General features: G+C 46.5%; 3 protein-coding genes across 4 annotated transcripts; all 3 read right to left on the reverse strand.

The window, feature by feature from the left end:
• Positions 1 to 2,645: 2,645 nt before the first annotated feature.
• On the reverse strand, positions 2,646 to 3,587 carry LOC144798224 (olfactory receptor 1G1-like). Its single transcript, XM_078668973.1, has one exon. The coding sequence runs from the start codon at positions 3,585 to 3,587 to the stop codon at positions 2,646 to 2,648; it is 942 nt and encodes a 313-aa protein (XP_078525099.1).
• A 13-nt stretch (positions 3,588 to 3,600) lies between these two features.
• On the reverse strand, positions 3,601 to 46,591 carry LOC144798225 (olfactory receptor 2D2-like). Its single transcript, XM_078668974.1, has 4 exons — positions 45,693 to 46,591; positions 45,543 to 45,588; positions 17,294 to 17,351; positions 3,601 to 3,605 (listed from the first exon to the last, which is right to left on the reverse strand). The coding sequence occupies exons 1-4, from the start codon at positions 46,589 to 46,591 to the stop codon at positions 3,601 to 3,603; spliced, it is 1,008 nt and encodes a 335-aa protein (XP_078525100.1).
• A 7,258-nt stretch (positions 46,592 to 53,849) lies between these two features.
• Positions 53,850 to 55,373, reverse strand: LOC144799766 (cyclin-L1-like). 2 transcript variants are annotated; one of them, XM_078671298.1, is made up of 2 exons: positions 54,657 to 55,373; positions 53,850 to 54,553 (listed from the first exon to the last, which is right to left on the reverse strand). In XM_078671298.1, exons 1-2 carry the CDS (start codon positions 55,283 to 55,285, stop codon positions 53,890 to 53,892), a joined length of 1,293 nt encoding a protein of 430 aa, XP_078527424.1. In that variant the 5' UTR covers positions 55,286 to 55,373; the 3' UTR covers positions 53,850 to 53,889. The 2 variants fall into 2 exon arrangements, with proteins under 2 accessions (XP_078527424.1, XP_078527422.1); XM_078671296.1 differs by having other exon boundaries at positions 53,850 to 54,550; positions 54,654 to 55,373.
• Positions 55,374 to 72,089: the final 16,716 nt, after the last annotated feature.

The following is a 72,089-nucleotide window of genomic DNA, read 5'->3' on the forward strand; positions in this document are numbered from 1 at the left end:
GCCATCAACAGCCAACTCGCCACATTCATTGAAGAACACAACATCCTCGACTCCTCCCAATCCGGCTTCAGAAAAAAACACAGTACGGAAACCGCCCTCCTCGCCGCAACAGACGACATCCGCACCCTACTGGACAAAACAGTAGCCCTCATCCTCCTCAACCTTTCAGCGGCGTTCGACACAGTCTCCCACCGCACCCTAATACGCAGACTCTATGACGCAGGAATCCAGGACAAGGCCCTCGACTGGATCTGCTCCTTCCTCTCTGGCAGGACGCTGCGGGTCAGACTCCCCCCTTTCCTCTCGGACCCCACACCTACCACCTGCGGCGTCCCCCAGGGCTCCTCCCTCAGCCCGACGCTCTTCAACGTCTACATGGCTCCACTTGCCCCCATCGTCAGAACCTACGGACTCAACATCGTGTCATACGCAGACGACACCCAGCTCATCCTCTCCCTATCCAACGAGCCCAACACCGCCAGACGCAACTTTCGAGAAGGCATGGAAGCCGTCGCCAAATGGAGGAAAAACAGCTGCCTACAACTAAACACCAACAAAACAGAAGTACTCATCATGGGCCCAAACCCCGACGCCTGGAGCGACACCTGGTGGCCCACCGCCCTCGGAAACCCGCCAACCCCCACAGACCACGCACGCAACCTGGGAATCATCCTGGACTCCGAGCTCAAAATGGACCGCCAGATCAACTCTGTCTCATCTTCCTGCTTCCACACCCTCCGCCTCTTTTGTAAGACCTTCAAATGGATCCCCCTCGAACACCGAAAGACAGTCACTCACGCCCTGGTCACCAGCAGACTCGACTACGGCAACGCACTCTACGCCGGAATAAACAAAAACCTCATACGCAAGCTACAGAACATCCAGAACGCCGCCGCAAGACTGGTCCTCAACCTGCCAAAACACTGCCACATCTCCCAGCACCTGCGCACACTCCACTGGCTCCCCGTCGAGGCGAGAATCACCTTTAAGATGCTCACCCACGCACACAAGGCCCTCCACGGCACCGGACCAGCATACCTGAACAGCCAACTCAAAATCCTCGCACCCCAAAGGACCCTACGATCAGCCCAGCTCTCCTACGCCGTGGTCCCCCGCACCAGAAAGACCTGTTAGGGAGGCCGCTCCTTCTCCTTCCTCGCTGCCAAAGCATGGAACGCCCTTCCGCTCCACCTCAGACAGACAACATCGCTCCCCATCTTCGCAAGAAACCTCAAAACCTGGCTCTTCGACAGACCCCCTCCTCCTCCTGGAACCTGCACCCCCCCACCCCTAGCGCCTTGAGACCCTTACGGGTGAGTAGTCGTGCTTTAACAAACCCCCCTGATTGAATGGTAAATCTAAAAGTAGTTACAATGAAGAAGGGGCCTCACAACAAAAATTGCTGTGGTCACAACTCCTGTGAGGAGTTTGCAAGGCCAGCTCTTTGAGATCTAGGACAGCACAACAAACAAGTGATGTATTTCATGAGATTTGGTCAGCTACAAGTTGAAGGCTACAGGGGTCACTCTAAGCGAAAAGACTATCCTTATGACCCAGAAACTTGAGGCCATCAGGACACACATTGAGCTTCACATGATAGATTGCTGCAACTAAAAGTGATGCCCTTATACACACATCGATCTTTAATATGTCTTACAATAAGTGTGTATTGTGCATTCGGTGATGCCAAACATAACAAAGAACATTTGTCTCTTTAAGCCTCAGATGGCGATATGCCTGTCCTCAAATATTTTTTTGGGGGGGAATAATATCATTGATAAAGGTGTCAGAGTACATGGTCCTGTGCTTGGCAAGGTACTCATATAGAGTGTGTGGTTCAGACATTGAGCTGCTGCAATCAAAAACTGCTCAAGCACAGGTTCACTTGGACCAAGCAGCCAACTGGTTGCAATGATCAGATTGGATAAGATGATAAACCACTCACTGTAATAATACAATGTGCGTTCTATTATGTTGTAAATGTAAATGTAAATGTTGTAGTACTTGTATAGCGCCCGAATCACCCCACATGGGGTCTCTCCGGCACTTGTACGCAGCCGCTGTGGAACCCTTCCTGTCTTTTTCCCTGTGAGGCGTCCACTCCTGGGCACCCCCAAGGTGGAGGCCAGGCATCCTAGCACTGTTGGGGCCATTGTGTAGATTAAGCAATCTATTGCCCAGAGTTGCAGAGTGGGACCCATGATTAGAATAGGCACCGAGGCGAGAATTATCAGGTCCGAGGAAATTGAGCCCAAGGCTCGACGAAGCGGGAATTGAACCCTGGTCCCGGGCCAGACCTCTTCATCAGGGTCTGCCGCTCTAACCGTTGAGCCACACTTCTCCACAAGAAGTTCTACATATCAGTATTATGTGATTACAATGCTTTGATTATATTTTCTTTATAATGACATACATAAAGCAACCTACTCATCACAATACAATAAATGTGTGGTAGGCAAACAGAATGAGTACTTTTCCATTGACATCAAATCAACAGATAAATTAACATATTTACAGCTAAATGAATGAATGAATGAATGAACAAATTAATTCTCATGAAAAGCCTGAGTCCATGGATACATTTATAGCCGAGTGAGTGACTCCATGACAGTACAGTGCATCACTAAGCATACTGAACATGTTCTTCACATCTCCACAGAAAAAAGGTTCTTCACCTTCTGCTTTTTAAGAGCTCTTTTCACCTCCTTGTTTCTTAAGCTATAGATCAGAGGGTTCAACATGGGGGTTAAACAAGCATAGCAGACAGAAAATACCCTCTCCATGGAGTGACTCGAGTTGGGTTGAGCATATGTAAGAATAGTTGTGCCGTACAGCAACACAACAGAGACCAAGTGAGACACGCATGTGGAGGCAGCTGTTCGTCGGCCTTCAGCTGATCGCATCCTTATGATCCTAGAGATAATGAATGTATAAGTGATTACAATGAGCATAAAAGGCACCATTGAAACCAAGACACTTATTACAGCGTTTATAACTACTGTGATAAATTTGTCCCCACAAGCCAGCTTTGTGAGTGATGGGATATCACAAAAGAAGTGAGGTATTTCATGAGACCTGCAGAAGGGTAAGCTAAAGGTTATTGGGGTCAAGCTAAGGGAACAGGCTAGCCCTATAATCCAGGAGCCTGAGGCTAGCTGAACACACATTGAACTTCTCATGATGGTTGTGTACCGGAGAGGGTTGCAGATCGCTACATAGCGGTCGAGTGACATGACTGTCAGTAGTATGCACTCTGTGATGCCAAACATGGCAAAGAAGAACATCTGTACCACACAGCCGCTGAAGGAGATGTGCAGGTCCTCAAACAGTAACCCGCTTAGGGTTTTTGGGACACTGGTGTTAATAAAGAAGACGTCCACCAGAGACAGGTTTCTGAGGAAAAAGTACATAGGCGTGTGGAGGGCCGGTTCCAGAGTGAGAATGACAAAGATAATTAGGTTTCCAAGGACAGTCATCAGGTATATAAAGATGAACATAACAGAGAGAAGCTGCTGCATTTGGGATGATGCATCTGAGAAGCCCAGAAGAAGGAATCCACTTCCCAGAGTCAGGTTGGATCCATCCATTTGTGCAATGCATTCAAGCTGCAGAACAAACAGAAGAGAGAATACTGTCATAAAGGATGTATTAACAACAGTAATTAACAATATTCTCTTTCATCAAATATACAGAAATATATAGTCTTACAACTATGAAATGTAGTCACACCACACAAGAGATGTCTTTGGAAAGGCAGTGTAGGCTGAATATTTTCTTGCAAAATGGTTGACTGCAAGAGATAAAAAAAAGGAAAACAAAATAATAAATTGGTGTACATTTTCTTAAAGTCACTTGAGTGGCTGAAATGACATCAGATGTCACTCATCTATCAGTTTGATAACATCACAGGAATCTTTTTAATGCAAACTTTGATGTCATGGTATTATAGGAAGTAACTATGGATGACCTATGACCAAGATGACATTACAGGTATGAGCATCTCCCAGCCTTGAACCATGTTAACATTACAGAAAGTAATATCTTGGAATTAAATAATAAAGTCATGCTGTGAGTGTAAACTAAATAAAATACTTAACAACTTGCCCTCATATTTCACTACTGTCTCCATATATCTCTTCTTCAGTCTCTCCATGCCTCTTCTTAATCCAGCCATATTTCACTATAAGCACAACATTCCACAATCCAGGACACCTCTTGTCATGGGCCTGAAAAAATATGACCATACCAGGATTCTAAGCTAGAAGTGCTAAATATTGACACAAGATGCACCGTTTGGGTTACTTTTAAACGTGAGCAGCATCTCAGATAGATTTTTTACAGAGTATACCATTAGGTTAATTTTAAGGTGTAAAACTACGAATTGGAACGCAAGTAACAGTGTTTTGAATGGAAGAAACTGGTAACCAACTCTGAATTACTTTTTTTAGATGAATATTTACATCAATTGAGTATTTAGGCACTTTGTTGAGTGTGAGACGCATTTATCAACATTGTTCATATTTGGCAATTACAATACATTTGCTGACATTTTGCATTAGTAACCTACACAAAATTACAATAGGTTAAGCTCACCCCTAATATTTAGGACTAGGTTTTCATAGGAAGTAGATTTTTTGGTTTGCTAATAACTTTTGGACAATTTGACAAATCACACAGAAAACTTTCCAAAAAAACATTTGTTCTCCCCCACTATCTCGTGGAAAGTTTAGCAGTGATCCATCAAGTGGGTGCCAGGATTGGAAGAATCAGTTGAGTTGTACAGTGTTCCATATATTGGATCTGCTCTACACCTACAGCTTGGGCACTACCCAGAATTCCATAATCTTTTTTTCCATAATTTATGCAGTACTCTAAGCCTGTCTGAAAGGGGGTTGTTTTCACTTATATTGACTGCTCCCTTGTGTCTGGACAAAACTATACCTCCCTGATGAGCTTTATTAAGAGTGAAACACATGTCAGGGGTTGCTTGTATACATTTCAGACTGGCTTGTTTGGTATTTTACCAATCCAGAGCTGTTCTACTGTGCCTAGAACACTAAGAATCCTTCATCATTTTTCCAGCTTGGCATGGATGATACTTTCAAATCTTAAGCTTAAAGATTTTACTTAAGAAATCACAAAAGGCTTTGTTACATTCTTACATTCTAGATAGGTGAGGATGGCTATATATATATATATATATATATATATATATATATATATTCACTGAAAAAAACATAGGTTTCAGGTATGTTATAGTTAGAAATTAGCATTTAAAACACCTTAGAAATTTACTGAAAAAGCATAGGTTTCATGGAACTCTATAGTTAGCTGAACATTTCACTCTTACAAAACCATAGAAATTCCACTGTTAAAGTTTGTTCAGCTAACTATAACTTGCGCACCTGCAATGCACTGCTCATGATGTCACATATTACATCATTCATGACATCACTGATGACATCTCAAATGACATCACTGATGACATCACTGATGAAATCATCCAATGACTGTGTGTTTCTATAACTTTTAAATATGTTGTATATATTCCAAGGTGTATTGAAGAATGAGTGGCTGTATAAGTGTATGGATGTCGGATTTAGTAGGTGGGTGACTGACTGTATAAGTTAGTGATTAAATACCTCTTACTGAATACATGGGTTAGTGACTTAACTGTGTGAATGTCTGTATCAGTCTGTCTGTGGTTGTGCAAGCTGTTGCATGAGTTGGTCAGTAGCTACATGTAAATGTATTGCGACTTATATAGCGCACGTATCACCCGAAGGCATCAAGGCGCTTGCTTAGGGAACCCGTCCTGGTATTCCCCTGTGAGATACCCCGGCAGGGTATCCACAAGGTGAAAGCCAGGCATCCCGCCGCGAGGGGCCGTAGTGGAGATTAAGCAAGCTATTGCCCAGAGTCACAGAGTGTGACCCCGTGAGTCGAGTAGGCACCGGAGCGAGAATTGTCGAGTCCATGGAATTTTTTTTTAGCCCAAAACCCGCCGAGGCGGGGAATCGAACCCTGGTCCACGGCCAATCTCAGCTTCCGGGTCTGCCGCCTCTAACCACTGAGCCACGCTTCTCCACTGAGAAGCGTGGCTAATGAGTGTCTAAATAAGTTAGTATTGCTTTTCTGAGTATTTTTTAGGGGCGATTGAGCGTGTGTGTGGGTGGGTGGTAGGTGTGTGACTCTGCATAGATATGTGAGGTGTTGATTCACTGGGTGTATGGGTTCAGGAGTGCATGTAAAAACAGCTGTATGGGTACGTGAGTGTGTGTATCGGTGTGTTGGTGAGTGAATGGATGTCTCAGTGGTACATGTCCAAGTAACTTCATATGTTAAAAGGCAGTGTATGTGAAAGTTCAATTATATAAAGTACTCTACATGATAGTCAGTGATTGTGAGACTGGCTGTATAGATGAGTGTGTACTTGTATCACTGATTATATAACAGAGTAAGTATGCGTTAGTATCTGTATGAATAAGTGAGGTGGTGTGTGTATATTTGTATAGGTGAGTAAATGCGAGTGTGATAGATTCTTAGCATGTGAGTAACTGCATGGATGAGGGGCGATGTTTGATTGTCTGTATAGGTGTATGAGTGCATATGATAGTGGTGTATTAATGAGTGACTGCATGTATGAGTGATTGTAAGAATGAATGAGTAGATGTGTGTGTAGATCTAGCAATCAATGAGTGCGTATATAGTAACTGGTATTGGTGTGTCAACGATTTAGAAAATGGTAGTCTGTATTTTATAGTGAGTGTATCAAAGGTTATATTAGAGTGGGAAGAGGTGCATCAGATTTTCACATGGATGATGGCATTAGTGATGTCATCAGTGGTATCATTTGAGATGTCATCAGTGATGTCATCAGTGATGTCACTGACCATGTCATGAATGATGTAATATGTGACGTCATCAGCAGTGCATTGCGGGGGCACGAGTTATAGTTTGCTGAACTAACTATAACAGTGGAATTTCTATTGTTTTTTTAAATGCAAATTTCTAACTATAACATCTGTGAAACCTATCATTTTTTCAGTGAAGATGAAAGGTTTTATAAATGCTAATTTCTAACTACAATGTCCCTGAAACATATTGCTTTTACATAAATTTTAAAAAGACGTGCATACTCTTTGTAGTGAAAAACTAACTATAACAGGAGTCTGTTATAAGTTATAATTTTACAATGTTTAAAAATTAATTAGCACTAATTAACATATAAGTGTGGAAAAAGTGTGATGCACCAGCTATGATACTAGACTTCGAACAACTGCATTCACAGTTCATTTCCCGGCTCCGGCGGCAGGTTAGCCCACCACAATGTCACTGTGGGCAACACCTTGCTTAATATTCCCGACACCCTGAGTGCCTGGACACCTCTCCCGGGGTAGCTGTACGCTTTATAAATGATGGCATTTTTTAAATTTAAAACCATAGTGATGAGAAATATTAGCATGTTTTTTAAACTATATTTTTTTATGTCTTCTATTTAGAATTACGGCAATTAATAAATGTTTTAGTCACGAGAAAAGAAATTGCCAGGTAACAGTTTTTAAGCTTTTCAATGTATGTACATATTAAGGACCTTATACTGGTGAGGATTGAAATTGAAACTTTTACCGCTTCACATTTTGTAACTTTTCCCAACACGTGCACAAGTTAAACAGTGAAAACTTGAGCATGTGTTATCCGTAAAATGTGACATCTAAATGACCGGAGCCACTTCTTCCTTCCAAAGACTACTCAATAACTAAAAAGTATATAAACCACACCCGTTGATCGATTAGTTTTGTTTTTGCGAGTTCCTTATGCGTGTCCATTCTGTGATGAAGGTTCCCTTTTCTAGCGTCAGATTGTTCTTTTGTGACAACACAACATATTACGGAGTTGTAAGTTGTTTGATTATGGCATAGTACATATTTATAAAACGTAGCTATTTGTCAATATTTAAAGATTTGCATTTTGAAAAAAGTGTTATTGGTTGTTTTTGCCCTTTATATGTAACGTCAGCAGCTTGTTTTGGGAAACAGACAAATTAGAGCAATCACTGTTCCTTTTCTGGCTCCTTGGAGCTCATATTCTGTGACTTTGTTTATTATAATATTGACACTATACTTGACCTCAGAGGTGTTGGTGACCCGTGGGCACAGAGACTAAAGATTTATATGCAATCTCAGCAGCTTCTGGTTCTTAGTGTGTTTCCCCCTGAGATAATATAGTGTGAGTATGTATATTGTAATATTCACAGTCATTATGATCTCAGTGGAGTTCATGACCCGTTGACGCGAAGACGAAAGGTTTCGAAGTCCCGGAGAAAAGAAGCTTTAAACATATTTACCGCTGGAAAATATTTTGTTATTGATCTTGTTTTGTGTTCATAAATTTATTTTTCCTTTTTTCCTTTTCCTTTTGTGTGGCATCATTGACACTGTGTATAATCTAGTACAGTGTCATATTTTCACACAACAGGAGTTGGAGATTTATCGGCGGCAGGAGTAAACAATCTGAAATACAGCTTACTGACCTTTATAACATACATATATTTTTACTATGAGATTATTTTTTGAAATTGCAGTTTAAAAAAAGATTGTTTGCATAGATACTTTATTACTGAATACCTTTGATAAACCCTACATTTCTGAATTATATTTTCATATTTCTCTTTTTCTCTGTTGCTGTTCCTATTAACCTTCTCCCTATGGAATATATAAGACCAGTAGTGTGTATTATTATATTACTTTCATATATGTTCTTAAAGGAGTACGTGATTTGTTAGCAGAGCAGTGAGCGACCTCTAAGCACTATGACTGAATTTTCCCGAGTTCTACAGAATAGAAATTGTAAAAAATGAGGAAGCGTACATTTTTATGTAATATGAAGTCATTTGTGTTTAACTGTTTTTTACTTGTTATTGTTCTTCTGACCTGAGATGATGTATTGCGGGAGTGTTTATTTTAGCACTTCTTTTCTACTTTATCTAAAAGTAATTCATACCCTCTTTTATTAACAAGAATATGGGGCAACACTTTTACAAACTATAGGTGACAAAAAAAGGGAAGGTGTGGCCACGCTTAAGGGATATTGAATGAATTGTGTTTTTATTTGTCACCCCTTTCTAAAGAAAGTATGGGCCATATTATCAAGACTGGGCGATAAAATTATCGCCGCTTTATCGGCAGGAAACTGCTGCTAAAGTGTCGATACTGGGCTTGACAATATGCCCTTATGAATTCCCATAGAAACCCAGGTTAGACATCTAACCTTGGCTTCTATGGGAATTCTCTAGGGCATATTATAGAGCCCATTATCACCACTTTAGTGGCAGTTTCCTGCCGATAAAGCGCCGATAATTTTATCACCCAATCTCAATAATATGCCCCCAGATTTGTAATTGCCTAATAAAAATCTGTTTCAAACCTAGACAAAATTTTTTGCAGCGCAAGCACACCTCCCCTTCAGAAAATTAAACACCACATTACAAGTAAATAGTGCACCACGCAAATGATATAAATGGCCCTTAAAATATATAAAAAACTATTTTTACGTACACAGTCTCTGTCCACCACTTTGTGACCACTGTACAGATTTAATAGTGTTCCTACCCTCCCCTCTAATACTTTGTTTTCCCATATTCCTTTGAAGTGCATCACAAAATGGCTCACAACAGTGAACCGTTCCCAGCCAATAAGAAGCAAACTTGTACTCAGAACACTTTAGCCAATAAAATGTCCATGGTGTTCTGCAGAGGGAGAGGGTATTGGTTCGCAGCCAATGAACATTAAGCCTGGGAAGCTCCTGCTTGGAACAAGTCAGCCAATCAGATTCCTGCCTCTGCACCATACAGACTGCTTAAACTAAGTCCACAGTGTTCCTACTATACCCTCTTATACAATTATTCTCTTTTTTCCCCTACGCCTTTCGACTGAGTCACAAAATGGCTGCTAACACTTCCTAGTTTTAACAGTTCACAGCCAATGAGCCGCACGCTCGTGCTTGTAACGCCTTAGCCAATCAGATGTTAGAATTCTCAAATATCGATATCTGTAAAATTTGATATTTCTCAAAAACTACTGAATGGATTTACACCATTTAAACAAAAGTGTGCTCTCTGGACCACGACCTTTCTCCCTACCAAATTTGGTGTAATATCGTTCAGCAGTTTGACCTGTAGCCTTGTCTAAAGTTTCCCATTGAAATTGCATGGAGAAGACATGTTTTGCGACCCCCCTTTTTTCTCAGCCCCCCTTGATGAATCACCCCCAAACTTTCGAGATAGGGACTGATCTGAAAAGAGAAACTTTTTGGAAAATTTCGCAAAGATCCGTCAAACGACGCCAAAGTTATAAGCAAATCCAAAAATGTTTTTCCTATGGAAACTTGGTTCTAACTATAACTATCTACTGGTGACCGCCAGTAGATAATATATATATCCACAGAGATTTTACTGCTGCCATCTTGGTGCAGTGCCGATTATGATCCGATCCTGCTGAAAACATACCCTTGCACAAATGTTGCAGAGTATTGATCATTATATGTATCCAGACCTGGATTAGATACATCTTCATACCATGATATTTTATTACATATATAAATTGATTACAACAAAGTGTTGTGTACCAATACATTCAATTGATTCGTATGTACCAAGATGATGGGTTATGTTCAGCCCTTTTTGAGAGAAACCTCACGCCGTGTATGGTCTCATGAAAAGTGCAGCGTGCTTTTGTATCTTAGCCTTGTATGGGCCCATGCTGCTCGGAGGTACATTGTGCATTTTTCAAATAAATCTGTCACATGAAATAGGCTCTTTCCATGCCCAGGACCTAGTCTGAAGAAAGGAATACTTGTGTGTACATGACGTCAAAAGAGAAAGAAGGAAAAATTATATACATGAAGATTTAACTAACATTGGACAGTTATGTGCCTCAACACAATCTTTAGCCCTCAAGGTGAAACAATAGTTCTTCGCCGCTATTCATCCCTTCGGGGTCTTGGTTTGTAGGTCAATTTTATAGCATGATTCTTATCTCCTGAGCTTCATAATTCTGTCCCCTCCCCTGATGTTGTCAGGTATATGGTCTATACAGAAAAACCGTAGGAGGTTCTCATTGTTGTAATGCATTTTGACAAAGTGTCTAGCTACTGGATATAATACATCTTCATTTTTGATGGCCATCTTATGCTCCAAAATATGTGTTTTTGTGGGTGAATAGTGCTTCCAAAATATTTTAATCCACCGGGACCAACTAAGCACTAAACTGTATTTGGTGTGCTGCAGGTCACGAACTTGTTTATAGGTCTAGATTTTTTCAGCCCTGGTACCTTATACAATAAGGTTTTGCGGCTATTGAAGCAGGCCTTACTACATGGAAAGAAGTCCTGTAACTCCTTGAAAGTTGTCCCTGTGCCCACTTTCTCATAATGACTACGCATCAGGTAGTTGCTGAGGGACTTGGCTTTCCCTTAGGTCAACAGAGAACTCAGGGGTACATCCAAGCCTATAATCACGTCCATTTTCAGAGTGCTCCAATGTTTTCGTAAAATGTTCCTCAATGCATTGGAGTTCTCTAAAAAGGTAGTGATCATTCTAAACTTCACTGTTTCCTTATTGTCCTTCGCTATGTCCTTCAATAATTCTTATCTGGGGATGGAGTTGACCTTTTTCAGAGCTTGAACCAGTACCTGTCTGCCATAACCCCGAGTACTGAATCTGGCTATGCTTTCTTGGGCAGCCACCTGAAAATCACAATCTCTTGTGTTATTTCTTTTTATTCTTTTGAGCTCTCCGTAGGGGATGCTGCTAATGAGCTTGTGGACCTTACTTCACCACTGAATCTCAGATTTATGTTGTTGATGTTCAATACATTTATGTGAAAAAAGAAAGGAGTTCTGTCTTAACAACAACATCTTTATTTTCCAAGACCAGTAGTACTGACAAATCCAGGGCACAGCCATGGGCACCTGCTTTGCCCCAGCTACGCACATTCATTCGTGGGCTGGTGGGAGAAGCGGGTGGCCTGGCCAGTTGCCAATGATTGCTGGACAGTCAAAGTGATATCACGGCACAGATATATAGACGGCCTCTTCATAATTTGGAAGGGGTAGTCAGAGTCAGTAACATTTTGACCTGCTTGAAAATTTAAAGGAAGAACTTTTCACATTTTCCATATTATGTATTTTCCCGTAACTAATTTTATGTCCACACCTGGCATAAAAAGTCTTGTGAGGTTGCAGGAGGACAGCAGTTTGCACAGAGAATGTATGACTGAGAAACATTTATTTTGCTTAAACTCCACTCCACCCAGTGTCTCTCAGACTTTTATCTGGGAGATTTGCTTTTGGTTAGAGCTGTACCGCCCAACCACATTTCACTCTGAAGGTATAATCTCAGATTTATGCCCATAATTGAAATAAATTTCATGATTTGTGTGAAAAACATATGCAATTCTCTGGCACCACTAGTTTTTATGAGAAGGGGTGTGTTATTAGAATCATGTAGATATGCTACATACATGAATACTAATAAGATGTGAGACATCCCATCATGTTATCAGCAATCTATGAGGTGCACATGTGAGGGACAGCGTGCCGTACACAAAATGTAGTACAACTTTGTTGTAGTCAGGAATTGAGACTTGCCAGTCTCTGTCATCCATCTAGCCTGAGTGGTCTAGCATGCCGCATTAGGAAGGACAACATATGTTAAACTGGTGGCTGGCAGCACAGGTCCAGCAGTGACATTATAAACAGACAGTGTGTGATCCTGTGCGCGGGTATGTTTGTCCAGGTGCCACATAGTGTAACACTGTAGTATGTGCACAAATAGAAATGGGTGGCTTGGAGAGCTAGAAGTGACAGTGGACACATGTGCAGGTGATTTTGACAACAAGATAGATTTGGGGCCCATAACCTTAGACTCTAGCAGGACTGACATTTGTGTGACACCTACCTGGCAGTGGGAAGGGCTCTGAGTCCAATCCCGTTTTTGCCCTTGCCACACCATGGGTGGCTGCTGCTCTTGGTCCTTGCAACTGTGGACATCTAGGTTCTGGGATGGATATAGAAGACAATTATTTTTCAATCAGTTGTTTAATGACATGTTAAAACAACACATATGTAGGTGACGTAAAACCACTACTAGATCTCTTGATTTGACATTGATTCTTGCGAAAAGAGAATTGACAAAGCATTGGAAACCTGCTGGAGACCTCAAGTACTTAGATGGAGGGATGAGCTAGTTAAATGGGCAGTACTGGAGAGCACTATACTGTTTCATGAATTGAAAAAAGGTTGATGGAAAAATGGTCAGGCAAGAGTTTGGGATTATTTAGTTGACAGCCTTCAAGCTCCAGATATAGGCTCAGATGCATCTGAGAGTTCTCAGAATTTGCAGGAGGATTTTGAGGGAGGAAGTATTTGACTTTACCGGAGTTGCGGCTGCGGATGGGGTATAGTTGGTTGTTAATGGCTCACTGCTGAGTTTAAAAGTTGTGTACAAATTTGGGTTGTTTGACAATATATTGTATGATTCTGATGTCCAATGTATCCACTGTTCATACCTCATTCTTAGTTTCTGTAATGCTAAACCCTGGCACTAATGATTTGTTTATTGTGTTGGAAGAAAATAATAACATTTTGTTTTAAATAAATAGGTGATGTAATCTGAGGAGAAAATGACAAGTCATATACAGCACGGTGAGCACACAGGCTACAGGAGCATCCTGATCCCACACATCACCCATTAAAGAATCCCATATATCAAGAAATATCCCAAAAATCATCCACAGCAGAAATTTGGCTGGAAGCTTCAGAGATAAGGAGTCAGAAAATTGACTGTCGGTGTACCCCTTACAGGACTGCATGAGAGTCCATTCTATGGTCCAGACATGACCCACTAGACTGAGGCCTCCCACCCCCTACCCCACAAAAACAGAGAGCCCAGACAGACACACATGAACCCAACGAAATTGATACCTCATACCCCCAGACATCAGATTCTCTGTGACAGGTAGACAGGGCACTGTTATGGGGTGTCATCAAATCACAGGGATGGTCAGGAAGTCCCCCTGGCTGCTCTCGGAACCTCTGTCTGCTATACACTATCCTTCACATGATGCAATGCGCACCATCCCAGAGCACTATTACCTATAAGTGGGTACTGACGCGGCTCTCCAGTGTTTTAGTCATACATACCTTCTCCACCACTAGAAATGCAGCCAGATGTCTTTGGGTTAAGCGAGCCCTACAACAGTTGAAGTGCCACGCAACAATAGATGGTGGGCCTGAGATGTTATGTTATGTTATGTTAAGCATTTTGTAAAGCGCAAACAGCTGCCCCAGCAACGGGGCGTCCCGGCGCTAGAACCATAACACAAACAACTGAGTAAAGAACAGAGGGAGGCCTACAGGGGGGGAAAGAGATGGGTTTTAATAGCTCTACGGAAAGCTAATAGGTTGTCGATGCAGCGGATGTGGAGGGGGAGGGAGTTCCATAACTTAGCCCCCAAAAGTTTGAAAGAACGTCCACCGATGCGACAGAACTTGATGAGGGGTACCATGACTAGATGTTGCCCCTTGGACCGGAGGTTGCGTTGTGGGTTATAGGGCATCAGCAGCGGGCGGAGGAGCTCTGGACCCTCGTTATTGAGAATTTTAAAGGCAAAAGTGAGGGCCTTGAATTGGATGCGGGCTTCCACGGGCAGCCAATGTAGTCTGTGAATGGTAGCTCTCGCTGAGCTCCTTCTAGACAGGCCTACTATTGCCCTAGCCGCCGAATTCTGAATCCGTTGGAATCTCTTGATTTCAGCTTTGTTAGCTCCTAACAGCAGGACACTCCCGTAAAAATTACCAGTGGAGGTCAGTGAATCCCAACTATCAGACCAGCATTTAGCCAGGGCAGTGCAATCTCACACTGTGGGCATACACACTGCCAGCATAGGGGGTGCTGGAGCCTAAGTGTGTCCAGTGCCAGTTGTACTGTTGCTTGGCCTCCCCGATATGTCTGTCATGTGATTCCAGGAGGACAGACCAGCTGTGTCTGAGCTCAAACCACAGTCGAGTAGGAGTGACATATAAGCATGTTCTGCAGACCAAAACAATATTTTCCCAGAATCTTGAAGCGGTACCCCCATTTGATGTGGTCAAATGGCATCTCTGAGGTGAGGGCAATAGTGTCAGAAGGGATATTTATGTTCCTTCATAAGGAATGGGCGAAGGTTCAAATGTGGTTTCTCGAGGACCTTTTTTGCACAAAGCCTGCCTGTGAATGGTGCATTAGAAAGGGTTATGCTAAGGTGGGTGCTATATAGGGTTAAGGTTCCCACTGGATGGCCCCAATAAAACCCTTAAACTGTGAGCCAAACTTAGTCTATAGCCCCATATAAGGTGGTCTGTGGTGATGTAAGAGGAAATGTACATATGGACGTGGCACACCACAACAAAGCTCCCTTCCTTCTCACCTCCTCTTTCCCAACAGCTTAGTAAAAACAACAAAATAAAAATTGAACTTGTCCGAGGTAACCCTGCAGCAAGAAGCCCTAAAAGTGCCAAGTTAGCATAAGAAAGATAATCTAAGACGTGAACCTGAAGAGATCCAGGGGGCATATTACCAACAACTAGCGATAATTTTTGTCTCTAACTTGTTTAGAGACAAAAATTATCGCCGCACATCGGCGATTTTTATCGCAGATAAACCTTGCTATTAGCAAGGTTTATCGCAAATGCGATAAAAAACGGCCGCAATGCATGAATATCGCTGAAAAGTCCGCGATATTCATGCATTATCGAGCAAATGCTCTTAGCCATGTTATCCACCTCCCATTGGATAACATGGCTAAGAACTGCTCAGGGCAGGTGTTAGCTTTTGGAGATATTCGCGCTTAGCGCGAATATCTCCAAAAGTTGGTAATAGGAGATAGCGATGTTAGCGACTGTTTCCAGTCGCTAACATCTTGGCACGCCCACTTTGCATGTCATTAGTGATAAATATCACTGACATGCAAAGCGGGGCCCAAGATGGTCGCTATCTCCTATTAGCTGTCACTAACTGGTGTTAGCGACAGCTTGGTAATAGGGAGATAATTTTATCTCCGCTTTCTTGGCTTTTAAAGCCAAAAAAGCGGAGATAAACCCCTTGATAATATGCCCCCAGGAGCTTTGCTGGTCAGTTGAAGGACAGCGTGTGTACATGCTAGGGTCTGCACCAAGCGCATCAATGTCAGCAATATGAGACGCGAGCAATATCACAAAGGCTTTCTCTATCAGTAGCAGTGAAGGTAACGGGCTTCTGTAGTGACCTAGATCTGTCGCAGTCCTAAGTGAAGTGTTCTACAATATGGTGCAAGCTGTCCTTGTGTGAGTAACCTTTGCCTGTGCAATCAGAGTCACAGGGCTGCCCATACTTAGGGGCACATTTTTGGTAGATCGGCTTTTGCGTTAAAAAGGGAGGCTAGTTGCATGGGAATTTTCAAGTAATGCCCCCTAGAGGCTAAGAAATGCAAAGCAGCTCTTTTTGCAGCTTTGTAAGATTTGCGCTGGAAGGTAAAACATTTTAAAAACCCTTTGTGCTGGTTTGCATCACTTTTATGATACAAAGCTAGTGCAAGATGTTGGTAAATCACCCCTTAGTGTAGCTATGATGATGACAACATGATAGAAGTGCAGGCAGCTGTTGTGAGACCAGTGATACCTCCCTGGTGGTGTATGCGCCGTTACAGTAATGATCATAGTAGTGGATGTCAAGAGGACACATATTATGTCCCACTGTCAGAGGCATCTCGAGGAGCAAGGAATGTCCTCTGAGTCTTGTTCGCATGGCAGACTGAGTTTTCGCAACTTGAACGACCCAAGTAGTAGACGGCGAGGAAGAGGAGGAAGGCAGCCCGGGCACACCGACAGTAGAGGTAAGTGTTTATTTTTGGGGTATTTCATCAAGTATTATACATTTTTTAATAGGCGGGGTGGAGGCGGGGGCTGGCCGACTCCGCTCTGCTGCAGAGTAGGAATTTGCCCTATACTCCGCGTTCTACGTGGAACGCGGAATAGGGAAACGGAGCGGAGCTGTGTGCCCAGGCTTATATAAGAGTCCAGTATGTCATCACTTTTCTCAGGCTCCATCTGATGAGTGTTGTCCTCAGTTAATGCCGCTCAATAGAGTCAAACGCTTTGGTGGTGTCTAGGAAGGCAGCATCCTCATGCAGCCAAGGTCCATCTGATGGGCCATCATGAAGAGGGTCTTCAGGTTATCAGCTGTGGAGCATCCAGGCAGCCGCCCCACCGCTCTTACCTGCACGGGCCGCTGCTGCATCCAGGGATGAACCCCGATTGGTCGGCAAGAGCAGCCCCTGCAGCAAAGAAATCAATCAATCAATCAATCAGAGCATTTGTATAGCGCACTACTCACCCGGAGGGTCTCAAGGCGCTGGAAAGACTAGAGGCAAGATTCTTAGCAACTATCCTTGTGTACATATTGATTATTGATAATGGCCCGCATGAACCACACACCTGTGGTGTTTGCCCGGCTTCAACAGCGTGATCACTGCTGCCTCTAAAGGGTAGGGGGCGCTCACCCTTTAGAACGGCCTCTCCGGAAATACCTTTGGGAGCAAGTGTGATCCCCAAGGGTTCAGTGGCCTAACACAGGCCCCCGCAGGCCCCACGGTGCGGGAGGCCTCCAAGCTGCAGGGGGCCACCTCAGCACAGTACTCTGGCCTGATAAAATCTGGAGCGGGCCCCTGCATGTTTTGCTACGCCTTTGCAAGGGTTGGGCCCTGCCTGTGGATGGTGGTAAGAGGAGTCAATGTTAATCTGCCCTGGACAGTCAGCAGACATCCCTCTAGGGCAGCAATGGCATTTATGTGAAGGGAGCAAAAGGCACACAGATGACGAATGGACTGCAGAGCAAATCAAGCATTTCCCCCCAGTCACCTTTTGCATTATTTTGCATTCTTTTTGCATTTATGTGATGGGCATATTACCAACCTACAGCTATATTTATCGCTAAGTAGGGTTAGCGGTTATATTTTTAACGCCGCCCTTCACCTGTTTTTATCACTGTGATAACTTGCTATTATCAAGGTTTATCCCAAAAGCGATAAAAATCAGGCGAAATGCGTGTATATCGCTGTCAATACAGCGATATTCACGCATTAGCGATGAAATTCTCTTAGCCATGTTATCCACCTCCGATTGGATAACATGGCTAAGAACTGCTCTGGGCAGGTGTTAGCTTTTGGAGATATTCGCGCTTAGCGCGAATATTTCCAAAACTACGCCTGAGTTGATCATAGGCGATAGCGATGTTAGCGACTGTTTTCAGTCGCTAACATCTTGGCACGCCCACTTTGCATGTCATTAGCGATAAATATCGCAGACATGCAAAGCGGGCCCCAAAATGCTTGCTATCGCCTACAAGCTGTCGCTAACTGGTGTTAGCGACAGTATGGTAATTGGGCGAGAAAATTATCGCCGCTTTAGCGGGAAAAAGTCCCGCTAAAGCGGCGATAAGGGCCCTTGGTAATATGCCCCCTAGTCCTCTGTGAAAAAGCACCTCTGACCTCCTAATGTATCACAAGGTCGCCGCATATGACCTGTGGCCCTGCCCCTAGCCACCTCCTCACACCCTTCTTGCACTAGATGCAACTCTCGCAGCAGACCATCTATGAGCTGTGTGGCCCTGTAGGATTGCATGGGTCAGGTCTTCCTTGAGTCATAAGGCCCCTCACCTTCCAACGTGTCAATCAGAGATTCTCTTTGTCACCTCTATGGATAGCAATATGGAACACATATGTAAACTGTGAAGCACTTCCCATCCTCGCCTGCACGCGCCCGGCTGCATAGATCATTGAAAAACATTGTATCCTTCCCCCCACCCAAGTAGTGCCCAGCTTCCCAGCATGTGTTTGACTTATATCTACTCACCCAGCTTTAACACAAGTGCCCCGACCCCCTCACAGGAAAACAAAGAAGAAGTTTGGAGGAGGCCACAGAAGCAACACTTGGTGTCGAGTGTCTGCACTGCATTTCAGACCCGCATAATAGGGAAATCAGAAACCCTGCACTCTTTACCCAGTCTCCCCCAGTCTCTGGCATGTCTACCGCATAATAGGCAAGTCACTAACCCTACACAATCTTGCCAGTTTCTGGCGTGTCTATCGCATAATAGGCAAGTCACAACCCCTGTACTCTCTACCAGTCTCCCCTTCACTCTCTACTGTGTCTCCGACATGTCTGCTGCATGGGAAACAACCTTTAAAAAGCAGTCATTACATCGCACTACATTTACAACACAGTCATTACATCGCAACAATCTTTACAACGCATGTCACTACAACGCAGCCATTACATTGCATGTCACTACAACGCATGTCATTGCAACACATGTCACTACAACACACACATTACTTTATATTTCATTGCAATGCATACCATTACAACGCATAAGTACCCCTACACTATTCAACACTTCCCCTACTTTGCACCCACTGGAGTTAGGATAGTAATTTTTACCCCTACACTATACAACACTTACCCTACTGTTGCATCCTCTGGAGTTAGAATAGTACATTTTAACCCTATACTATCCAACACTTACCTTAAATGCAATGTAATGGTATGCTTTGTAATGTTATGCGTTTTAATGGTATGATGCGATGTAATGGAATGCTTTGTAATGGAATGCAATATAAAATGATGCATTGTAAAGGATGTTGCGATGTAAAAACTGAGTTGTAAAGGCATGTGTTGTAAATGCATGAGTTGTACCATCATACATTCCTACTGCATAAGAGGCAAGTCACAAACCCTGCACTCTCTACCCAGTCTCTGGCATTTCTAATACTTGATAGTCAAGTGTCTTACCTGGGTAAAAAACCTCAAATATGACAGTAGAAAATGGACCATAGCTATCACACACCGTGTTTTGTATATATACAATATGACTGGCACTCCTGCAACCGTCGGATAGCTGCACCACCCCTGCGTTCTAACTCCAGAGGGGGCTATCTATCGCGCCCACTGTGCCCATTAGCCAAAAACTGAGTCCTCACAAGATCAGGGGTACATATTGCATGTGTATGTGTCATTTCCCATCACTAAGGATTGGATTGGGGCCTTTGTCTCCTCCTCTGTGACGATTATTGTTTATTGAAGAATGCCGCCACCTCCTGGTGATCTGAGAGAATGCACTTTTCCATCCAGAGTGAAGCGAAATCTAGAGATAGGCACAACACAGTGCAGCCAGTAGCCATCCCCTGCCATCCTTGGCACCTGTACGCCCCTTCTCGTACGGCTTGGGTGTGGTTGGGAGAGGAGGCTGGCTGGACACCCTCGTGCGCGATGTTCTTCATGTCCCTTGCACATGCCAATATGGTGCTGCCTTCATTCTGCTCCAGTGTTGAAGGACAGTCGATTCATTCCTTTCTGTACAGAGAATCCTAATTCTGTTGCTTCACTCTAGAGCTAACTCGTGAGTTCATTGTGCATACTTACCTGGTAGATCGATTCACAGACATTTCAGGCAAGAATTACAGGTTCCTTTTGGTACTATTCGACCTCCTATCTAAGGTGCGACACAGACAATTACTGCAGAGACATCACTACAGGCTGCCTTTCTGGCCCAGTCCTGATGAAGACCCGCCATGATGATTGTGAATTACACACATAATGGGTCGAAACATTAACAATAATCTTTGGTATTCCCATTACCTGCCAAGCTATCTTCACTTGTAAATATAGAAAGGACATCTGCTCGGTCAGGCATCTGTTGTTCTGGGATAATCTCAGAAAGGAATTGTCTATGTAACCACTTTATTTTGTGTATATGTCAACTGTGTTCCAAGTCCACAAGTTTTCAATGTACTTCTATTTTAATATATGTTTTCAGTCCATGCGGTATTAATGTTTATGTCTGTAACAGTCCTGTGTGATTAAGCAGTCCAACATGATTTATTTTCCAAAAATCAATTTTCGATATATGATTTATAATATATCATATTTTCAAACTATCGTGTGTGTTGGTGTTCTATGTATGTATGTATTTATTTCTTATATAGCGCAAACATTTCACCCTACGGGTATCTTGGCGCTCAGCTTTCTACATACAGCCTCCGTTGCAGCAGCATGGTCGAATTAACAGCCTCTAGGAAACAGCCAAGTTTTTAGGCTTTTCCTGAAAATAGTCAGTGTGTTGGATTGTCTAATTTGAAGAGGCAGCTCGTTCCAGAGACTATAATTTGTGGTCAGTACCAACACGTGATTAGGTTGAGAGACCAACATAAAATATTTGTGAATGAATTAATGTTCATGCTAAAGAAATAGAACTCCCCGCAGAACCAATTGTTGTTCCGCACAACTACATTTCCCAGGTTCTGAGGGATACTGGGTCACCCCATTCTTTTTAGTTCTCTGTAATAAAGCAGATTGAGAGGGATGGGGTGCAGAGGCGTGCCAGGGACAGGCTGGGCAGCAACAGTGTTCTGGCATTAGTGACCCATTAGGGCAGTGAGTAGGAGGTATGAGTAGGAGGTATGAGCCTAGTCCCAGCTGATCACCCGGGTAGGAAGAAGGATGCCAGAGACCAGGACAGGCACGTGACAGTGTAGGTACCACTGTAGGTCCCCCCATCTCTGGGCCCAGTAACCGGCTCCAGTTACCTCTTCTGTGGCTCATTGACAATGTCAGATGCAAAGCATAAGCAAGCAATGACAGTGCGTTACAGCCATACAATAGGACTGTAAAATCACAAACGTTTCTTTTTGTAACCACTTTCAACACACTTCTCTACCTGTCATGATTCGTTCACACATGCATTTACAAAATCTACCATTCATGCCCCAGCCCGAGTTAGTCAATTGACACAATGATTTACATAGGATTTTCAATTTTTTAATATCAAATATTCATTACACATATCATTCAATGGATAATTAAATTAAAAAGTATATACACATCACATGAAACATGAGTGTAAAAACCCTTTTCTTTTCTTTTTAAAACAGTGATGTGACAAACTTTGTGTCACTACAGGAATTTCATAAAAAGGACAGAGAGAAAACTAGACAATTGCATCTGACTTTCACTTTTGCTAATTCGTTCAAAACAACAATTCGGACACACAATTATTTACAATCCTAAAATATTGTGCCCATGTGTCTTCCAAATTCAGCTCTTAAATAGGTGTTGATGCATATCGATGGATGGTTAGAGATGTGAACCACCTTCTTCAGGACTAAAAATTCTCTCAAAAACCTGCTAGGGCAGAGGTGAAATCAGCATTTACCGAGCACTGTGCAGATACCAGAATGAAAACTGTGCTATCAAAAGCCTCAGTTTCAAATCATTGTAGATTTTTACTCCCAGGCGAACCTGCGTTATACCTGTCTTTAGATCTTACAAGGTGGGAGCGATCACTTTTTTTTGCCTCAGGATGGGATACATTTTTTGGTCCTTGTTTTTTAAAAAAAATCACCAGATTTAAAGGGAAACACAGAATTGATTTGCCCCTGCAATAAACAATCTACACAATCACGTTTGCACTTTATGTTTTTGACAGACTGTACAGTCTAGCATGCAAGCACTTTCTGAAGCCTTTGTTAGAGTAGCTTTGCTCCGCTTACAGGTTTTATGCTCACATGAACCTCCTACCTTGTCTGTACCTTCCTGAAAGCAGACATCTGGGCCAGAAAAACTATGGAAGGCTAACTTTTTGAACAATAATCATGTCATGGGTCATTTAGCTGGTCAAGCTCGGTGTGAATTCTTCCTCTCTTCCTTCTCTATTTGAAGATATGAAAGAATTAATGAATGAAAAAGCATTTATAGAGAGAGTGGTTACCCATGGGCATCCCAGCGCTATCAGAGGCACCCCTTAAGCTCCAGCAGATCAAGGGAAAAGAAAGGTTTTAACTTGTTTCCTAAAATTCAAATAATTAAGTTCGAGACATCAGGTAGGTGGTTCCAAAGCTTAGCCGTGTTATATGAAAACAAACAGCCTCCAGTTCGTGATCGCTTGATCTTCGGGACTAGGAGTAGGCTTTTTTATCAGATCTCAGTACCCTACTTGGTCGGTAGGGCTGAATCATAGAATGGATCATGGACAAGCCCTTGCCAGTAAGACTCTTTGTGTGCAGTGCATAACGACTTAAATTGGATTCTTTCTTGGATTGGTAGCCAGTGTAGAGTGGCAAGTGCAGGTTTTGCTGAGAGGCATCTGGGGATGTTCAATAAAAGGCGAGCAGCACAATTCTGTACAGTTTGCAGTATTTTGGTTGAGACCTGAGGGCGTAGTCGAGCCGTGATAGCATTAGAGCTTTTAGAGGAGGATATATTATTATGAGAGGGGAAGGCTCTGTGAAGGTCTAGAGCTCAGCACCCCACCTTACCCCACCATCACATCAAGGGTGCTGCAGCACACACTTCCATCACATTATTCTTTCAACATCAGCATTGCAGCAGCACACACCTCAATTGCATCTACATGCAGCAGCAAAAACTGCAATCACATCAAGGGTGCAGCAACACACACCAACATCACATCAAGGGTGCTACAGCACACACCTCTATCAAATAAGGGTGTAGCAATAAACACCACCATCAAATAAGGGTGTAGCAATAAACACCACCATCAAATAAGGGTGTAGCAACACACAAGACCACCAACTAACGGTGTAGCAACACACAAGACCATCAACTAACGGTGTAGCAACACACACCACCATCAAATAAGGGAGTAGCAACTCACACCACCATCAAATAGGAGTACAGCAGCAGAGACTACCGTGACATATGAATGCAGCAGCACACATCATCACCATCACATCAAGGGTGTAACAGTATACATGACATCACCATCACTCAAGGGCTGCAGTCTATGTACAGCAATCACATCAAGGCAGCAACAGCAAACACCACATCACATCACATCCATATGCTACGGCACACATCATAAGATCAAGGGTGCAGCAACACTCACTATCACAACAGTGCCCTAGACCATCAGAAGGAACAAACACAGTAGATATGCACAGCTGTCCATGTGTTTCTTGAGATATAAAAAGGATCAAGACAGACAAAGAGGCAAAGAGCAGATTCAGAATAGGAAGGGAGGGAAAAGAATAGTGATAGAAACCGACAAGCTCTGCCTATCATTAAGGTTGAGGGCCAAAGCTTGAAGGCTGTCTGACAGACTGAGCAAAGGATAGTCTGACAGGGATGTATGACATTACAACGCATGCATTTACATCGCATGCCTTTACAACGTAAGTATTACAACGCAGTCCATTACAACGCATAGTGCTTTTGGGTGTTGGATAGTGAATAGTTTAATTTACTATTCCAACTCCAGTCCCCGTGGACACTAGGGAAGGTTATTGGATAGTAAATTAACCTATTCCCTATCCTAGAGCACCCCCCAGAGCAATGTGTTGTAATAGTTTGCGTTGTAATGGTTGCGCTGTAAAGGCTCTGCGATGTAAAAGTTGCATTGTAAGTGTTGTTCACCGTCTGACAGGCACTAATCATTGTAGGGTCAGGCAGCCAGGCACAATGCATGTTCCAAATGAGCAGGTGCCTGGCGGCGGGAGCCAAATTTTATCCAGCTAAAGACTTCACAACCCTGAGGGAGTGACCTCATCAGCTGGCAAAGCCCCAGTAGGACCTCTCACTCATGACAAGGGGGGGCATCACCAATAGACTAAGAGATGGGTGCTCTAGTTTTAAGCCCTGAAGTGCCCAGATCTGACTGTCAATCAGTGAAGCCCTGTCATAGAGTGGAGTAGAGTCATCAACTCTCACTGCCTCCATTCGACTCCCTTACAAGTGAGGGAAGGTCCACCATCACCGGCTGACCTATTACAAGGTCAGATAATGATAGGAGGTGGAGAGATGGTTTTATTTTCCCGCTGGAATTATCCAGCTCATTCCAGTGCCTTCTGCTTTCCCTTCCACTTAACCTGCATCACCACCACAGCCTGTAAATTATTTTTTATGTTTCAGTGGATGCATGTATGAATGTAAGTGTATTTGCAATTTCATTACAAGACCGGAGGCTAACATTATGCATTAATCCTTTAATGTCACCTCCACACAGCCACTTTAAAGTATGCCTCACAGTGTGTATTGTGAATGAACATAATACAGTCAGTCTAATCTTGGCCAGTCTCATCTGCCTCTTTTAAATGCGGCTCCACACAGATAAGTATCACATCTCTTACTCTGATTCGGGTTATATGCGTGTCTCGCTTTTGTAAGTTATTACCTGCTAAAGTAGATAAGTCTTAAGAAACTAGTCTCTGTTTTAGATTCTTTCTTTATATACATTGGTATTGATAGAAATATGATGGCAGTTTAAAACACTGCTTTTATTAGTTTTGAAATACATTGCACAATAGTAGACTCTAAAGTTGATGAGTAACTGGCCTTTCATAGAGCTGGAGCTGCCAATTGTGGTGGCAATGCAGCTCGTGCTAGGAATGGAAGTGTATTTGCAATTGTGTGCTGTGTTTGTAGGCTTGTATATGCTTGTGAATGGTGGGTGTGTGTGGGTGTGAATGGTGGGTGTATGTGGGTGTGAATGGTGGGTGTATTTGGGTGTGAATGGTGGGTGTGTGTGGGTGTGAATGGTGGGTGTATGTGGGTGTGAATGGTGGGTGTGTGTGGGTGTGAATGGTGGGTGTATGTGGGTGTGAATGGTGGGTGTGTGTGGGTGTAAATGGTGGGTGTATGTGGGTGTGAATGGTGGGTGTATTTGGGTGTGAATGGTGGGTGTGTGTGGGTGTGAATGGTGGGTGTATGTGGGTGTGAATGGTGGGTGTGTGTGGGTGTGAATGGTGGGTGTGTGTGGGTGTAAATGGTGGGTGTATGTGGGTGTGAATGGTGGGTGTATTTGGGTGTGAATGGTGGGTGGGTGTGAATGGTGGGTGTATGTGGGTGTGAATGGTGTGTGTGTGTGGGTGTAAATGGTGGGTGTGTGTGGGTGTGAATGGTGGGTGTGTGTGGGTGTGAATGGTGGGTGTGTGTGGGTGTGAATGGTGGGTGTATGTGGGTGTGAGTGGTGTGTGTGTGGGTGTGAATGGTGGGTGTGTGTGGGTGTTAATGGTGGGTGTGATTGTAAAAGGATGGATTTGAGTCAGTGTGCATGTGAATGGGTACGTGTGAGCATGTGTGTGTGTGTATGCGGCCGTGTCTACAGCTCAGCCAGATGATAGGCAACCACTGAGAGAGAGGGAGAGAAGATTGTGGAAAAAAGAGGTAGAGAAGAAAGGCGAGGATAGAAAAAGAGAGTGGCCTGGACTTTTAGTGTAAGAGGAGCCAGCGGTAGAAGAGAGGCTGATGCTATAGAAAGAGAGGGGAGAGCTAAGGAGGGGTGAATGTGATTGAGAGGAATGATTGAAGTGTTAGAAAAAGTTAAGAGAGGGAGAATAGGAAAGGGAACATGTATGAAGGTCAGCTTTAAATACATTGGGTGAAAAGATTGATGAGGAAGGAAAGAGATGAGCAGCATGGAGGAAGGGGTGAAAAGGGAGTCCAGAGCAAGATAGTAACACTGGGAAGCATGAGAGAGCAGAGAAGGAGAAGAAAGACCAGGATTGCATGCAGTTGTCTGAGGGGACCTTGCCTTTATTGAAGACTCAGGGTTCAGTTGTATGAGGATATTCCTGACTCATTGCCTTGTGGCTTTGAGTATTGGGCCCCGGTATACCTTGAAACCACTCTCAGCCTGTGCCTTGGACATCCCAATAACTCTTTTTGTGACTACAAATACCCCAGACAATAACAAAGACATCCTAGAAGTCAAAACCCTACTCCAGACTTCTTCAGAACCCTATAGCTGCAAACCTTTGTAGTGTTATGTTATGTGAAATTGTAAAGCCGCTATCAACTGCAAGAACTTTCCAGAAGAGTTTTGCGAAACAGCCAAAGTTTGTCATAATACTAACACTTTGCAGGTCTGCACCATGTGGACGGTGAGCATTTGGCTGAGGTGACATGTGACAAGTTAAACACAAATAATATTACAGAATCATGAGACAAAAGATGGAGACCAAGACCTTCACACCTACTTCAGAGAGGACTCCAGCTCAGCTGCCAGCGCACACCTGGTGAGCGGAGGGAGGAAGGCGATATAAAGGCTCAATAATACCCCCTGAGATCAGAGGCTCCAGGATCTCAAAGTAGATTTTAATTAATGCTCAGAGGTAATGATGCTATTCTACTCAGGAGACCTCAGGCCCTCTCTCTGATGCACTCACCCTGCTCAGCCTCAGGCCCCCAATTAAGGGTGGATAATTGTAAGCACAACAATTTATGGAATAAACAAACATGGATCCCTTTATTAAGAATCCAAATTAAAATCAAACAAGGAGAAGGATATTCCTTAACAGAAAACAACAAAAGTAGAAATAAATAGTGGCAAACAGGACAGTTGAAACACAAGGAAATGTGCTATATGTCAAAAGGTACACTAAAAACAAGAAGTGTGTATTTGCTAGTAATAGAAATGAATAATGAATTTTCTGTCAGTAAAAAAGTAACAAAGCAGCAAGCTGCGCTAGTTACTCTGAGATATAGTTCATACATTTACTTTGTGGAATCACCCTCAGGGAGATCATGTTTCTGTCACAGCTGCTGGTCTGAGTGGATTTAAAGAAATTTGTTCACATTGTTAGCTTCTATGTCTTGCTATAAAATCTCATACTAATAGTGAGGCATTTGGCATGTTGCGACAAGGAAGCAAGCTTATCCAAGTATTCCCAGGATGTAATTCCCCTAACATAAGAGAAAGCATACTAGGAAGCATTGTGCTTTGAATACAATACATTGAAGAAAAGACACGCAGAGAAAACTGCTGCTGCCCCCCATACACGCATTACCTTGGGATCGATATCCCCCTTTTAACGCGACCCATGAGTCACTGTAACCAGACAAGCCCATTGGCCCACGGATACATCTCACCATCTGGCTAATTTTCAAAGGTCAACATCATACCTCTCAGAAATGAGCTGTCCTGGCTGCCTATGACTGTCCTTGATAACTATGATAAAGTGGTCAATATGTTGATCCCCAACCAATCACCTGCAAAAAATAATTTAGAGTGGTCCTGATGAAGGTGGATGAAAGTTGAAATTCCCACGAAAAAGATATAGACCAGAGAGATTGCTATCCCAGTTGGCAACACCCACACGGATGGTTATGACATCATCTTTGTGATTACATCAGTGCATGCTGTTGAAGGGTGGATGGCGAGTGCATGTATGCGAGTTCTGTGGTAGTGAGCATCAGTGTGATAGGTGAGGATAGTAGTGTGGTTTAATCATGGGGAAAGGGTGAGGAATTTTATGTACATGTAAAATGTAAAGAAAACAAAAGAAGCAGAAAAAACAATCACAGGATCTGTGTAATTGAAAAAAAAAGAATTTTGCACTTTAATAATGTTTGGTGATCTCATGTTTTTAATATTTGTAAAGTGAAAGGACATATCTTTGATATGACGTTTCTAATTGCAAAAAAGAAACAATTAAATAATAAAAAATATTAAATGAATTAAAATTCCATATTTGATCCTGTGAATAGGGCAGGTGGTGACCTATTGAGCTTATGTGAGCCTATGGAAAAGAAATTGGGGTTGGGTGGGAGGTTCGTTTGCAATGTAGTAAAGGATGTTCCCCTAACTCCCAGACCTATGAATTATTTATAGGGGAGTACCTTCATTTGTTTGAATTTCCTATAAAACCTCCTCCTAGCCTCTGCATAGAATACTCACTTTACTTAAATACATGTAAATAACCACATGTACATACATGTTGCTAGCAAGCAGCTATTTCCCCATTGATGCACTACAGACCCAGTGACCTTCGCACTAGGTTTCACCAGCAGAGGAATTACAGCCACTTCCTCAAGTAACACAGAAACATTACAACCTCACTGAGTAGAGAAAAGAAGGAGATGCTATGTTATGTTAATGTTACTACTGCCTTGGTTTTGGGCTCTTCAATAAGGCACTTGAGTAGTGCAGCACGATGTAGTTTTCATGCAGGTGTGTAATGTGGAAACAACTCAGACAGAAAATGTCACCTTTAATCTTATGACCTTGCACATCTATACATGTGTGTATAGTGCCAGTTTGATTTAAAGTATCCTTTTCCTAACAATAACATCCCAGTAACCTTTGTTTTTTCAACATATATATTTAATGAAAAAAACAAAGGTTACAGGGATGTTATAGTTAGGAAATAGAATATAAAAAACCTTAAAAAGTCACTGAAAAAACAAAGGTTACAGGGATGTTATAGTTAGGCTGACATTTCACTCATGCAAAACCACTGAATTTCTGCAGTTACAGTTAGTTGAGCTAACTATAACTCGGCCCGCAATTTACTACTTATGACCTTACATATTACATCACTCTTGACATGGTCAGTGACATTACTAATGACATCGCTGTTGACATCTCAAAAGACACCAATGGTGACATAATCCAGTGACTGTGAGAGTTTTTAAAATGTTTATGAGTGTTTAATATATATACCAAGGTGTATTGATGAATCAGTATGAATGAGTGCTTGTATGGATGATTCAGTGTGTGTGTGACTGACTGTTAGAGAGTTATTATGTGCCTCAGTGAATGTATGGGTGAGTGACTAGGTTGTGGGAATGTCTGTATCAGTCTGTCAGATAGTGTCTAAGTACCTGCATGGGTTTAAAAACAAAATTATTTTTCGGCCCTCGGGGTACCTGTGGGACCCCCTGAGCAGGCCAAGGAGTCAGGGTGTTCCTACCCTGCCCCTTTTTTCTTTATTCTCCTCTTTTTTGACTCGGTTCAACCAAGTCACAAGATGGTTGCCAACACTTCCTGGCTTGAAGTGTTGGCAGCCAATCAGAGTCAAGCTCGTCGTGATCGAGAGGGTTCATGAATCCACCGCGGTCAGTATGAATTTCTCGGGAACTACTGAACAGATTTACACCATTTAATGGAAAGAGTGTCAAATGGAAATTAACATGCAGAAAACATGTTTTGGGACCCCCCCTTCTGTTCTAGACCCCTGCTTGACCAATCATTCAGAAACTTTCAAGACAGAAGCTGACCAGAGCGCCCCATAAGTTTTGGAAATTTCACAAGATTCGTCAAACTGCGTTTTAGTTAGGCTCAGATTTCACTCTAACAAAACTAGTTAAATTCAGCAGTTATATTTACCTGAGCTAACTGTAACTTACACCCTCACAATGCACTGCTTATGACCTCACATACGACTATAAAGACTATAAGAGTGAGTTTGTTGTCATTGAGTCTGAGTGTTTTGGGGTATGTTAGTTACCCAGAATTGATTTGTATCAAATGTTAATTGTGTATATTTATGTCAAAAATAATTTTGTGATTTATGAATTTAGTGTGTTAGCTTTCTTTTCTCCTGAAGGGATGGAGACATGTTTCCATATGTCACAGCCCCTCTTTAAAGTAGTATCTGGAGGGTGTAAGTGAGTTGATATGTGTCTTCAGTATTTAGGGGACTTAAGTGACTAGTAATGTAAGCTACTGTGGGTGTGTAAGAAGTAGCTTATGAGTGTAAGTGACAGGGATGTATCAGTAGCATCTGAATGGTGATGATGACTGGAGGTGTGTCAGCAGTATCTGAGAGTTACTGTAAGTGACTGGGATGTGTACGGCATATCTGTATGTGGCGCCGCGGCCAGGGCGACTGACTCCGGAATCTGGGGATCACGGTTCGATCCCCGGCACCGGCGGCAGATTAGCCCAGCACCATGTGACTCTGGGCAATAGCTTGCTTAATCTTCCCGACGGCCCTCAGCGCCTAGAGACCCTAACGGGTGATTGTGCGCCTTACAAATGTGGATATTATTATTATTATATTATATCTGGGGAGGGGTGTAAGTGACTAGGGGTGTGTCAGCAGTACCAGGGGGTTGTAAGTGACTTGAGATGTGTCAGCAGTATCTGGAGGATGTAAGTTACTATAGTTGTACAAGTGCTACCTCGAAAGGGGTGTAAGTGACTTGGTATGTATCAGCAGTAACTGGGGAGATGTAAGTGATTTGGGATACGTCAACCATATAAGTGGGGCTGTAAATAACTTGAGATGTGTCAGCAGTATCTGGAGGGTATAAGTTACTACATGTGCACAAGTGCTAGCTGGGAAGGGGTTTAAGGGACTTAAGATGTGTCAGCAGTAACTGGGGAGATGTAAGTGACTTTGGATGTAGCAGCAGTAACAGGGCAGTTGTAAAGGACTTGAGATGTGTCAGCAGTATCTAGAGAGCGTAAGTTACTATGGTTGTACAAGTGCTTTCTGGGAAGGGGTGTAAGTGGCTTGTGATGTGTCAGCAGATGGTGTGGGGGTTCAATATTTTTCCACAATTTACAGTACATATAAAAGCATTCAGAATCAACATGTACCATGTCATAATCACCATTTGTTTTCAGGACCACCATTCATGGTCTTCTTTATATAACAAAATATAAAAGGGTTCTAAGTGAGTGTAAAAAAGCATAACTCACAGAGGATATCTCAACAATTGAATAATTTGACTTGAGTTGCAAATCTGTAAGAATGCTTGTGACAACAGAAATCGTCTTGAGATTTTTGCTAATCTTAGTCTTAACTATTGGATTTTTTTTGTGGTTTATTAAGAGCCACTGACAGAACCAACATCTATGGAAATGATTCCACTACAAGAAATTGTACTGTCTGAAAATGACTCTGATGAAGATTTTGAAAGAAGAAAAATGATAAATCCTTCTTGAATCAATGAACAATAAAGATTGTTCCTTGCTTGATACAACTTCAATGACAGGTATCTTTTTAACCTGTGGTCATATATTTGGGATACTACTGGAGCTTTTTCCCCTTTTAAAAGGGATTATAATATGGATCATAATGTTGCTTCTTGTGCAAGGGATGCATGATCCTCATATGACAGCGCTGCTCCCTGTGTTTCAGAAATCACATTCGTCTTCTCCTGGAGGAGGTCCAGATTATCAAGCTATGAACATCACTGCATATGTTGTGCTGGGCAGTGTTGTTTCAGAGAAGGTTTCAGCAGAAATTATTCAAATTCTATGCAGTCTGAAAATATCCTTAGGTTATATTAACATTCCTGGTTCCTTAGCCAAATCAGAAGATTAATGCTGTGAAACAATTGATGTCTTATCTTAGTTTGTATGCTGTGTTAGATAAGAAAGATCCCTGTTTAAAAACTGAAAATTACCAAGAGCTATTCTGTTTTCATTATTAAGGACACCATTATAATGATATTTATAATTATAATAAAATATTATTATAGACAGTAAAAGCAGTATAGGGCCCCAACCACAATTAGGGGTCGATTCCGATCCGGTAAAAAGCGCTCCGATTAGCTGTACGGAGCCTTTTTCCCGTACGAATCGTACACCTACAACGTCCCCGTACGAACTAGCAAGTACGATCCTAACCCAAAGCGCCACTCCGTACGACTCGTACCAAACACCGTACAAATAAAAAGTACATACGGATTCACTCCGGCCGACGCTGTACGCCACGTCCGTACGTAAATTGGCAGCCATTTCCGAACCAGGAAGTACGATCCGTGTTGACGACACTCCATACGACCCTTTTTCTACGGGAGCTGAAAACAGCCGTAAAAGCAGAGTTCGCGCCGAAACAGGTACGGAACGGCCCCCCGGGTACGGCTCGTACCCCCCATGATCGCAGGGGTATGCACTGTACCCCTGCGATCATGAGGTGTACGAGCCGTACCCCATTGTACGATGGGTGTACGAGCCATACCCCATTGTACGATGGGTGTACGTGCCGTACCCCCATTGTACGATCGGTGTACGGCTCGTACACCGATCGTACAATGGGGTACGGCACGTACACCCCATGATCACAGGGGTACGGTGCGTACCCCTGCGATCATGGGGGGTACGAGCCGTACGGTGTGTATATATTTGTGTGCTTTTCCGTATGACTCGCCCTTACCTGACGTGGACCGTACGAATCGCGTCCTCATACTCCGGTACGGATCGTACTCGTCAGGTCGTACGGCATGTGTACGAGTCGTACGGTATGTGTACGAGTCGTACAGTTCACAGTTTCAGCCTTGCAATACGTACGGATCGCGACGATTCGGACGGATTCACGGAATGCGGATCGTACTTGGCGACTCGGACGGACGGGTACGATTCGTACAGAGAGGGCTCCGGATACAAATCGTACGGACGTTTTTTTTCCGAATCGGAATCGACCCCTTAGTCTCTGAAACTTCCAGAGAAGGTTCCATTATTATTATTTTCATAGTGATGACAGGCCAGCCCCATCTACTTTTATTACTCACAAGAGTCAGTCAACTTTAAACAATTATGATCACAAATCACATGTTCATTTATTCGGCAAACATCAATGATATAAGGTTTTGAATATTTAAAATATAAATTTAAAAGAGTATTTGGGAACCAAATGCCTGATTTTGATCTTGGCGGATGCGTACTGACCACCAAAATCATTGGTGTACCCGTCTGCCATTTTGATTTTTGGCGGTAAGATTAATGAATCTCAGTCCAGTGCATTTCTGTCACTTCTGCAGTACTCTATTGATGGTGTATTGGGCTAAAATTAGCTGACAGAGGTTTTTCTGCTTTAAATCGCCTTGCCCAATTAGATCTTCGATTACCGTCAGTGTATCCATGGCGGCTAACCCTCCACATCTGACATGGTGGCCTTCGACCAATAAAAGTATACAACAGCCTTGCTACTGGAGCTTCTTTTCCTTTTAAAGGTGGAGTACAATTTTACTTCTTGCACAAGGTATCAAGTTTCTCATAAGACAGTACTGGTTTCTGTTATTCAGGAATTGCATTGTTCTCTTAGAGGAGGTCAATTTTATCATGCTGTGAACATCACTCCATATCCAATGTTGCTTAGGAAAAGGTTCCCTTTTAAAATATGGATCCAAATGAGATGATTCCAATTCCCTATATTTTGAACATTTTGCTAGATGATATTAAAAACCCTGGCTCCTTTGCCAATTCATGGGAGATAAATGCTTTTAAACAATTGCTGTCTGACCTCAGTTTTTATGCTAAGGCAGTCCCTGTTTAAAAGCTGAACATTGCAACGCGCTTTTCTTTTCTGCTTTCATTATTATTGACAGCTTTAAACTCGAGAAAAATATAATCATACACAGAGAAAGCAGTAAGGCCCCAACCACAAATAGTCCCAGAAACATGCAGCAAAGGTTCCAATATTTTAATAGTGATGACAGTAACTTCTGATCATCAACATGTGCACAATATGGTCTAGGTCTCTCAAAGACACTACCCACATCAACTCAACCCTTCAAGGAGGGCGCTTGACTCGCTTAGTCCCTAATCCATCTCCAACTTTAATACTGTTTTGTTATATATGGTTTTTGTGACTATCTGTAAATACCTTAATGCTGTATTCTTCCAAACTTTATTTTGACTGTTTTGCTCCATACATATCCCCACATATACCTAGAGGAAACATATTCACATAGCATGTAAAGAGCTCTGATTTCTTCTATTCTAGCCAGCACTATATAAAACTCCAAAAACAATAATGGATAAAATAAATAGACAGGTCATACCCATCTTCCTTTTATTATTCCCAAGAATCTCAAAGACTTTAAAAAAAAATCCGATCACAGATAATAGGTCCATGTATTCTGCAAAGGATAATTGATTCACTGGCTATTCCAGGTTTTGAAAATTCAAACAAAAATATAAACCAAAAAAGAGTTATTCAGGGAACCATATGCCTGATCAAGATTTTGGCAGATGGGTACGGACTGCCAAACATCATCTGTGTACCCGACTGTCAGCGGTATGATGGATGAAACTCTCCCAACCCTCCTGCATCTCCGTATCTCACAGAGTACTCTGTTGATGGCGTATTGGGCTACAAGCAGCTGAAAAAAAAATTCCAGCCATAAATCCCCCGCCCAATGAGAACTTTGCTTATTGTCAGCTCAGCCATCATGGCTAACCCTTCACACGTGAACTGGCAGTTTTCACCGTGAATCGCAGGTATGTTTATTTATTTTTTAAGCATGTCTCGTATTTCCCCATTTCAAAAGTTTGTGGTTGTTGGACCCGGCCTCGTGGCGTGGTTCGCCTCTGTCCCTCCACACCCTGGGAGCGTAGGCCTGTACCCCGAGTCCCCTGCGCAGCCTCCCCGTTAGTGTAACCTGCAACCCGAGCCTGGTCGTCCTACCCCAGTTAAGCCTAGATTCCCCTGGAACCTCGACCAGGCCTGCCTTCCCCGCTCCACTCCCGGCTCCGAGCGCCTAACCTTGCATGCCCCACAAGGCCCGGACGCCATCTTCCCTTCCCGACATCCCTGTCTCCCTGGGCCTAGCGTGACCCCGGCCCCAGCGAAACCCAGACTCCAAAGGCGCGCCAGTCCCGGCTGGGGGGTAAAGAGCTCCCGAGTGAGATAAGCCAGGGAGTTTCGATGGCACCTCCGGCCTCCCCTGAGGGGCTGGTTTCTGTCACACCTTTGGCCCTCCCCTGTGGGCCAGTTTCGATCACCCTTCTGGCCTCCCCGAGGGCTGGCTCCAGACCCGCTGGGCGTCTGGGAATCCCCGGACCCATCTTCCAAAGGGATCAAAGAGCCAACCGCCGGACCTCGCCAACGACCAGCCCCCAGGGCCTGAGACCTCCGCCTGCGAGGGTCCGGAGATCAAAGAGCAGGAGGACTATAACTGGGCCCGCCCGACAACTAGCGGGAGTTGTATCTTGGACCTGAAGCCCTGCTGATCTGATCGCGGCTGACCCTAAGAAGAACTCATCTGGAACCTCGGAGCCCTGCTGACGCTGTCGCGGCTCAAGCTGAACTTGCAACCATCGGAGCCCTGCTGACGCTGTCGCGGCTCAAGCTGAACTGAACCATCGGAGCCCTGCTGAAGCTGTCGCGGCTCGAGCTGAACTTTAACCATCGGAGCCCTGCTGACGCTGTCGCGGCTCACGCTGAACTTGTAACCATCGGAGCCCTGCTGACACTGTCGCGGCTCAAGCTGAACTTGCAACCATCGGAGCCCTGCTGACGCTGTCGCGGCTCCCGCTGAACTTGTAACCATCGGAGCCCTGCTGACACTGTCGCGGCTCGACCTCTCAGACCATCCGAGCCCTACTGACGCTGGTGCGGCTCGAGCTGAACTTGCACCCTCCGAGCCCTGCTGACCTCGTCGCGGCTCGAGGAGTACTCTGGTCCGGCTGGACCATCGAGACCACCATCACGACCAAGCCAACTCGACGGAGGTGAGGCAGCCAGTACGACCCGCATCCCGTACCCCCCGGCTCGAGGATTGAGAGCTGTGCGTAGGGTACGCCTCGTACTGACCCAGAGACTAAAAGACTGTCCCGCTTCCCCCTTCTTGAACCCTCCAAGACTTTGTGGTCCCTTGACCACTGTGTATATAAGAGTGCTTCCTTCGTTATTTGCTTATATAAAGATCTTGTTACTAAAACCCACCGGTGTGGTGTCTGTTCGTAGTGTGGTGTGAGCTCAGTGTGTACGATCCTAGACCCGAAGCCCTCCCCGGTGAGGACCTCACAATCAAGACTCGGCAAGTTCTGTGGGAGAGGTGGGTCCTGGGGTGGTCGGGTGAGCACAACCTGACCCTCTGAGATCGCCCCTTCTAACATTGGTGGCAGCGTCGCGATAAGAACCTACGTCTAGGGATCGTACAGTACTGACACACTACCCGAGCGAAGAGCAACCATGAGCATCACGAGCGACAAGACCACCTTCCAGATGGAGCTTCTGGGAGACTATTCACACCGTGAGCTCAAACAATTCTGCAAAGATCTCCGTATCCCGTCCACGGGATTAAACACCAAAGAGGACTTCCAACAAGCTCTAACAGCCTGGGTGGAGGCCGGAGCCCAACCTCGAGCACCGACAGAAGCCGATGGAGGGGGAGCCCCCCTGATCGAAACACGCGACCCAGAACAAGAAAGAGCAGAGTCCCCGACGCGGACTCACAGCACGGAGAGAGGTCTATCTCGAGAAGAGATGACCGACCGAGAACGCAACCGAAACCACGAGCTAGAACTAGCCCGTCTGAAAATAGAAGGAGAACTCAAGCTGGCCGAGAAAAAGCTAGCCATCGAGCAGCTGCGGCTGCAAGGAGAACTGGAGGAGAAGAAGCTCCAATGAGAACATGACGGAAAGAAGTTCCAGCTAGAGCACGAGCGCAGTATATTGGAAATAGAGCTAAAGGCCCGGAACGAAGGCAACAAAACAGCAGCGTCCCGAGAGGCCGTTCCCCCGGCAGAACCCAAGGTCCACATCCCCAAGGACGTGGTCAAAGAATATTATAAAAACGATGACATCCAGCAATGGTTCAAGGCCTACGAGGTCGCCATGACCTCCCACCGAGTTCCGCAGAAAGATTGGGGAGCCGGGCTGTGGGGGCGATTCCTGAGTGAGGGGAGAGACACCCTACTCGACCTACCATCTGCCGAGCAGACCTCCTACAGCCACATGAAGGAGGCCCTCCTCACCAGGTACGGGCTCACCCCAGAAATGTACCGCCAACGCTTCAGAGACTGTAAGAAGATCCCGGGCACCACCTGGGTGGAATATGTCAATTTCTACAGCCGGGCCCTGGAAGGGTGGATCAAGGGCAGAAAAGTATCCACCTTCGAGGGGCTCATCGACCTCATTGCATATGAACATTTGTCCCTGAATTGCTTTGTGGAACTCCGACAGCACCTCCTGGACAGCAAGTTGGCTGACCCCCGGAAACTGGCCGTCGAGGCCGATCGCTGGGTGAGCACCAGAGTCCCCCGGGGGCCCGGAGGAGATTCGGGCCAAAATGAACAGGGGTCATCCCGCCGGAGGGGAGGGGGGAATCAGAATAGACAGAGGGGTTCCCAGGTAGGGTCCCCGCGTAGTCCCCCCAGAAACCAGCCAGGTACCTTGCCTCCCACCGCGCGCGCAGGGTTTCCCCCAGCTAAGCCAGGGCCCCGGGTCTGCCAAGCCTGCTACCATTGCCAGCAACCAGGGCACTATGCCAATGACCCCCGCTGCCCTTTGTTCAAGAAGCCTGCCGCTGCAGGCCCCCCAGCACGCCACATCACCTCAGTAGCCCTAGAAGAAGAGGAGGGAGAAGAGGAGTTCGAGGGAGCTGACCCCGCAGCTATGATGTTAGTCTCCCTGGGGGATAGGGAGATGGTCCCAGGAGCCCCCCTACCCGACAACACAGAGAAGTACCGACAGCAGGTGACTGTCAATGGCCATCCCATAGGGGCGCTCAGAGACACTGGGGCCAGCATCACCGCCGTCAAACGGCACCTCGTCACCGAGTCCCAGATTGTCCCCCACATCTCCTGCAGGGTGATCGCAGCTCAGACATGCCCGTGGACTGCCTGCTCGGCAACGACCTAGAGAGCTCCCCATGGCAGCGGGTTGAGAAAAGAACCCACTTGGAGATGGTGGGCCTGCCCGAGTGGGCCTGTGTGAGCACCCGGTCGATGACCGCCCGAAGGGCCACCCCCGACGGGGCGACCGTAGAGGCGGCACCGGCCACCCCCGAGGACCCCGAGGTCCCTGAACCCTCCGAGACCACTGAGTTGTTCCCCGGAGAGAGCTTCCCCCCCGACGCAGGTCCCCTCGGCCCTGGTGTCGAACCAACCCCGAGCCTGGACGACCTTCCTGAGCTGGCCCAATGGCGCCAGGAAGAGGGACCGTCCCGAGAAGAATTCTGCCTAGAGCAGACCTCCTGTCCATCCTTAATTGGGCCGCGGCAGCAGGCCGCCGCCCAGGCCGCCGGTGACCAGTCCGGCTCCCACTTTGTCTATTGGGAAAACGGCCTCCTCTACAGCGAGCAAAAGTCTGCCGAACTAGGGTCCGGCCGAGTGCTGGTGGTCCCCCTACGCTTCCGCGGCTTCCTCCTGAACCTGGCCCATGACGTGCCCCTGGCGGGACACTTGGGACAAGACAAAACGTATCATCGCCTAGTCACTCACTTCTACTGGCCGGGCATGCGCTCCGATGTGGAAGCCCACTGCAAGTCCTGCCCCACGTGTCAGTCCAGCGGAAAGAGCGGAGGGAAGCGCAAGGCTCCCCTCCAACCCTTCCACATGGTCAGTACCCTCTTTGAGAGGGTGGGAATCGACATCGTGGGCCCCCTCGACCCCCAGACCTCCTTGGGTCACCGCTTTATCTTGGTGCTGGTGGACCATGCCACCCGATACCCCGAAGCCATTCCCCTCCGAACGGTGACCGCCCCCGTAGTGGGGCGGGCCCTCATGGCCATCTTCTCCCGGGTGGGATTCCCCCGAGAAGTCGTCAGCGACCGAGGGACAAACTTCATCTCCAAATACATGAAGTCCCTGTGGCAACAATGTGGGGTGACGTACAAATTCACCTCCCCATATCACCCCCAGGGTAACGGTCTGGTGGAACGATTCAACCGGACACTCAAGGGAATGATCATGGGTCTTGAAGAGCCCCTGAGGCGTAAGTGGGACGTCCTCCTTCCCTGTCTTCTCTTTGCGTACCGCAAGGTCCCCCAGAAGTCCCTGGGGTTCAGCCCCTTCGAGCTGCTCTACGGGCACCCCGTCCGGGGACCCCTCACCCTGGTCAAGGAAGGGTGGGAGACGGCGGCCCCAGAGCCCCCTCCCGATGTGTTTCGATACATCCTGGCCCTCCCGAACCAGACAAGAAAGTTCAGAGAACTGGCCGAGGCAAACCTCGAGGCCAGTCAAGAAGAAATGAAACGGTGGTATGACCAGAATGCCACTCTGGTCGAGTTTCAGCCCGGACAGCGGGTCTGGGTGATGGCCCCGGTGGAGCCCTGTGCCCTGCAAGACAAGTGGACAGGGCCCTTCAAGGTGGTGGAACGTAAGAGCCAGGTGACCTACCTCATTGATGTAGAGTTCCCCAGGAACCCCTTGCGGGTCCTCCACGTGAACCGCCTCAAGCCCCACTTCGTCCGGTCCGAGTTGAGTTTACTCCTCGCCACGGACGACGGGGAGGAAGAAGAAACGGAGCCTCTCCCCGATCTCCTGTCCGCAAAAGAAAAAGATGGCTCCGTAGAGGGGGTGAGTCTCTCCTCCTCCCTCTCTCCCGAGCAGCACGAGGACTGTCGCCAGTTACTGGGACAGTTCTCGGACCTTTTCTCCCTCACCCCCGGCATCACCAACTGGTGCGTCCACGACGTGGACACCGGAGACAGCCCACCGGTATGGCACAGAGCCTACCGCGTCCCTAACCGAGTCCGGGCCTGCATCAAGGCCGAGGTATCAAAGTTGATAGCCCTAGGAGTGGTCGAAGCCTCTGACAGCCCATGGGCTAGCCCTGTGGTCCTGGTTCCGAAGGCAGCCGCCCCCGGTGCTGTTCCCGAGCTGAGGTTCTGCGTTGACTACCGCAGGCTCAACGCAGTCACCAGAACCGATGCTCATCCCTTCCCCCGAGCCGACGAGCTTATCGATCACCTCGGGGCGGCTCGCTTCCTTAGCACATTCGACCTGACCAGTGGGTACTGGCAGATCGCCCTCACTGAGGGAGCTAAGGAAAGGTCCGCTTTTTCCACCCCGGATGGTCACTACCATTTCCGGGTGATGCCCTTCGGGATGAAGAACGCCCCCGCCACCTTCCAGAGGCTGGTGAACCAGGTCCTGGCGGGGTTGGAAGAGTTCAGCGCTGCATATCTGGACGATATCGCAGTGTACAGTTCCCACTGGCCCGAGCACCTCCAGCACCTCTGGGAGGTGCTGACCGCCCTGAGAAAGGCTGGTCTCACCATTAAGGCAAGCAAGTGCCAGATCGGACAAGGGTCCGTAATCTACCTCGGGCACCAGGTCGGAAGCGGCCTCGTAGCCCCCCTCCAGCCCAAGATCGATGCCATCGTGGCCTGGGAGGCCCCCACGACCCAGACGGAAGTGCGGGCGTTCCTAGGGCTCACGGGGTACTACCGGAGATTTATCAAAGGGTACGGCAGCATCGTAGCCCCCCTCACGGAGTTAACCTCCAAACACCAGCCGAAGAAAGTCGGCTGGACCTCCGCCTGCCAAGAGGCGTTTGAAGCATTGAAACACGCTATGTGCACCGCCCCCATCCTACAGGCCCCCGACTACTCACGAGAGTTTGTAGTCCAGACGGACGCGTCTGAGCATGGCATCAGAGCGGTCCTGTCCCAGGTGAACGACAACGGCCTAGACTAACCCGTGGCATTCATTAGCCGAAGGCTACTCCCTCGCGAACAAAGGTGGAGCACCATCGAGCGGGAGGCCTTTGCGGTGGTTTGGGCCCTGAAGAAGCTGAGGCCCTACCTGTTCGGTACTCACTTCCGGGTCCAGACCGACCACCGACCCCTCCGGTGGCTAATGCAGATGAGAGGGGAGAATCCCAAATTGCTGCGCTGGTCCATCTCCCTCCAGGGGATGGACTTCACTGTTGAGCACCGGCCTGGCTCTGACCACGCCAACGCAGACGGCCTGTCCCGATTCTTCCGCCTCAGCGACGAGAACCCCCAAGAGGATGGGTAGTTCTCCCCGCCTTCAGCTGGGGGGGACGCGTGTTGGACCCGGCCTCGTGGCGTGGTTCGCCTCTGTCCCTCCACACCCTGGGAGCGTAGGCCTGTACCCCGAGTCCCCTGCGCAGCCTCCCCGTTAGTGTAACCTGCAACCCGAGCCTGGTCGTCCTACCCCAGTTAAGCCTAGATTCCCCTGGAACCTCGAACAGGCCTGCCTTCCCCGCTCCACTCCCGGCTCCGAGCGCCTAACCTTGCATGCCCCACAAGGCCCGGACGCCATCTTCCCTTCCCGACATCCCTGTCTCCCTGGGCCTAGCGTGACCCCGGCCCCAGCGAAACTCAGACTCCAAAGGCGCGCCAGTCCCGGCTGGGGGGTAAAGAGCTCCCGAGTGAGATAAGCCAGGGAGTTTCGATGGCACCTCCGGCCTCCCCTGAGGGGCTGGTTTCTGTCACACCTTTGGGCCTCCCATGTGGGCCAGTTTCGATCACCCTTCTGGCCTCCCCGAGGGCTGGCTCCAGACCCGCTGGGCGTCTAGGAATCCCCGGACCCATCTTCCAAAGGGATCAAAGAGCCAACCGCCGGACCTCGCCAACGACCAGCCCCCAGGGCCTGAGACCTCCGCCTGCGAGGGTCCGGAGATCAAAGAGCAGGAGGACTATAACTGGGCCTGCCCGACAACTAGCGGGCAGTTGTATCTTGGACCTGAAGCCCTGCTGATCTGATCGCGGCTGACCCTAAGAAGAACTCATCTGGAACCTCGGAGCCCTGCTGACGCTGTCGCGGCTCAAGCTGAACTTGCAACCATCGGAGCCCTGCTGACGCTGTCGCGGCTCAAGCTGAACTGAACCATCGGAGCCCTGCTGACGCTGTCGCGGCTCGAGCTGAACTTTAACCATCGGAGCCCTGCTGACGCTGTCGCGGCTCACGCTGAACTTGTAACCATCGGAGCCCTGCTGACGCTGTCGCGGCTCAAGCTGAACTTGCAACCATCGGAGCCCTGCTGACGCTGTCGCGGCTCCCGCTGAACTTGTAACCATCGGAGCCCTGCTGACGCTGTCGTGGCTCGACCTCTCAGACCATCCGAGCCCTGCTGATGCTGTCGCGGCTCGTACTGAACTTGCACCCTCTGAGCCCTGCTGACCTCGTCGCGGCTCGAGGAGTACTCTGGTCCGGCTGGACCATCGAGACCACCATCACGACCAAGCCAACTCGACGGAGGTGAGGCAGCCAGTACGACCCGCATCCCGTACCCCCTGGCTCGAGGATTGAGAGCTGTGCGTAGGGTACACCTCGTACTGACCCAGAGACTAAAAGACTGTCCCGCTTCCCCCTTCCTGAACCCTCCAAGACTTTGTGGTCCCTTGACCACTGTGTATATAAGAGTGCTTCCTTCGTTATTTGCTTATATAAAGATCTTGTTACTAAAATCCACCGGTGTGGTGTCTGTTCGTAGTGTGGTGTGAGCTCAGTGTGTACAATCCTAGACCCGCAGTCCTCCCCGGTGAGGACCTCACAATCAAGACTCGGCAAGTTCTGTGGGAGAGGTGGGTCCTGGGGTGGTCGGGTGAGCACAACCTGACCCTCTGAGATCGCCCCTTCTAACAGTGGTGTTTTTTGGTCACATATCTTCAATTATAATTATGGTTCCTTCTTGTAAAATGTTACTTGGTATTGTGTTTTCTTTTATTTAGCATAATTTTTACAAGTTTCATTTTTCTCAAAGTGATGAACAATAGACTTATACCAAAGGGTCTATTTTTGAACCATAACTACATTTTTTTTTTTTTTTTTGCACTTTAAAATCCGCTGTCACTTTGACGTACAGCCCCGTCAATTTAATGGAAGTGCATGCCAGAGAAGTGATGTTTAGTATAAATATTTTTGTTTGCGCTATTATAAATTTATTTGACATCATACTTTAAAAACTTGTAGGACACCTTGAGATACTTGTGTAGTTTATTGGAACTAAATAGTTGAATAGAGATTCCAGTCCTGTAATTTTTCTGATATTACCATATCATACATTAACATATGTTGAAATTCAGTATACAGCAACATATTATGCCAAACTATTTTCTCCTTCTTGGTTATCCCCCTTTGTCTCCTTAGCATACCTTAAAATCATTACTTTATTTTTCTCTCTTCATCTTTGTTATTTGCCCCTATGGTATTTGATTTTTGTTTAAGGCACATACACAAAACTTATAAAGTTGACTCAGTGGCAGAGCTGTACATTTTGGGCCTAGTATTCAAACTATACTGACCATGACAATATGTTTATTTTTGTCAGTTAAGAGCTCTTTTCGCCTCTTTATTTATTAACCCATATATTAGAGGGTTGAAAATGGTGGTTATCTCTTCATAGAAAGATACCCAATCCAAGGAGTGACTTGACTTGAGTTGATCATATGTAAGAATAGTTGTGCCAAAGAGCACACAACAGAGATTCACAGGTAGAGGCTGCTGTGCACCTGCCTCAGTGGATAAGATCTTCATGATTTTTGAGATGATGAATATGTAATTAAATACAGAAAACACAAATAGTACCATTAAGTGAAAGACACATATTGCAGTAGCCACAACATCTGTGATCAAGATATCCTCCCATGCTAACTTCTTTAGTGATGGGGCAATGCCAAAGAGGTGAAGTATTGCACAAGACAGAATGGCAGGCAGAAGGACATTGGGGTTAAGCTAAGGGAAGAGGCTAGCGCTAAGATCCAGGAGCCTGAGGCCAGCTGAACACACATGGAACTCCTCAGGATAGTTGTGTAGTGAAGAGGGATTAAGATGACTGCAGAGTGATTGAGAGACATGACTGTCAGCAGCATAGGTCATGTGATCCTAAACAGAGTGAAGCAGACGATTTGTGATGCAAAGCAGCTGAAGGAGATGTGTCTGTCCTGGACAAAACACTCTCCTTGGTTGGTGGTGGTGTTAGTGTTGATTAAGCATTTATGTTGCAAAACATACACACATACCAATATGATTCTGTATTAGGAAGGAAATCCCTAAACACGCCCCTTCCTAATACTGAATTGCAAACCCTAACTGTGATTTGGTAATAGGTTACCGAATGGCAAATTGGGCCTTTGTACAATAAAAAAAGCTTTTTCACAGTCACAAACAGGCTGATTCTGTGAATCAGTTAATTTGCGACCTCAAAAAACCCTTTACATCTGGCCCATAGAGGGTATAGTGTTTAGAACAAACAAGGGAACCCAATGAGTGATCAAGGACCCTTGGTGTCAATTAAATCTTGTAACAATGGTCCTTGGAGAGATAAATGCAAAATTTGAAATACAATATAGACCACAATGGGCACTATATTACACAGTGTCCAGCCGGACACAGAATTTAATCAGTTAGATACATTTACAATTTTACAAAATTTTCAAAAGCAACAATAGAGCGGTCCAATACAAGAAAACAAAGGACAGGTACGGAAAACATTAAGGATTTCAGGCAAGAAGCAACGGAAGCTTCGATTTCATTAGAGATTGAAACAAGCTATCCATAATAGTAACCACACTGATATTACACAATGGTTAAGCATGGAACTATTAAATAGGTCGACGACGTTTCGATCCCTTGCAAAAAGAATAGTGGGATCATAATCAGGACGAATAGAATGATTGCCTGAGTGTAAAGAAACTGCCTTCAGGTAGTTTGGTGCTCACGTATTACAGCCGGTTGGTGAAGGAAACGAGACACAGGTGTCTGCTTAACTCGGCGGAAGGCCGAGAGTGTAATTGACTCGGCAGCGTCTGATTGCTGCCGTCGGTGAAACAGGGCCGGATATGGCTGTGTCCAATAAGTTGCTTGAGGCAGGTAAAATGTACCAAGGTTGTGCCGTGGAAGCAGCCCGATATCAATTGAGCGGGCGGCTGGGATCAAGCCGGAGGTTCCGAGTGCGCGATGGCAGAATCCCGATACGTCGTCGACCTATTTAATAGTTCCACACTTAACCATTATGCAATATCAGTGTGGTTCCTATAATAATATGCATGAATCAACCTACTCATCAAAATATAATTACTGCATGATGGGTGACCACAGTCAGCATTAGCCAGCGGACAACAAATCATTCAGTGAATGAAGGACAGAGTCCATGACAGTGCAGCACATCACAAAGCATGCTGAGTGTGTTCTTCACATCATCATGGAAAATATATTCATTACCTTTTGCTTTTTAAGGGCTCCCTTCACCTCCTTATTTCTTAAACTATAAATCAGAAGGTTCAACATGGGGATTAAACAAGCATAGCAGACAGAAAATACCCTACCAAGGGAGTGTTTGGGTTGACCATATGTAAGAATAAGGGTGCCATAAAACAACACAACAGAGGCTATGTGAGAGACACACGTGGAAGCAGCAGTCTTTCGGCCTTCCGTGGACCTGATTTTTAAGATATTTGAGATAATGAATGTGTAACTGATTACAATGAGCATTAAAGGCACCATCATGACCAAGACACTCATTGCAGCATTCACAACTTCTGCAATAAATGTGTCCCCACAAGCCAGCTTCATGAGTGAAGGGAGACCACAGAACAAGTGCGGTATTTCATGAGACCTGCAGAAGGGTAAGCTAAAGGTCACGGAGGTCAAGCTAATGGAACAGGCTAGAGCTAAGATCCAGGAGCCTGAGGCTAGCTGAACACACATTGAACTTCTCATGATGGTTGTGTACCGGAGAGGGATGCAGATTGCTACATAACGATCAAAAGACATGACTGTCAGTAGTATGCACTCTGTGATGCCGAACATGGCAAAGAAGAACATTTGTGTCACACAGCCGCTGAAGGAGATATGTCTGTCCTTGAGCAGCAACCCACTCAGTGTTTTTGGGACAGTTGTACTGATGTAGCAGATATCCACCAGAGACAGGTGTCTCAGGAAAAAGTACATGGGTGTGTGCAGGGTTGCTTCCAGGGTGAGGATAACAAAGATTAGTAAGTTTCCAAAGAGAGTTATCAAATAAGTAAGGATAAACATGACAGAAAGAAGCACTTGCAGCTGGGGTGATGCATCTGAGAAGCCCAGGAGAAGGAATCCACTTCCCAGAGTCAGGTTGGACCTATCCATTGGAGCCCTACAATAATGCTGCAGAGGACATAGAAGACACAAGGATATGTTGTTAAAGGTATATTGCCAACAACCAGTTGCCCCACTCTCAATCCCACATTCTCTCACTTCCCTTCTCCCACTCATACTCACTCACTCTCACTCACTCATACTCTCCCTGATTCTCTCTTACTCTCCCTCACACATAGACACACACTTTCACTCACTGACTCACTTTTCGCATCATCCGTCTGCACAGAAAAAGTAGCATTACTGAATTTCTCCTCATACATCTGCACAGGAATTGACATTACCTTTTCCATTATCCAACTGCAAAGAATGTTAAGTCACTGTATTTCCCATCATCCATCTGCACGGGAAGTGACCTCACTGGTTTGTCACTGAAACTGCCTGTTAAAGAAGAGGCCAAGAAAGAGGAGTTAATATCCCTATCATCCATCTGCACATTTGTCACTGGTTGTATGTTTAATTTGCTCTATTTTTATGCACATTTTACTCCTTTGTGTAGTTATCTCTATGTGAGCACTCAGCACTTTTGTTTTGAAGCATTATTTGTTACAAATTTCGAAAGTATATAGTTTTCTTATTTTTCCCTTACTTTTATTTTAATTTATTATTAAATGTAAAGATTATTTAACACTCATTTATTTGCCTCTCTGCCATATGGACCATGTGTTCTAAATATAGTTTCCTTACTTCAGTCAACTCTTCATGGCATCCAATCTCATCCACAGCAAAAGTATACAAAGACAAGGGTATAGCCTGCTGGCCTTTTAGGGCCAAAACTTCAATTCCACTGAAATGTATAAGGTAAGATAAGTATGTGCCTTGCCCAGCACCCTATCCTGCCAATCCTTACAATCACAGTCAGACGTATATACTCATATAGCATTCATAAAACACATATACCTAACCTTGTACACATCCCATTTAAGTACCGCCCACCCTCTTACCACAGTACACACATTCAAACATATGCTCATCAGTGCTAACTATGCAGTACTCCATGCACCAGATATCACAGACCTAATCACCTACCTTTACACCCTCATGATCACAGAAACATTGTTCATACCAACATCCTCGCACATTAAAGAGATCCTTCTTCCTACAGATTACAAAATCTATTGTGTGAAAGCACACATAGGAAGGGAGGGGGCCTCGCTTTCCTTCATAAGTCATCCTGGTCCTGCACTCAACTCCAAAGAGCTGCTGACTTGCCATTTCCATCTCTCTGCAACTCATAACACCATCTTCCATCTTACTACTGGCCTCCTGGGTAGAACATTGACTTCATTTATGAATTTTCAGATCTCCTTGCTACCTTGTCTATCCAACAAGCCCACACACCCCCTTTAGGGACTTCAACCTCGCAGACAACACAACTTAAAAAAAAACTAGAGACACTCTCTTCAACCTTATAGAAATACTGAACGTTTTTCGGTATGTCATACAACCTACACAATTCAAAGGCCACATGCCCGACCTTGTCTTCTCAACATCACCAGCAATGCGATGCAAACCACCCATATCCCTGAACTGGATGAAACCACTTTACCAAACCTTCAAAGACTTTTCAATGGGCAACCTAATGTTGGAACTCACCTCTAACCCTATTAATATCATGTCTGATGCCAATACCCTTCTCTAGACCTTCACCCTTTTCAGGAAAGCTATAAGAACATTAATTCCCCAGTTAGAAAAAGCAAGTGCAAACCAAAGCTTTCAAGCACCCTGGCACTCCAAAGACCTTGCTAATGATGAATGATCAATCCTAGGAAAGGAATGAAAATTATGAAACTCCCAGAGACTCTTGATGCTGAAGCCCCTCCACTTAAAATACAGACAGCTCATCACATCAGTCAAATCAAAGATCTAAATCACCACCATCAATGAAGCCACCAACAGAAGCAAAACACTTTTCAAGGCAGTCAAGCAGTGCATCAACACCCTTGCCAGACTCACCAATTCCTCAGTCCATAGCAAATAGCAATGCCATCAACCTATTCTTCCTCAAAAAATAAAGAAGATCCAAGAGCCTGCTTCAGTTCTTATAACAACCCCTTCTTTGAGAATTACACAATGATCAGCCTTCAAAGCCCTATCGCTCCCGAATCTTGCTGGAGAACTCCCTCCAAGCCACTTCTTATGAGAGGATGCCGTGCATTCTACATCACAGCTCTCTCTAGAAATGCCCTGTTTCCCATACTTACCATTACCAATGCCGCCCTCACTCAGGACATCTTCCCAGAAGCTCTCAAGACAGTCCAGATATTCCCACTCCAAAAGAAACCTGCACTAGACCCTGATGAGCTTACCAACTACCCACCAATCACTCGCCTACCATTCATCGCCAATGTCATTACAAATGCATACTATGTTCAACTCCAAGAAAACTTCAGTGCTAACCATCTACTGCAAAGACCCCAGCCTGTCTTCCAATTATGCAGCAGCATGGAAACTGCTACCTTACATATTACAGATGATACCCACTTGAGCATAGATTAAGATGACCCCTGTAGCCTGATATTAATGGACTTCTCAGTAAACCACCCCAATCTCATCCACGCAATTAATTCATTCTAGAATGGGATTCACCGCCAATGTCTTTTGCTGGTTCTCCAAACACTCCAGCCAGTGCCAGTATGTTCACATGGGCATGTTGAGGTCACAAAAGATCCCTATTGCCTGTGGAGACCCTGAGGGCTCCAATCTGTCTCCTGTCATATTCAACATATAAATGGAGCGGCTTGGTGCTCTACTCACAGATAACAGAATCAGCACTAAATGGCAATAAATTCACAGTTCCACTTGAAAGTTTCCCTAAACACTGCTTGTACATCATCCAGAACTGGATGTCTAGCACCTGCCTGAAGCTCAATCCAAACAAGAAAGAATCCCTGTTGTTTGCCAAGAGCAATAAAAAAGATACAGTGCACACCTGGCTCAATGACATGAATCATAACATCTTCAAACCCCAAATGTGACCAAACGCAAAGTCACTTGGATTCTCGCTGGACACTATCCTCATGATCAAGTCACAAATTGCCCAAAAAACCTTGTAGGGTTCCCTCTTCTCAAGAAAGTTAAACCATTCTACCAGATAGTGGCTTCAGAACTGCTGCATTAGCCCTCATATTCTCGCATTTGGATGGCACTGGCACCCCGTAGTGCTACTCTACATGCCACAGCATGGCTCATCCCAGGGCCTGAAGAAATATGATCACTTCAGCCCCAACCTGATTGAACTCCAATGGCTCCACTTGCTGGCATGTACTATCTTCAAAACTAGCTGCATTGTTTACAAAGCTATGATGACCAGCACCATTGCTTGTCTTGCAGAAATGCTTGCTCCCTCTGGCGGCTCTTGGCACAAGCAGAGCCAGGTCACCATCAGACTGCAGACTAAGAAGTGTAAACATAAGAAAGCAGGTATTTTACATCCATGTTCCCAGGATCTGGGACAACATCCCCCCATATCCATCGGGACTGTTCCAAAGCTGCCCCAATTTTGGAAGAAGTTAAAGACTCACCTCTTTAAACAACACAGTTCATTACCCATCTTTATCCCCTCTGGCTTTATGAGTATCTTTGATCATCTGTCGTGCTCCACTGCCTTTCCGGCTAAGTTTGCATTACAGATACAGCATACACATGCATACATACATGTGTACTGACTGACTGACCGAAGGTACTTATAAAGCGCTCTTATGCCGAGGCATCTTGGCGCTGGGTACAAAATCAAAGCGCACACTAACTTTAGCCTTGCATAAAGAGCCTGGTCTTAATAGCTTTATGTCCTTCTAAATGCTTTATGATCTGTAACATTTGTAACACTGTTTTATGTATTTCGTATGTTGAATACTTGTACTTTTATGAAATATTTTTTGGGATAAAGTATTACCAACATAAAGCCTTAATAGCTTTCCTAAAGATGGTACTCAGACCCTCACTGATTCACAAGCAAGCTCATTACTCACAAACACTCATACATTCCCATTCCCTCTCAACCTCACATAAACAGAGCAGCAACAGTGTTTTTACTCATATTCTACCCACTTTTGGTGACCCTTCCCTAGTAAAAACAGGATAGAAATCTGGTGCAGGACAAAGGAACAAGTACATCATGATCCCTATGTTGGAAACAAAGACCCAGAAAGAACAGCAGGACCAGGAATAATGCCCACTACCACCTTGTATTTACCGGAAGCACAAGCCAAAGAGAAGCGTGAGATCCTACCCCGGCTGCTCTTTGGTGGCTGCTTTTTGGGCACAATGATGCATTGATTTTCACCCTGAGGTGCCCTTTTTAGCAGATATACATTGTTGTCTGAAGCCTGTGCACTATGTCCGCCAAATAAAATGGACTGTGCCTGAGTGAGGGTATTATATTTGAATGATGTACTTCAGACAGGAGCAATTGAGACATCCAGCTGTAGAAGGCTGTGCTTTTAAACAATACTCTGTGAAATACACACACCTCAGCCTCGGCTCCTCCTGTCACCAAGAGCCAGAGGAGACTGACAGGGCTGACCTGAACTCTGGCAGAGCGCCTGAAAATATTAAAGTTTGTGTGTTCATACACACTGATAAATCAAATACTGAGTGGTGTAGGTCATCTCACAAGTGGCAGGGAATCACCCTGAAGCTGCTGTTGATGAGGAGCAGCTGGGTATTAGTATCTTTCAGCCTTGAAATATGTTAACAACACAGTGAATGATATCCAGGATGTGGATAATGCATTCATGAACTGAGTGTTAACTTATTCAAATATTTAACATCTGCCTACACATCACACCCCTGACTCCATGAGCATCTTCAGAAGATTCTTCATGTCTCCCCTTCAGTTGCAATCCCTTCTTTCTCCCTCCTCTTGATTTAGTATATCCCCTTCAATTAGCCATATTTCTCCATGAGTACATCAATCCCCCCTAAAGAACATCATACATTCAAAGCTGTGTGTCGGGAAAAACTTGAAGAAATATGACCACATCAACCAATCATGTTGGACCTCCACTGGCCCACTTTGCGAGCTTTTGTCAAGTTCAAAACCAGCTGCATCATCTAGAAAGTCATCAGAGCTGGAACCCCTGGCTATCTAATCCACCATTGCTGGAGGCTTACAGCAGATCTGCAGCTTTGACACCATAAGACAAAAAGAAAAAAACAAGTCAACAGGCCGTGGATCAAAATTCCTGTACCAATGAAGAGCACTCCAAACCCTTACAATTTAGATAAGAATGTAGACACACCTCCTTAAAGAACACTGCACCACAATAAAAGAACAGTCTGACTACACTCTCAAAATGCAGCTTCCCCCCAATAACACATCGATAGTATCTTTGATTTTGATCTTGTAAAGACCACCACTGCCTTTTGGGAAAGCCTCAATATGCAAATACTACATGCATACATATCTAGAGAACATGTCAGGGCAGACAGCCAGTCCTCATGCCAATGCCGCGGTATGAAGAGAGTGGGGTATTAGATGGTGTGATTGTGTGACCGTACCGTGTAATGCACTCATGATAACATCTTGGATCCAGCCAGACTTGTTTATTAAACCTGTAGCTCATCTCTCTTACTGTGGATTCAAGCAGTCAGGCTAAAAAAAGTAAGAAGTATAAAGCATTTAGAAAGGCCAGGACAGCAAAACTTAAAAGTCACTTAACAAGAAAGAAATCTGACACCATGATATAAAACCAGATCCTATTTTTATGAATTTTTAGACACCAAAATGAGCAATTCCGACTGGAGGGTTGCAGAGTTACACATATTTAAATAAAAACTAGATCAATGCCTTTTACTCATAACGGAAACAAACATGGGCGACTACTGCAATTAGCTGAAACTTTGCAAAACTTTGAAAAATGTTTGTAAAGTTGTGTTTGGTTATTTCTGCCCACTTTGGGTGACCAACTCTGGCAGGGAGAAGGGGGATTGGAAGAACAATGTCACCAAAGCAGCCTCAAGTCAAGTTCCAAGCTCAATCGGTGATACGCCAAAGACCCAAATGGAGTGCTGAAGATTCTGTGGAGTGCTGAGGATGCAGTGCAGTCGATGGGGGCAAGGGGCTTTCTGGGGCTACTCCTCGGTCCATGGTTTTGGTTGGGTGACTCTCTCCAATAGGATCGGTGTCCCTCGAAATCCTGATGGATCCAGCAAAAGTCCAGTTGCACTGGACTACTGGGCAAGAGTCACAACAAAACCAGCGTTTCCATTTGCTGTTGGCTACTGTCCTTTCTGGGCCACCAAGGTGTACCCTGATAACTCTCCCAGGCCCAGAGTACTTCAATTGACCTGTTTGACATCGGAGATTGGTCTCCCAGGCTGCACGTTAGTGGTCAGTGGCAATCAAGCATTGGTGTCTACTGACTAACTAGGTGGGCTTCTATAGAATGCAATGGCCCTGTATGTGTCAGCTCTTCAATATGGGACTTGGAAGAGACTTTTTCTTGAGCCGGACACCACAGACACAGTCCTCTCTTTGCAAGCCCAAGCATCATCAGGTGCAGTCCACCCTTTGGTTGAGCTTCTGTTGCCAGGTCCAGGGAACAGCAGAGAAGTCCCCCTTTGTCCCTCTTTTTAGTTCAGATGTTATATCAGGTCTGAATACCAGGGGTACCATATTTGTGCCCAACAATTTCCCTCAGGTTGCATCCTGCCTAATGATGACTTCCTGCAATTTAGCTATCCAAGAGTTCACTTTTCTTTCTATTTCCAGATGCCAGAATGCCTCTCTTTGTGTGGGGAGCTTGGTATCCAATCCAAGAGGTACGGCTACCTGAGGGCCAACTTCTTTCCCCGCTCAGTCTCTGACGCCAACCGCTTACTCGAACAAATTAGCAGCCCTTGGTGTGTGTGTCCACCATTTGCCCTTCAAAGGTGGCCTTCCCTTTGATGCTCATCCATTGGGCTCACAGCTGTTCAAAAGATAGGCCTATATTGTTCTCTTTTCTGGGAGTTGTTTACACTTCTCCCCAGAATGGCAGGAGGTAGTCTTATGGCTAGCATCTGCTGAGGCCACTAGAATAGTTGGGCAACAGAGTGGCAACTTTCTAAAATTTGTTTTTACACAAAAGTTACATGAAATTCGACCTGGCTATCTCATTTTCTGTAGACAAATAATGTTAATACAGTACAGAAAGAAGGCCAAGGAAAGCAACAAGCAACACATTGGCAGCATTTTCTATAACTGGCTTGTTCAATGAACGTTTGCCTGAAGGTTCACAATGAACCTGCAGAAATGTAATTCCCTATACGATAGTGAGTAAAGTGTAACTGTCAATTGGCTTTACTCATCGCCTATGGCGGTGCCCAGAGTGCTCCCTTTCATAGCTGTGATGTCCTGTTCGCTCATAAGAACGTGACCGTTCACGTCGATGGTCTCCGTAGTAAGGCCTTTTCTTCTTGTATTTCCCAGAATTGTCAGAGCGATCCCTTGACCGGCTCCTGGAGCGAGATGAGCTTCGGCTGCGAGATTTCCTTCTTTTCGAGCTGGAATATTGATTAGTCTTTGCTTTAGCACAAGCCCGTGCCTTTGAACTTCTTTTGGAAGAACTGTGGGTCAGCTGTCTGGGTGGAGAAACATTTCGACTTCTAGAGGGACTGCGGGATTTGGAACCACTAGATGGTGAATAGCTTTCACTTTTCCTTCTTTTTGGGGACTGAGATCTTGAATGTGACCTGGAGTAACTTTGATCTCGGCTTCTACTGCGACTCCTACTGCCCCTCTCCTTTGGAGCACCATTTACAGGGCTGCTTGAACTGGTACGCTTGGCACCATCACATTTCTTCCTGGCATTTTTCAAAGCTTGTACAGACAGGGGTGAATTCTTGTTTGCTTTCCCATCTTTTGGAGAGTCGTTTTTTGAGGCGGGCGAAAACTGCGATGAGTTTTCATTCCATGGAGTTCCATCAGGGAGCAGCCCCTTTGCCTTGGCTTTTGCTTCTTCAATCAATCAGGAGTTTGTTAAAGCGCGACTACTCACCCGTAAGGGTCTCAAGGCGCTAGGGGTGGGGGGGGTTGGGGAGGTGCAGGTTCCATTCCACTTCTTCTAGTGCAAGCTTCCTCTTCTCAACTTTACTCTCCAGGTATGCCAAATTAGCCTTTTTTCTTGTGTACAGCCTTAAAATGTGGCAGCAAATATCTTGAATATCGCCCTCTGTTGGTCCGAACAGTAGAAACCAGTGGGGGCGATTCGGAAGAGGGACCTCCAAAGTTCTAGCAGCAAGATAAATCCCGGCACAGGCGATGGTTTCTGGCGAGAACCTCACAAAGACGTCTGTTCGCAGACTGTCGTTCATGTAATTCCATGATATCTGAACCAGGTGTTGGTTACGTTCACATTCTAACACCTGGAGGTATATAACGATGATCTTGTGAGGATGCTTCACATGGACACAAAACCCCAATTCTTTCAAGATTCTTCTTTCTGCCTTTATGATTTGATTCTTGAGACTGACGTAGTCTGGGTCCAGAATTAAAGGGGAAGGCTTCCTCTTCTCTCTTAATTGCCGAAGTCGGTGAAAAACATTGATCACATCCCTTACGCGTCTTGGTGCCTCTTCAAGTTTGGATGCCAAATGTACACAGGCCATTGACACATGCTCCATGGAATGTTTCACAAAGGATTTTGTGTAGAAGAAGCGCTGAAACAAGACTTGCCCCGTCGCCATAGCCACCTGCGGCATTCGCAAAAGGATGCCAGCCGACTGGGTAAGTTCGCAGCCCACGCTGCGCAGTGCGGCCTCGATCTCCGGGCCTAACACGTCGCTGGCTGAAGGGGTCTGCGCGAAGTGCACATCGGGAATCAAACAATTCTCGAGGGTGATCAACACTCAGCCTGATTCATGAAACGAAAATCGGCTCGCATAGGGCCAGATTCTGAGAATCTGGCCCTTTGCGAGCGCAATTATTGCATTTGGGATTCATCATCCCAAATGCAATAATCGCTATTACAGAATTCGCTATTGTGCGAGGAATTGCATTTAAGGAATCTCCATTAGAGATTCCTTAAATGCAATTCATCAACCAATTTTAAATTGCTAATTCGCAATTTCGGGCCGCTATTTACCGAGAGGTCAAACCTCGTGGTAAATAGCAAAGTTGCATGTTGCACACACACATGTCCTTTGGACATGTGTGTGCGCAACACCTGTTCCAATTTGCATTTAAGGGGTGCTACAGGGAGTCCTTTGGACACCCCTGGCACCCTTTAAATCACTATCGTATTTGCGAGTAGCAAATTGCTAATCGCAAATAAGGAATACTCCCCATTCATTCCTATGGGCCTTTTGGCCCATAGGAATGAATGGGGAGTTATTCCTTATTTGCGAGTAGCAATTTGCTACTCGCAAATAAGGAATGTGTAGGAATCGCTATTTATTTAGCAATTCCTACATGAATACCGTTTTGCGAGTCTCTAATAGTGATTCCTTATGAATCTCTATTAGAGACTCGCAAAACGGTACCTTGATGAATCAGGCTGTTAATCCCTTCCGAGCCGGAGCCTGTTCCGACAGCTGTAGTGGGAGTCGCCGCCGCCGTCGTCATCTTTTCAGAGCACCGACCTCTCGTTCTCCGACGGGAGACTAACGAAGGCAGCTTACGCCACGCAACGCCGCTACCTCAACTCCCCCAGCTCGGCCGAGCGGCCTAGCCCACTCCTTTAACAAGGGCTATCAAGTCAGGTTTAATGTAACGGAAATGTTTATACCATGAAGAACCAACTTTGGGAGTCCCATTCAGGAGCTGAAAGCCCTATGTTGTCACCGGTTATAACCCTATACTCGCCAAATGGGCTTCTAGATATTCCACAGTAAGAATGATAATTTGGGGGGTTTTATGGTTAGGGCATATAAAAATATATGCCCAACTTTCCTATATATAGCACGCTGGCCTAGGACTCGGTAGGGGTACCTCAGTTGTGACTTATATATACATTAGAAAGGGAGGTTTGGGCTTTGTCATTGATTTAAATGGAAACTTTGATTTAGCAGTTTAATCCTTCTTTGCCGGCCTGCAGTGGCAGTGTGGGAGACATGTTTTGCCATGTCCTGCTCAGGGTGGAACATTCCTGGCTGGAGCCCCATGAGGGACACTATAACATATAGGCTATGGGTACCATATACTAGTGCTTATTAGTAAGTTAACTTAGGCAAATTGGGTATAATAGAATAAAACATACAATTTTAAGAGTCAGAACATTGGCACTGAATTCTGTTTAGCCGACCGGAATGCATATTCAGAGGCGAAAGACCAGCAGCATCAGTGCAAAATTTTGGGGTCATCCTGCAAAAAGAGGCATTGAGGAGACTGGCGAGGAATTAATTTCCTCAAACCAGGACTTCAAGGAAAGCACCATGTCCAGGCTTGAGCAGTAACTTAGATTTAGTTAGACTTGGTTTTAATCAAAAAGACTACTTTTAGTTTAGGATTTTGTATTTGGGCATAAGACTTTTGGTATTTGCATTACATTTCAATGCTCATTTGTGTCCTATTTTGCACAATTTGTTAAAATCCATATAGTCTATACAGATCCAAGAACACTTTTACACCACATCCCAGTTTTACTCCACCATTAAAAAATCCATTTTCTCTCTAAACTGAACGGATGTGCATCCTGCTTTGAAGATGATATTAGTTGTTGGTTACAAAGTGTTGGTGGGGGTGTACACGTGGGATGAGGTGGCATTCTGATAGCATCACTAGAGGTTATACAAATCTGACCCTGCCACCAGGCAGGCCGCTCCCCTCACCGCCATGCAGCCCCCTGTGACCTATGACCCCTGAGGTCTGCTCTGCTGCTGTTGGTTCTTTCCTCGTTTTGTGCTCGCAGCCCCCTGTGACCTATGACCCCTGAGGTCTGCTGTGACCTATGACCCCTGAGGTCTGCTCTGCTGCTGTTGGTTCTTTCCTCGTTTTGTGCTCGCAGCCCCCTGTGACCTATGACCCCTGAGGTCTGCTCTGCTGCTGTCTGCTCCCTTCCTCGTTTGTGCTCACTGACCATCTTTCTTCTGTATCCCTCTGCCCGTTTTGCCCCGTGCTCTGCTGCTGTTGGGTTCCTTCCTTGTTTGTACTCACTGTCCATCCTTTCTCCTGTGCCCATTTTGCCCCGTGCCCCCTCTCCTTTTCCCCCCGCCTTCCTTGTCCTCACCGCTGCATCCCTGCGGCCCCGCCCCCCTGTCCCCCATTGGCCGCCCGCTCCCACCTCCCAGCTGCTCCTCCCTCCCTCTGACCCTCATATGGAGGCCACGCAGCGGCCGCGCCGCTGGCACGCCGAAGGTGCGCCAAAGGCAAGCCCGTCTGCGCCCGTCTGCGCCCAGACCGCGCCCAGTGCCAGAACCCCAGGGCCCCGTGCCCCACGCAACGCCAGACTGCACTACAACTCCAACACCCTCCACGCTCTCAACACCGGACGAGACCGCCCCTGCTACCGGGCCACCCTGAAGCGCACCCAAGGGCCCTTCACCTGCCGGAACTGCAGATTCACCAGCATCCAGCCCACCAGACCACCAACCAGAGAACCAAACCACCTCCGCTGCATCCTCCTCAACACCCGCTCCGCTCGCAAGCATGCCATCGAACTCTGGGACCTCCTAGTCTCTACCGCCCCCAACGTGGCCTTCCTGAAGGAGACCTGGCTGAATGCCATCTCGGCACCAGACATCGCCATAGCCATCCCACACGGCTACAAGATCACCAGGAAACCCACCACACACCACCGCACCCAACAGCTGCCACGCCACTGCTGGGGCAAGGTCACCAAAGACCAACTGACTACCACCCTTGCCCTGAGACCACCTGCCGAGCCCACTGACCCCGATACCGCTGCAACCAACCTCAAACAGTGGATCAACGACTGCGCCAACACCCTCGCTCCTCTCAAGACCTCCACAACCAACCACACCAACAAGAAAGCCACCTGGTTCACCGAAGACCTCCGTATCTCCAAGCGCACCTGTCGGAAGCTGGAGAAGAAATGGCTCCACGACCGAACACCAGACAGCCACACAGCCCACAAGAACGCCACCCGCAGACACCACCAACTCATCAGAACCCCCAAGAGGACCGCCTTCAAGGACCGCCTAGACAACAACGCACACAACACCAAAGAGCTCTTCAGCATCATGAAAGAACTCTCCAACCCCAGCTCCAACATCAGCGACATCCCACCATCACAAGACCTGGTCACCTTCTTTCACCGCAAGATCACCGACATCTACGACAGCTTCAACTCCGAGACCCCCTCGCCCACCACCGAGTCCACCACCCCCACGACTACTACCCGCACCAGCCGCCTGACCACCTGGTCCAATGTCAGCGACGAAGACACCATCGAAACCATGAACTCCATCCACTCCGGATCCCCATCCGACCCCTGCCCTCACCACGTCTTCAACAAAGGCAGCACAACCATCACGCCCCACCTCCAGAAAACAATCAACATTTGCTTCGAGACAGCAACCTTCCCGGAAAGCTGGAAGCATGCCGAGATCAACGCCCTTCTAAAGAAGCCCAAGGCGGACCCCAAGGACCTCAAGAACTTCCGGCCCTTCTCCCTGCTCCCGATCCCGGCAAAAGTGACAGAGAAGATTGTCAACAAACAGCTAACCCGCTACCTTGAAGACAACAACATCCTGGACCCTTCCCAATCCGGTTTCCGCAGCAACCACAGCACCGAGACTGCCCTCATCGCCGCCACTGACGACATCAGGATCCTGATGGACAAAGGAGAAACAGCTGCCTGCATCCTCCTGAACCTATCAGCTGCCTTTGACACAGTCTGCCACCGCACCCTATCAGCTCGCCTCCATGACACCGGAATCCAAGAGAAGGCCCTGGCCTGGACAACTTCCTTCCTCTCCAGCAGAACCCACAGCGTCCGCCTACCACCCTTCCGCTCAAAAAACACCGAGATCATCTGCGGCGTCCCACATGGATCCTCCCTCAGCCCGACGCTGTTCATTATCTACATGGCACCGCCGCACGACAACATAACCTCAACATCATCTCCTACGCCGACGACACCCAGCTGATCATATCCCTCACCGAAGACCCTCACACCGCCAAAGCCAACCTCCACAGAGGAATGAAGGCCGTAGCCAACTGGATGAAGGACAGAAGACTGAAGCTGAATTCAGACCCACCCCATCAGCCTGAGACAACTCTTGGTGGCCACATCGCTAGGCACAGCCCTGGAACCCACAGATCACGCATGCGACTTGGGGGTCATCCTCAACTCCACCCTCTCCATGACCAGGCAAGTCAATGCCGTCTCTGCGTCGTACTTCAACACCCTCCGAATGCTCTGCAGGATCTTCAAGTGGATCCCTCCCGACACGAGAAAAACCGTCACCCAGGCCCTCATCACCAGAAGACCCGACTACGGGAACACCCTCTGCTCAGGAACAACAACCAAGCTCCTGAGACGACTACAACAAATCCAGAACGCCTCGGCATGTCTGATCCTCGACGTCCCCCGACGCAGCCACATCATACCCCACCTGAGAGGCCTGCACTGGCTCCCCGTCAACAAGAGGATCACCTTCAAAATCCTCATCCACGCACACAAAGCACTACACAACACCGGACCTACATACCTCAACAACCGACTCAGCTTCCACATCCCCACCCGAAGCCTCCGTTCAGCCAACCTTGCCCTCACCACAGTCCCTCGTATCCGAAAAACCGCCGGCGGCAGGTCCTACTCCTACCTCGCCTCCAAGACCTGGAACGCTCTCCCTACCAGCCTATGACAGACTCAGGACCTGCTGGCCTTCAGAAGACTTCTCAAGGCCTGGCTCTTCGACCAGTAGCGCCCCCCCCCCCAGCACCTTGAGACCCTCACGGGTATGTAGCGCGCTTTAGAAATGCAGTGATTGATTGATTGATTGATTGTAACTGAACTACATAGCCCCACAGCATGTGGAGAAAGGCATTTGAGTCTGCTTTCAAACAGGGTATCGTAACAGGGTCGGCTTTAGGATGGTGCTTTGTTTAGAAATAACGTATGCGTGTAAAAACACTTGCTGCAGAGTTCCTTGTGTGTCCAGCAGTTTTGAAGCAACAGCAAAAATGCCAAGATAACTCTGGCAATTAATGTTCCTGCTGGAGAGAGATCCTCATCTTCTCTCGTACACTTTCTCTACGGTATCCCCCTTACCTGGAGGCAGACTCCTTTGTGAGCCGGTGTGATGCTCGCAGAGAGGAGTCTTTGCCAAAGCCCCGAGTTCCGCGTCCCGTGTCTCACAGGCACGCTTGACTCCATCCCACACCGGGCAGGGGACAGCCGGCAACCTGGAAGGCAGTCCTCAGTCTGGTTTGTAATTCATTGAGGTGCGATGAGACACAGTGCCATGAAGTCAAGTTGTTTGGAGGTTACCATGTTTTTAAAGAGAGTGTTTCGACGAACAAAAAGTCTAAGGAAGAGGTGTGGCGCAGCGGCCAGGGTGACTGACTCCGGAATCTGGGGACCACGGTTCGATCCCCGGCACCGGCGGCAGGCTGGCCCAGCACCAGGTGACTCTGGGAAATAGCTTGCTTAATCTTCCCGACGGCCCCCAGCGCCTAGAGACCCTAACGGGTGATTGTGCGCTTTACAAATGTGGATATTATTATATTATTATTATTACTAATGAATAATTTTAAATATTAATGAATTAAGTTGTTATAATCGTAGGACATTTTACAGAATTAACTATATATGTATGTTTAAAAATGATCTAAACGCACTGTTTACGGTGATTGCGTCTGTTTTTAATTTTTGAATTTTACCATTGATTTTTAATGCTTTTATGATTGTTAATAATAACATTTGAATAAAGCTTTCCTTGACTTGACTTGACTTGAAGTCACAGCGGGGATAGTGAGGGCTTGAGTGCCAGAGTGCGGCAGCTGTCAGCCTCTGCACAGAAGCGAGCTCAGGCCCCCGCGGAAGTGGCTCAGCCTAGTCTGAGTGCAGCGTGTGGGTTTGCCCTGTGTGCTCCCACTCAGCCCCATCCCCCGCCCCCTCCTTCACATGCAACGGGCTACCTCTGCCTCCAGCCAGGGAGGCTCTGGACGGCACCCCAAAAAAATCATAATTAAAACAAGCCAGACAGACCCGAACATATTCCTCAACACAAATTCTTCAGCGCGCTTATGCCCCCTCTGCTGTTGGGACAAGAAGCGCACAGAGGGGGTATGGTGGCGCTCTGTGCCAGGAGTGGCAACCAGGCCACACCCTTGGAGGAAGTATCTTTCGTCAATCTCTCGCTGTCAGGGCTTTTATTTCATTTTACTTTTCTGTTAACGCAAGGGTACAAAAAATGTGCACTATTCAAAGCACACGCATTTCTAATTACAAGGCAGTTTAATATATTTCGGTAATGTTAAAACACAACAATAGAGACTCTTTATCTTGTTAGATGTTTTTATTCAATCCACTTTGTTTAGCATGAAAGGGGAGGGCCGTCGGTGTTTCTGAGGGCGTTCTATTCCAACACCCATTGATTTTGACGCTGCCCCTATTTACAAGGACAGAGTAAATAGGAGACAGCGCCAAGATTAGGAACAGGGAAAACCTAGTCTTAAATAGGAGAAACGAGGAGTAATGCTTTATTTCTCCTCATTTTTGCTGTTTCCATGTGTGCTGCGTTGTGCAGCACACACCAAAACAGCAAAACACCATTAACTGTTTATGTGCAGGAAGGTGTCCCTTCCTGCACATAAACAATAATTAAGAAAAAATGTGTTTTGCAACTTCTATGTGTGATGCATTAGGCGGCATTTAAATATTGTTTATGTACAGAAAGGGGGACCTTCCTGCACATAAACAATCTTCCACTCAACACAGACACCCTTGCACCAGTGAAAGGGTGACTGTGTTGGCGCTAGGTAGCTAAAGTCAGCGCTGCGGGAAACACAGGGAAGCGCAGCAGTCTAGTAAATATGGTGCAGCAGTGCATTTCTAAAGTGAAGAAGAGTGGCGTTAGCCTTCTTGGATTACAGGCTGGATACCCGTGCGCAAGGTCGGATGTATGTTGACTTGGAAGAAGCATCTGTTATGAACAAAAGGTAAAGAATGATGAAGGATAGAAAGCACACAACACGCTTTCATATCTGAAATCTCTAACATGGATACAAACAAATGGGTCCCAAAACATGCACGATGAGGAGTTGGCCTGGTATATGATGCTCACTAGTTCTAGTGATCACCTTGTACCATGCCAAGCAACCCTTATGATGATTGGTTGTAAGTCAACCTTATAGACCAGCTATCCCAGTAGCGTGGACAAAGCAGTCTTAGGCTAAACTCTGTAAAGGCATGTGAAGCAAGCTGTTTTACCATACACAATCCACTTGAATACCAAATGAAAGGACACCACACAGATATATATTGAAAAAATATATATTTATTTACTACAAAATATCCCCTATACTCTTTATGAGCACAGAAGCAAATGCGTTAAAACAAAACACAGTTTAAATACACAAAAGTTGCACAATATGGATGAGCCCTAGGGGCCACCTAAACCATATACTAAAATAGTGGTATAAGGACTACCAATCTGAAAGGAAGTAGGCCTAGGGCCTGGGGAATCGCTGAAGCTGTTCGGCACTAACAGTGAAGAAGTCGGGAAAGGCCCGCGGGACTCGGGTGCAGCGCTTAAAGCACACGCATGCACCAATGCAATGTCAATGGTGCATAAAAGTTACAAAGTTAGTGTTTTAGGAACCTTCCGACAAAACTTTAGAGCTAGGCACCAGAGGTGTGTACCAGTGTAGGAATACCGGCGTTGCTGAGTTACCTCACCCACAGGAAGCGGGTGCACAGGTGCGAAGTAGTGTCGGGTTTCATCACGCATGTCGATAGTGCCTGGTGAAGAAGATGGTGCAGGCGGGTCATCGAGGAGAGTTCTGGTGGATCCAAGGATGCATCCGAAGATGTGAAGACCTGAAAGCAGAGGGGACAATGTTCAAAGTCACCAGCCAGTGACTACCGTGGAACCGGGATGGAGCCAGGCGATGTCGGATGCAAACAGGTGAAGAGGTGCAGCTTGTCTCCGCAGCCACATGGCCACGAAGAGGTCAAGGACGTCCAGGAGTCGATCACGAGCTGTCCCACAAAGGCTCTAGCTGATGGCGGTGTCGGCAACTTGATTGGAGCAAACAGGCCTTGGATAAGGCAAGCCACGCAGGAAGTGGAAAAAGCTTGTTACTCGGACCAGCAAGGTCAGAGCGGGTGCTCCTTCTCAGGGGAGCAAGGGCCAGTCTGCAGCAACCAGACCAGCGGTGTAGATTGTAGATTTTGTCACCAAGATGGCCGCTAACCACGTGACAAGTGGCCGGGATGGCGCATCGAGTGGCACAGTGCAAAAGGGCCCCACGCAGATCATGGAGATGCTGGGGGGCTGATCTTCGGTGCAGATGCTGCTCGGTAGTGGGTCTTCTCAAACCCCAAAGCACAGCGTCAAGGGTTCCTCGGGTGCTGCGCAGTCAGCTTCTCGGGGGTCTTTCGAGATGGCCGGTCCCACGTCTCTCGGTGCCTCCACGGGTCTCTTCTTTGCAGGGGCTGTGGATCGGGCTCTGAGATGTCTGGGAGTCTGGGTCTCATCGGGCTCTGGGCTTGGGCTCCGGCAGGAGGTGGCGGAAAAGCAGACGTCGAGTTGCTGGTTGGTGCCTGTATTCTCAGGGTGGTCACTCTTTGGCCACAAGGGAGATTCTCTTCAGTATTCTGTGCAGCAGAATGTCGAAGTCCAGTTTTCTTCTTAGTTTCAAGTCGAGTTCAGGATGATCTGAAGTCTTGGGACACAGCTCCTACTCTTATTCTAAATCTAGGGTCCGGATTACCTGCTAGGTCCCTCCTCTGGGTGGGACCAGGAAGGGGGGTGGTTACACCCCCTTTCCTTTGTCCAGGTTCGCGCCAAGACTGGGGCTGGAGAGCCCCAGAACCGGTTTGAACTGGCATATGCACAGGGACACCTTGTGTGCCCCAGGCATGTCTGATTCTATTCAGCCCTGTCCTACCCAATACACAAAACCCTGTCTGGGGTGGTGCTAGCACCTCCCAAGGCAGGAAAGCCTTTGTCCAAGCCTTCCTCGCTGGAAGGACTCCCAGCAGCAGGAGGTCAGACTTGTGTCTGTGGTGGCAGCATCCATTTTGTGATGCTGAGGCTCATGTTTAACTTTAACCGGGTTTCAGGTTATATACATGTCTTGTCCCTCTAGAAGGGTGGAATGCTACCCCCATTGCCAGAACTGGCGAGGGGGTAGTATTCCAATTCGTATAACACCCTTCTCGACATGTTTTGATAAAGCCAAACCAAAGATAGCATTTAACCGTGAGGTTCATAATGCACTTAAGAGTATATGGTATGGCAGTATCATGGAACAGCTAAAGGACGTGGTTCCGAAAGCTGCAGACAGGCTCAGCTCATGCTAGAGCACCATATCACATATTTCCAAGCACTCTGCCTCCAGGATTGATGAGGCCTTCCATAGGAGTGACTGATAGGAACATATGTGTCCATTTTAGGTTAGATATAGATATACTATACCTAAGTAAGGGGTGATTACACCGACTTACCCCAGCTGAGTGATCAGCCAGTTGTGTCAAATATGGAGGCCAGGCCAGGGGTGGCATAATACATGCTGCAGCCCCTGGTAGGCCTTGGAAGCACCTATGCCCTGGGTACCTGGGGTACACTGTTACAGGGGCCAATAAGGTGAACCAGTTCCAATTGTGTATGCACCTAAGGTACATGGAGTCCATTTTAAGGAGAGAGCAATTAGCCCGGGGCCCTGAATAGCAGGATCCCAGGCCAACTAAAGTAAAAACCCAGCTAAACACTAGGCAAAAAGTTTGGGTTAACCATAGTCAGATATCCACCTTCCTACACACACCCCCCCCAAACGAAAGGAGATAAGGCTATCCTTGACCAGGTAAGCCTATATTGCCTAAGTGGCCATATAAGGAAGTACCAGCTCTGGCTTGGTTACCCCCTGTCTCATGGTCCACTAAGCAATCCCTCACCCTAAGGGTATCTGAGGGTCTCCACCATAGGGAATCCCTACCTGTGGTGTGTTTTGGCAAAGTTAAAGGCTGGTGTTGAGATGGAGTACTGAAGTGAGATTCCTCTGTAGGACTCAGCTTCCTCCAGTCACTCTCCACCATGTAGGCCTTTCTTTCCTTGACTGAGTTGCACTGTGCTCTCAGGGTCAACCTCTGGCTACCTAAAGCTGGAGGCTGGGTCCCTTCTGTTGGCTTACTGGAGGGACAGGTCAGGTTTGGGGCCTTGGGGTCCCAGGTTTGGCTGTGCCCAACAGTGTCCATTTGGGGGAGGTCCCTAACTAGTTGTAAGGGGGATCCCTCAGGAGTTTTTAAAGTTTTCACCTTGCTAAGGCTGCTAGCTTTGGAGCCCCTAATCTGCTGATGTGGGTGCTTTATTTGACAGGGGGCCCTTTGGGGCTCACTGACCTTCTTGTCCTCAGCAGCCCTGGGCTGTCTGAGGCAAGGTAGAGAGGGGCAGGTTACCTGCTCCAGACTGGGTCCCACCTTGGAAGGATCCGCTGACATCAGGGGCTCTGCCAGGCCAGGCCTGACTACCTCTGGGGTCGTTTCTTCACAAGGGGTAAGATCAGTTCCCTGAGGAGGCTGATCCTTTCCTAATGTCTGGTGGGAGGGAGATTTCTCTTCCTCCTCAATGCTCTCTGTTTGTGTGGAGTGATCCATAGTTTCAGGCTTCACAACACATGTATCAGTTTGAGTTTGGGCTGTGGCCATCACAACCCCACCAACCTTTTCAGGAAGGGACTCAGTTTGGGTATGGGCTGTTACCATAACAGCTCTGCTAACTTTCTCAGGAAGAATTTCTACTGAAGATGGGGATGAGATTTGCTCAGCCCTACCAACCTTTTCAGGAAGGACATCTTGTATTGGGGCTGTGGCCAGCACAGCCCCACTAACCTTTCCATGGAGATTTACCATTTTAGAATGGGTTTGTTGTTCAACCTCAGCCCAGGCGGAGATTTCCAAATCATTCCCCAGTAGACAATCTACAGGCAAGTTTGGGGACACTGCCACTCTCTTTGGCCAGTGACTCCTCCCCAGCTGAGATTTACCACTGCTATGGGATGATTTTTCTGAACTCCATCAATGTTTGTCACCTGGTATGTGGCACCAGGTAAATGTTGCCTAGAGGGGACTAGATTCTCAGTCACCATGGTGATACTAGCCCCTGTGTCTCTGTAGGCCTCAACTTTCAAACCATTGATGAGGGGTTCTTGTCTATACTTGCTCAAAGTATTTGGGCAATCGGTGAAATTGGCAAACCCCATGCCAGTCTCATAGAAAAGATCAGTTGGGGACCTGGTTAGGCCAGAGTCCACCTGTGTTCCAAAGGTAAACCCACCCAAATTCTTGGGGGTGCTCCCACCACCTGGGGGACCACTTCTAACAGTGACAGGAGGTGTTGGAGCTTTACCTGGAGGTATATTTTCCTTATTACTATTCTTTGGACAACAGCTATCTGTTTTCCAATGGCCAACCTGTTTACAGGCATGGCAGTAAGGCTTTTTCTGTGTAGAGGAAGTGTCTTGGGACCCACCCCCATCCTTGGAGTTTTGGGGCCCTGGGGAAGTCTTCTCTTTTGATATATCCCCACCCTTCTCTTGAGGCTTGGTAGTCTCTTTCTTTTGGTCACCACCCTGGTTCATAGGCCTGATCCTGGTTCTGACCCATTTGTCTGCCCTCTTACCCAATTCTTGTGCAGAGGTCAGATCAGAGTCAACCAGGTGCTGATGTAGAAGCTGATTTTGACAATTACTTAAGATTTGCTCTCTCATAATTAAATTATACAATCCTGTATAGTCTGTAACCTTACTTCCCAGCAACCAGCCCTCCAGAGCCTTAGTGGCACATTCAACAAATTCAGACCAGTCCCGAGTCTGTGTCTTCTGGGTTTCTCTGAACATTAACCTGTACTGTTCAGTGGTTAAGCCTAACCCATCTATCAGAGCACTCTTCAGGACCAGGTAGTTTCTAGAATCCCCATCTCTAACTGTGAGGAGTCTGTCTCGGCCTCTACCTTCAAAGGAGAGCCACACGATTGCTGCCCACTGCTCCTGAGGGATCTGCTGTACTCTGCAGGCTCTCTCAAGTGCAGTCATCCATTTGTGGATATCATCCCCAGCTTTGTAGGGGGGCACAATCTTACTCAGGTTTCCATTGTCATAGGACCTGTCTTTATCCTTAGGGATAGTGCTGCCACCAGTGGATCCTAATCCACTCTCTCTAGGCTGTCTTGCTCTAGCAAGTTTCTCTTTGGCCAGGGCAACTTCTAGTTCTTGCTTCTGGATCCTAAGCTCAGCCTCTCTCATTTTGGCCTCATGGTCCCTTCTCTGAGGGCTAGTCAATCCCCTTCTGGAGTGACCATGAGAACCTCTAGAAGCTTGGGAGGTGTTGGATTCACCTGAGTGATTCCTCCTCCTCCTTTGCTCCTGGTTAAGCCAACTTGGGGGTCTGAATGGGTTGGACCCACTTTCAGTCCCAAATAGGCCTAAGTTAGCCTGGTTAAGCCTGCTGACTGGCACCTGACTATTTCTACCATCATCAGAATCACTTTCATCTTCCTCATCTTCCTCCTCCTCATCCTCAGGCTGAGTATCTCCAGTGACCTGGTTTTCCTCATCTATCTGGATGACAGGGACAGGGGCATCAGTGTTATCATCTTCAGAGGGAGAGCCTCCTTCTCCAGACCCTTTGGGGTTAGGATGGGAGGTCTTTAGAGCTTCAGACTGGTCTAAAAGCTCTCTGAGGTGTGCTGTAGTAGGGGTTGGACCCGTCTTGAGACATCTTAAGGTACACAGCTGCCTCATTTCTTTAAAGTTTAACATAGCAAATTTGGATGGTGCCTTTGGAGGGTCACTCTCAACAGGGACAGGTCCAGTGGACCCCTCTGCTCCAGACATTGCTCTAATGTGGGTGAATATGTTGCAATCTACCTACACTGGTGTTTACCTACTAAACCTATCTAGTAGTTGTAGTCAGGGTGTGCTACTCCCTATCCTCTACAACAACTAAGTTCAGTAGAACTTAAGTATACTAGTCTTGTTTTATATGTACCTAACAGGTACCCGTATGATCTTTCAAATGATACTCTCAAAGATTGTAATGGTAAAACAACAGCAAGCTCAAATCCCAACCGCTGCTCACCAATGTGAGAAGTTGGCCTGGTATATGATGCTCACTAGTTCTAGTGATCACCTTGTATCATGCCAAGCAACCCTTCTGATGATTGGTTGTAAGTCAACCTTATAGACCAGCTATCCTAGTAGCGTGGGCAAAGCAGTCTTAGGCTAAACTCTGTAAAGGCATGTGAAGCAAGCTGTTTTACCATACACAATCCCCTTGAATACCAAATGAAAGGACACCACACAGATATATATTGAAAATATATATATATTTATTTACTACAAACATCCCCTATACTCTTTATGAGCACAGAAGCAAATGCGTTAAAACAAAACACAGTTTAAATACACAAAAGTTGCACAATATGGATGAACCCTAGGGGCCACCTAAACCATATACTAAAATAGTGGTATAAGGACCACCAATCTGAAAGGAAGTAGGCCTAGGGCCTCGGGAATCGCTGAAGCTGTTCGGGACTAACAGTGAAGAAGTCGGGAAAGGCCCGCGGGACTCGGGTGCAGCGCTTAAAGCACACGCATGCACCAATGCAATGTCAATGGTGCGTAAAAGTTACAAAGTTAGTGTTTTAGGAACCTTCCGACTGACCTAGAAGGACAAAACGTTAGAGCTAGGCACTAGAGGTGTGTACCAGTGTAGGAACACCGGCGTTGCTGAGTTACCTCACCCACAGGAAGCGGGTGCACAGGTGCCAAGTCGTGTCGGGTTTCGTCACGCAGGTCGATGGTGCCTGGAGATGAAGATGTTGCAGGCGGGTCGTCGAGGAGAGTTCCGGTGGATCCAAGGATGGATCTGAAGATGTGAAGACCTGAAAGCAGAGGGGACAATGTTCAAAGTCACTAGCCAGTGACTACCATGTTACCAGGATCGAACCAGGCGATGTCGGGTGCAAACAGGTGAAGAGGTGCAGCTTGTCTCCGCAGCCACAGGGACACGAAGAGGTCAAGGACGTCCAGGAGTCGATCACGAGCTGTCCCAGAAAGGCTCTAGCTGAAGGGGGTGTCGGCAACTTGATTGGAGCAAACAGGCCTTGGCTAAGGCAAGCCACGCAGGCAGTGGATAAAGCTTGTTACTCGGACCAGCAAGGTCAGAGCTGGTGCTCCTTCTCAGGGGAGCAAGGGCCAGTCTGTAGCAACCAGACCAGTGGTGTAGATTGTAGATTTCGTTGCCAAGATGGCCGCTAGCCACGTGGCAAGTGGCCGGGATGGCGCGTCGAGTGGCAAAGTGCAAAAGGACCCCACGCAGATCGTGGAGATGCTGGGGGCTGATCTTCTGTGCAGATGCTGCTCCGTAGTGGCGCTCCTCAAACCCCAAAGCACAGCGTCGAGGGTGCCTCGGGTGCTGCGCAGTCAGCTTCTCGGGGGTCTTTCAAGATGGCCGGTCCCACGTCTCTCGGTGCCTCCACGGGTCTCTTCTTTGCAGAGACTGTGGATCGGGCTCTGAGATGTCTGGGAGTCTGGGTCTCGTTGGGCTCTGCGCTCGGGCTCCGGCAGGAGGCGGCGGCAAAGCAGACGTCAAGTTGCTAGTTGGTGCCTGTATTCACAGGGTGGTCACTCCTTGGCCACAAGGGAGATTCTCTTCAGTCTTCTGTGCAGCAGAATGTCGAAGTCCAGTTTTCTTCTTAGTTTCAAGTCGAGTTCAGGATGATCTGAAGTCTTGGGACGCAGCTCCTACTCTTATTCTAAATCTAGGGGCCGGATTACCTGCTAGGTCCCTCCTCTGGGTGGGACCAGGAAGGGGGGTGGTTACACCCCCTTTCCTATGTCCAGCTTCGCGCCAAGACTGGGGCTGGAGAGCCCCAGCACCGGTTTGGACTGTCATATGCAGAGGGACACCTTGTGTGCCCCAGGCATGTCTCAATCTATTCAGCCCTGTCCTACCCAATACACAAAATCCTGTCTGGGGTGGTGCTAGCACCTCCCAAGGCAGGAAACCCTTTGTCCAAGCCTCCCTCGCTGGAAGGACTCCCAGCAACAGGAGGTCAGACTTGTGTCTGTGGTGGCAGCATCCATTTTGTGATGCTGAGGCTCATGTTTAACTTTACACGGGTTTCAGGTTATGTACATGTTGTGTCCCTCTAGAAGGGTGGAATGCTATCCCCGTCACCAGAACTGGCGAGGGGGTAGTATTCCAATTCGTATGACACCTTACTCGACATGTTTTGATAAAGCCAAACCAAAGATAGCATTTAACCGCGAGGTTCATAATGCACTTAAGAGTATATGGTATGGCAGTATCATGGAACAGCTAAAGGACGTGGTTCCGAAAGCTGCAGACAGGCTCAGCTCATGCTAGAGCACCATCTCACATATTTCCAAGCACTCTGCCTCCAGGATTGATGAGGCCTTCCATAGGAGTGGCTGATAGGAACATATGTGTCCATTTTTGGTTAGATATAGATATACTATACCTAAGTAAGGGGTGATTACACCGACTTACCCCAGCTGAGTGATCAGCCTGTTGTGTCAAATATGGAGGCCAGGCCAGGGGTGGCATAATACATGCTGCAGCCCCTGGTAGGCCTTGGAAGCACCTATGCCCTGAGTACCTGGGGTACACTGTTACAGGGGCCAATAAGGTGAACCAGTTCCAATTGTGTATGCACCTAAGGTACATGGAGTCCATTTTAAGGAGAGAGCAATTACCCTGGGGCCCTGAATAGCAGGATCCCAGGCCAACTAAAGTCAAAAACCAGCTAAACACTAGGCAAAAAGTTTGGGGGTAACCATAGTCAGATATCCACCTTCCTACATGCACGATGCTTCTCCTCAATGAACATCAGTGACATATATGTTGTTAGTTCAAGCCCCACCGAGTGAGGTCACACAGTGCTAGTGAGGCCTTGGACCTACAGACAGACTGACTGACAGATGATAGGGGATTCATAACGTTTTACTTTAATGTTTCAGAAGTAAAGAATACCAACCTGGACTTATCAACACAGACTAGGCTTCTAAACAAATGCCCATGTGGCAACCCTGATTACCATAATATTGAAAAAGTGAGTAAATATATATCAAGATGTCCTTGGGCTACCAGAGCCAGAGACTAAATTAAGGAGCAAGAAAAAAGCAAATCAGCTCCAAAAGCCGGGTCTTCAAGGCGTTCCTAAAATGCATCAGGAGAGGGATCTTGTGGCGAGTGATGGAAAGATTGGTCCAGACTTTGGCCACCAGTAACAAGCCCGCCTGACTCTCAGGATGGAAAGTACAAGAGACCACTTACAGCAGAGAGAGCTGGTACATTGCTGGTAAGTTTCTTGCTCAGATAATGTTGACCAATGTGATCCACAGCTTTGAAGA

This window comes from Lissotriton helveticus, chromosome 12 (genome assembly GCF_964261635.1).
Source record: "Lissotriton helveticus chromosome 12, aLisHel1.1, whole genome shotgun sequence".
Taxonomy (NCBI): Eukaryota; Metazoa; Chordata; class Amphibia; order Caudata; family Salamandridae; genus Lissotriton; species Lissotriton helveticus.

What these genes read in the sequence shown, in the direction of transcription:
- LOC144798224 (XM_078668973.1), bottom strand. Translation starts at nt 3,587, where the DNA reads ATGGATGGATCCAACCTGACTCTGGGAAGTGGATTCCTTCTTCTGGGC.
- LOC144798225 (XM_078668974.1), bottom strand. Translation starts at nt 46,591, where the DNA reads ATGGATAGGTCCAACCTGACTCTGGGAAGTGGATTCCTTCTCCTGGGC. An exon ending in GTGAAGGGAGCCCTTAAAAA is followed by an intron (nt 45,589 to 45,692) that starts GCAAAAGGTAAT and finishes ATTCACTGAATG; the next exon opens with ATTTGTTGTCCGCTGGCTAA. An exon ending in CTGTGGTCACCCATCATGCA is followed by an intron (nt 17,352 to 45,542) that starts GTAATTATATTT and finishes TCTTTGCTGCAG; the next exon opens with GGGCTGCTCTTGCCGACCAA.
- LOC144799766 (XM_078671298.1), bottom strand. Translation starts at nt 55,285, where the DNA reads ATGCCGCAGGTGGCTATGGCGACGGGGCAAGTCTTGTTTCAGCGCTTC. An exon ending in AAAGTTGAGAAGAGGAAGCT is followed by an intron (nt 54,554 to 54,656) that starts TGCACTAGAAGA and finishes AACAAACTCCTG; the next exon opens with ATTGATTGAAGAAGCAAAAG.